Source organism: Varanus komodoensis, unplaced genomic scaffold, assembly GCF_004798865.1.
Source record: "Varanus komodoensis strain SLA01 unplaced genomic scaffold, ASM479886v1 scaffold3, whole genome shotgun sequence".
NCBI classification, from domain to species: Eukaryota; Metazoa; Chordata; class Lepidosauria; order Squamata; family Varanidae; genus Varanus; species Varanus komodoensis.
Genome location: NW_025335761.1, coordinates 37411354 through 37483442, shown reverse-complemented (window position 1 = coordinate 37483442; position 72089 = coordinate 37411354). Strand labels below are relative to the sequence as shown.

The window sequence follows — 72089 nt, the reverse complement described above, 5'->3', positions numbered from 1 at the left end:
TTCAAGGGAAAAAAACTGAAGATGTAAGATTTCAGCATTAGACAGAGAAATTATATAAGATTTCCTGCCTGATAGAAAAACTGTATTTCAATTCCAATTCATTCAAAAAGTAAAGTACCCAGGAGTGACGTGGCTGCAGAAAAGGCAGGTGCTATTTGGGGCTGCATTAACAGAACTATCACTTCCAAATCATGTGAAGTAGAAGTTCTCCTCTATTTGGCACTGGTTAGGCCTCAACCTGAGTACTGCATCCATTTCTGAGCAGCAGTGTTTAAGAAAGAAACAGAGAAACTGGAAAAGCTCAGAGGAAGGAAACAAAGTCCTATGAAAAAAGACTGAAAAAACAGGGCATGTTTAGCCTTTAGAAGAGTGAGGGGATATACGGTTAGCACTCTTCAGATACTTGAAAGGCTGTTGCACAGATGAAGGCCCGGATCTCTTTCTGATCATCCCCAAGTTCATGACACATAATAATGGGTTCAAGTTATAGAAAGACAGATTCCAATTACTGAGGGAAATTGTGGGCTTTCCCACATTGGTGCCATTCAAGAGGCAGCTGGACAGCTATCTGTCTGGGAGGCTTGAACTGAGATTGCTGCACTGAGCAGGGAGGTTGGGCCCAATGGACTTAATGGCCTCTTCCAACTGTACTATTCTATAAGTTTATGATTCTATAATCTCTAAATTAAAGGAAAACTAATGGTGAAGAGACAAACTGATTGGGCAGAATTTAGGAGGAATCAAGACAGAACAAAGTAAAAGAAAAGTCAGCAAGCTGATTCAAGGCCTAGCCAAGAATCTTGGAGAAGGAGCTCTGTACCAGCCTGGCAGATGCATCGGCCTTTCTTTTACAAGCTGGAAGGCTGGGGCTAAAGCAAACAAAGGAACTTCAACTGATTTGGGTAAACCTGTAATCTAAGGCAAAGGTGAGAAAAATCTAGAGGTCTGCTGAATCATTCGCAAAACCTATCTAATCCAGCATCCTGCTTCCTACATTGGCTATCCATGGAGAAGCCAAAAAGAAGATAATGAAGGCAGTTGTTCTCGACCAACTGGTTTTCAGAAACATGCTGCATCTGATCACAGAAGTGGTATACACCAATCATGATTAGTAGCCATTAATAGCTTTACCCTTCACCAATGTATCTAATCCCTTTTAAAAGCTAAATTAGCAGCCATTGTTACATCCAGACATTGAGACTTAACTATGCATTGTGTGAAGAGTTACTTGCTGAAACACTAACTGTTCAGCTATAATGCAAAAAGAAAAAAATGTAGGGGGTGGGTCAAATGGCACAATGTTTTTTCATTTGTATAGCCAGGAGTCTTCTCTCTGAAAGCAACCGGGTTTCTAGCATTATAAAGCCACTGCACTGTAGTGGTTAGACTGTTCAATAGGGACTTGCAAAGATTCAGGGTCAAATCCCGACTCATTCATTAAGTTCACTGGATGCCTTTGGTCCAGTCACTGACTCTCAGCCTATCTACTTTACAGGGTTGTTGCTGGGAGGATAAAATGATGGGAGAAAGTATGACTATGTTAGCTGCCTTGAGTGCCTTGCTGGAAAACGGTGGGAGCTAATTATAATTAACAAATAATAAATAGTTAGAAAAAGGAAAAAACTCCCAATTTTCTATACAGAATGCAAAATTTTATACATGTTTTTCATATTCCTTTGTTACCGTTCCTTTTTCTTAAACTAAAAAATCCTTAACATTGCAATTGCTTCAGTCCCGTGAGCAGAACAGTAGTAGCATTTCCAGCTTCTACAATATCCTTTTGGAGACATGATGACTAGAACTATGTGTATTCCAACTGTAGTTGCCCCATAAATTTGTACCAATTATGATCTCTTTCCTAATGATCCCTAATATGGAGTTTGCCTTTTTTCATGGCAGCTGCCCACTGGGTTGACAACTTCATTGAGCTGTCCATCACAACCCAGGTCTTTTCATTGCCAGCTAATACTACACTAAAAAAAAACTAGCTTCCCAGCCCAGCCCTTCCCTTCACCCCAGTGTGCACAGTGATGCAGTTGGGTAGCTTTACACTCTACATTTAATGGTGATATTGCAGGAAGGGAGTGCTTTAGCTTGCACTGTGTATTACTTCACTTATTTCAAAATGTGGTCAGCTTTACAGCATTTAGGGGCCTTCCTGGGGCCTTAGTCCTGCTGAGCAGGACACTGCCCAAATGCATCACTGAATGTTTACCACTTTACACTTAGCATTGAACCACATTTGCCATTGCATTGCTCATTCATCCAGTTCAAGGAGATGTTTTTGGAGCTCTTTGCAATTATTGATACCTACACAAATCCAACAAGAACAGTCTTTCTCTCCTTTTCAAGGCCTATTCATGACCCTGCCAGTTTGCACTGGCCACGAAAAAAACCTTGCTCCTCATGGTTAAACTTGATTTGGGACATTTGCATGCAAGTTCAACTGCTGCCATATATAGCTGTCAACCCTTAATAACAAATGCTTTTAGCACATCATCACACACAGTGCACACCTTCAGTGCTTCAGAAGGCTGTACCTGCAATAGCCTGCCAAAAGCTAAATCCTGAGTGAATGCATGAAATCAAGTTTCCAAAGGCTAATACATGGTTTAACTGCATCCTACATTGACAACATAGGACACAGGAAATCCTAACTTTTTATTTTAATGTACTGTAAGCATACAGGGCTCCAATCCAGACTGGGACCACCATACACAGGTAGAGGGGTTAAACTTACCCACCTAGCCACTTTCCTCCCAGCCCCAGATTCACCAACGCACATGGAACTAAAAACCAACCAAACAAAAACTTTCAATAGAGGAACTTGCTTGTGTGGTTTCTACCCAAAGCAAAGGGAAAATGGTTGGTGGGAATGTTTCAATGTCCCTCAACCTGCAGATCTAACTCCAGATCATGGCCCCACAACCCTGCATTAACATAAAGCCAGTGCACAGGCAGGGTTTCCAATAATATAAAAATTTAAATGGGTAGCCAGTAACAGGAATTAGTGTTTAAAAAGATCCTGAAATATCTATGCTTTCAAACAAAAAGTGATGTCTGATTCACAGGGAAAAGGAACACTGAGGAAGGATTGCAAAATACGCATTTCCCAAGCCATTGTGCTGCTTCCTCCATGACTCAGAAGACATAATGCTATGCAGAGAGAGAGAGAGAGAGAGAGAGAGAGAGAGAGAGAGAGAGAGAGACCGCGCGCGCGCGCAAGCCCAGAAATGATGGTAGGTTTGGTTGAACACCAGACTGTCCACTAGATTCCACTGACTTTTGATTATCTTTTCTTGACTTTTCATAGGGCACTAAACAGGCTGGCAAAGACCTGCTGTTATTCCACTCTGGATTTGGGACTACTCAGGGCAAACAGAGAGCCTATCAACAGTTTTCCCACAACACAGTAGCACACTGTATCAACTAACCACTCACCTTGGCAGGGCTGTAATGCTGAATCATGACACCTAGGCTGCCAAGTAAGAAGAAAGCAGCAGAAATGAACTGGACCTCATCCCATACATTAACTGAAAAACCATCAGCCTGTGCCTGACAGAGGTTAATGAGGCCATAGAGACACAAGGCCAACAGTCAAGACTTTGCATGGCTTATTGGCAACAGCTATCAAACCACAAGCTCTTCTCCAGCACAAAAGAAAACTTCAATCAACTCTACAGCATGGAGGAGATGTCAAGGTCATTATTTTTTCTGATCAATTGTGTTAGGTCCAAGGAAAATTCCAGAATATCAGGCTTTGGCTGCAAAGGCTTCAGATCTTTCAATGACTGCTTCAGAATTTGCTTTCCCTTTTCTTCATTGGTCTGGATGGGTGAATTTCAGCTGTGGATCCCATCCCATGAATCACGCAGGACCTTCCTTCTCCATTTCAGGCTGCCAACAAGGCAGGCTTTCTGCTAATTGCCCATTCCTACTGGAGAAGATATCAATGATCCACAAACTGATTTCAGAATCCGTTGGACTGTTATGAGAAGATTAAGATTTTCAGAAGCTACTGGAATTTGAGCTCTTCTGGACAATGATTTGTTGAGGGGTTGTGGGTTGTTTTCACTATTTTCATTTGCTACTGCTGGATTTTATACCACAAACCAGGGTCAGCATGACTTCTTTGGCCTCAATCACATTTTTCCTATGCCTGATAAGAAGTAAAGAGTGCCCCTGTGCATGCTACTACAAAGTCCTCCTGTATTACTGCCATTTACATTATGTACAATTCATATAGCCTCCTTTACTACTGCCCTTCTATTTTCTTCTACTTTGAGAAAGGGAATGGGTTGTCCAGTTAATTTCCCCGTTATCTGCAGAAGCATCCAGTACCTGTTTAAATCCAAACTTGAGTTCTGTATTTTGTTTCTTTTTTATGGTATTGATTAGTGGGGGAATGCCTTCATTTTAACCTTCCAATTGCTTAAGTACCCTTATTAAAGATTATATAATTATTAAAGATGCTGTGCCTTCTCAGGGAAAAAATATTTAATGCTTCTTTCCATTAAACATCCCTATTTTAAATAAGCAAATGGCAGCTATAGCAGGCAGACATTCTTGAGGATCATAGCAGACAAGGAAAGGCTGTTTAACCCTTTCCTTCCATGCTGTGGAAGAAAATCACTCCTCTGAAGCTTCTATTTACATTAGGAGGAAGAGTTCCTATTACCAGCAGGAACGTTCCTCCCAATACAAATAACAGCTTTAAAAGAGCAATTCTTTTCAGGCTCACAGCAAAAAAAGAACAGTTGAATTCCTTCCTCTTCTTGATACTTAACTATGGCAATTATCATACATGTAGCAGCTGTTGTTTGCATTTTATAATATGCACATTAAATATAAAAATACATTTATAAATAATGAATAGTTCCAATTTAACTTGATGTCAAAGCCCTTCAATTCCCTACACTTGCCCTCCATCCCACAACTGCAGATTATCCGTCTGGTTGTTCCTCGATTACTTAAAGATGTTATTGTCCCACCTTGATGGAGCAATTGATGCCAGAAGGTAACATCTAAGCCCAGCATTTCTGCTTGATAGTCAGGAACAAAAGAATCCCACAAGATCAGATCAAAGGTCCATCTAGTCCAGAATTCTGTTTGGATGTTTTCTTTGCATTTTAATTGTTTTTAAGGTTGTTCACCGCAGCCTTTCAACTGTCCCCCTGTTCAAAAAGTTTGAGGATCCCTGGGTTAGCTGGGCCTGCTGCAAAAGGTATTATACAAGCTAGCATAATTCAGTCTTCTTCAAGAAGCTCCCAGACCAGAAGTAATGCTAGTTCAGAAATGAAGAGCATTAGCAGAGATATGTCAGTATCTGTCCTAACATGGCCATACTCTTTTTAATCACATTATTCAGTAACAACCGAATAACTGCATTTGCTTGTTATTGCTTTGCTATTTCTCCTTTCTTCAGGGAGATGAATCCAGATAACTTTCCATACTTTACATGTGCCCATGTTCCAGTTTTCAATTACTGCCTTCAACCCAACAATATAATTGCTCATCCACTCAATCCATTTGCATTTCCACCTCTGTAGTAGCTGAAATGCTAGCTCTGTGTATCATCTGAAGCTATGAGAAACTTCCTTGAAAGCAGCAGCTAAAACCTATTTCTCCTCCACCTATTATACTGCTGAACTGGTAGCTGGGCTTGGTTCTTCAGAAAACCACCTTGAGTAGGGAAGAATCTCTCACCCTACAAAGTTTCCTTTACCTGCGATTTGACATGGTCGTACTCTTCTGTCCCACGTGGAACACTCCTGAGAGAAGTGAGGTAGTCAAAAGTAATTACCGCTGTCTACAAAACAAGACAGAAACAAAAGTATAAACAATGTATACTCCTGCCTAATGATTCCTTGACCTAGAAGTACAACCCTTTGATTTTTTGCTCAGTTGCTCCACTATTGCTATTTTTACCTGTCTAAAAATTCATCAAGAATTCAGCAAGTTATCAGGACACCCAAGTCCACATGCTCACCTTTCTGCTGAAGCCTTTAAGCAAGAGATCTTTTAGTACCAGCTTCAAAAATATGCTTGAGCTTAAAATGAATAAGTGAAATCTAATAGGAATGGGGGGGAAAAAACCTTTCAGATGATGACCACAGGTTTCCTGAGAAGTGGATTACAGAGAAGGGCATTTGCCTTGCAGAGTAAAAGAATTAGATACATGAAAAACAAAGGGATTTATACAGGATCACTTTGAAGGATTTTTTATCAAAGAAAAGACAAAGAACTCTGGAGAAACCATTGCCCAACCTAGCCTGTCTCATGACTGAAACAGAGGAATGTGAGAATGAAGTTTCAAGAAAAAGCTGCCCAGAGCTGACTTTTACCTACTGGAGACCTTTGTTTTGCTAAGTATTTCATGAGCAGAGCCATCTGGAACCAGGGGTCAGCCTAGATGGCCCAGGAGGCCCCTTCTGACTCACTCAGTTTCTATGTTTTACCCACTTTTCACAACTGCATCACAATCTGCTATGATGACATATATGTAATTCCTTGGTATGGATGTAGTTTGGATAGTAAGACAAATGCACATGCTAGGTCCAAAGAGTGTAGAAGTTGGGGAATTTTCTAGATTTGTTTCCTCCTCAGTGGATCACTTCACTGCTTTGCCCCCATGACATCATACAATCATCGAATTAGAGGTTGTTTTCTGCTTTATTTCCTGGCACAGTTTCTGGATCTTTCGCACTTCCATGGCAAGCAAAAAAGAAACAGGCAGTGTTTTTGTACAGTGATGGGAAAAACTACACCTGCTAAATTTCTGCCAGTTGTTAAAGGCATGCAATTTCTGGCAAAAAACAAAGGGAACCTTTAAATTTGAGAAAAGCCTGATTATGATTTTTCATTTTTCATGAAATGTTGCAGCACTATAAACTACAAATATGGATTCTTAGTTAACCATGCCCAGTATAACTTAGGAAGAATCAAATCAGATAGATATATCTATTTTATTTATTTATTAAAACATTTCTATGCCACCCCATTCGCCGAAGCCTCGGGGCGGCTCACAACATTAAGTTAAAATACAAACATTAAGTATATTAAAAGTACATATATTACTTTTTAGCAAACAGACCCTATGGAGTACAACTCCTTTTAAGGTCAATTCAGGCTAATCCCAGGCCATAAAATCATTATGCCTTTTGTCACCCAAGCTGCAAGACTAAAACTTACTGTGGCAACAGCACGACCTACTCGAACAATTCCAAAATCATTGGGATCCAGGTTCTTCTTGCCATATAAATAGGAACCAGTTGCTGCCATGGCTGCTACACTGGCAAATGATGTGAGTTTTAATGCTCTTCTGGCCATGGTGGCAAATGCTGTAGAGAAATAAAGGAGTCATTACTGGGAGAAGAAAAGGGTGGATATTCTAAAGCAAAATGGCAGAAAGTTCCAACTTTGGTGATTGATCTGAAGAATTTCAAGCAGGAGTTGTCAATGTACAGCACGGTGAATCCTTGTTGCTTTCCTGGACCACAGGAGGAAATACAGGCTTGGCTATGACACAGAATCAAGGCTGCCCAATAAACTTGTCTGTTCCCAGCTAAGTAGTCTGGGTAAGTAGTCTGTCTGTTCCCAGCTAAGTAGTCTAAGTAATGCATATGTACTTGGGTGTTCAGTCCCATGCTGCTCACTGGGACGTATTCCCAGGTAACAAAGTGTAAGAATGAAACCTAAAAAGCAGAAAACCCAGGAACAGATTGGCAGCTATGTACTGTTATGTGCACTAGAATGGCATTTTATCAATTTGGCAATAAACGACTTGCCAGATCTGTTTCCAAACTTGGGTTTGCTGTGAAATCAGAAAGGCTACTGGGAAGAGGCAATAGAGAGAATTATACAGAGAGAGTCATTGTGGTGTAGTGGTTAAAAGCATGAGAATGAAACTCAGGAGGTCTGGGTTCTAGTCCCCACTCAGTCATGGAGCCAAGTGCGTGACTTTGGGCCAGTCACAGATTTTCACCCCAACCTAATTCACAGAATTGTTGTTGTGTGGATAAGACTGAGAGCAAGATAAGGAGAATTATGTAAGCCACCTTGAATTATTTTAAAAAGGAAGAGAAATGTGGGAAATAAATCTAATAAAGCAAATAAATAATCAAACAGACCCTTATAAATAGTCCCAGTCCATCTTCTCCTCCACCTCCTAGTTCAGGAACATGACTTGCATTCTTCACATTCCACATGAGTATTGCAAGCAATAAACAAGTTGTGACCCCTTGTTTTCCTTGCAATGTCTAGTTCAGCTCAGTGCTGCGATCCATAGGAACACAGGAAACTGCCTTATACTATGTCAGAACATGGTTCCGTCTAGCCCATTGTTGTCAACACGGAGTGGTAGCAGCTGTTCAAGGTCTGGGGCAGAAATTTTGGTGTTATGGCCTCTCCCTATGGCTCCCATTGCACCAGAGAAGAAACTGTATACTCTCTTGTATAAAGAAGAGACCCTATAAAGACACTGGAGATGCCTGTAAATCTCTGCCTGTAAATTTTTTCTACCATTTTTCTTTTGAACTTTTTGTTTAATCTTCTGAGTCCTAGATCTTCCGGACAAGCAATTTCTTTTAAAGAAATCATCACATTCTTATCTCTTCTTTCCCATGTTCTTCCTTTTTAATTATTTTTAAGAACTGTTTAAAAAGAATTCCATCTGCCATATTTTATTCTCACTCCAAGCCATGTTCTGCGGTTTGTGTCATCTCCAGTGATTGCAGCATCTAGCGTGGGATGTCAATTTCAAGCAGGGGGACCAGAGTGGCAGCTGAGTTTGTAAGAAATTCAGACACCTGTTCTTTGTACAAATTCCTCATGTCATAAAAAGGAAACTATTAAAATGTAAGGTAAAAAGAAGTGTTTGAATGAATTGCTTGGGAAAATTTCCATAAGGCATCAGCATGTATACAAGCTGTAACAACATCCCTGGGAGGAAATTTTAGTGCCCTGCCAGCTCCACAATTCGCTTCCCATGCTCTGATTTTCAACAACAAACCATGGACCCCTAAGTAACTCAGTGGTCTAGGTTTGCACATCACATTCAACAACCCACAAACAAGTTGACTGTAAGTTGTTGATTAAAAGTGGGAGTGGTGAATGACTGGGTTAGTACACTCACTCTCTCCCACTCATGCATGACAGTACATGTGTTGTTTTAAACCATGGGCTGGCATTACATGCAAACCAAATCAACAGCTTTATATCACAAAAGAAGGTTTAGATCAGATCACCAGAGTGAGTGTTGGAAGTTGGACTGCCCCCCTTTCTCCTTCCAAGCAGATCAAGACTACTAATTATAATCTTCATTATGTTAAAGCAAGCCAGCCAGGTTAACTTTGAAATAGAAAAAGGACTATTGTAGAAGCTGTTAGTAAAAGCCACCGAATTAGAGAGAAAGTACAGCTAATGCCAAAGAATTGATTCCATATGGAGCTTCCTCCTTCCTTCTCAACCAACCAGAGTTAGCTTCATCCTCAGGGAGGTTCCCACTGTTTGTGGGACAGATGGCAGGAAAGCTGGATGCTACTCAATTGACCTGCTCTCTTGAGCTGGCATCAGGTGATAAAACTGATTGTGTTCTATCCTTCATCCTCTGACCTAGTCTCTTCAACCCTGTCTTCCACGGGACCAAAGGTGGTCTGATTCTGATCAGCGGCTGGGCTTATCTTGGGGTTTGCTGGCCTTGGTATTTCAGCCAAGAATTCTGACCATACCTCTTCTTCCATTTCAGATTCAGCCTCTGAGGTAATGATCTTGTAATGGTGTCCTTACATCAAGCACATTTCATTCCAAAAATCTGTGGGTCTGTTACTAGCTTCTATACATGGAAATAACTTTCTACCTGCCTGGATGACTTAAAACCTGGAATCTTTCCAGCTCTGGTTGCCACAGTCTTATACACAGACTACACATATATAGTCTTGGCAGCAATGAAGTTCTGTAAATTCTACAAAGATATTTCAGTCATCGTCATGATGATACAACCTGCCTGCTATTTAAACTATGTAATTGTAGAGGACTGCAAAGATAAAAGTAAGAATGAAGCCATTATTATACCTGGGTTTCCATTATACAATACCCCATTATGAATACAAACCATATCATGCAAATAACTGCCATGTCATTCAAACCCAGACCATTACTCACAGTGTAGCTTGTTTGTGGGCTACAAGACACCTTGACAATCCATGGGATATTTTAGGGGTTGTTGTATCCATGATGGATTGTGAACCTGGGCAAGCAAATAGGTTTATTTTTTATTTCTCTCTCTTTGGACAGCTGTCAAAAGATGAGCTGTCAAAGGAAAAAAACTGAAAGAAGTTTCTGCTCGATTTTGGTAGATCACCCCTTTCATGACAAAATTTTCCACTTTCTTTGGCTGGATCTGTCTCTCCTTAGTGCTCTCACACCTTCCCAATACTTTATCTGCTTGGGAAATTGGAAACTGTGAGTCACCCCATTTATAGGATCATGAAGCTTTAACATTGGTCAAACTCAGACTTCCTTTTAAAACAGAATTTTTAACAGGGTAATTAGGGTTTTTAATGGTGGCAGAAGCATATACATATGTATATGATCCTGTCAAAAATCCTATTTATAAACCATTTTTAAAAGAAGCCTGAGTTTTGACAGTTCCTGTAAGTGGGCTTGCTTGCACTTCTCCACCTTCCTGAGCATCCAGAGTGGGAAGCCCACAAGCAGAACATGAGGGAAATAGCAACCTCCCACTCATGTTCCCAGCATTTGGTATTATGAGGTATACTATTGATTAATGTATTCTTTAAGAATATCCTCTAATAGTGCTTTTCTGGGGAGAAGAAAAGATCAGCTTTTTAAATCAGTGAAAAAAGTATGGGCACTGGTAACACACACTTTTCATATACATGCTTTTAACCAGCATGTACCCTACTCTTCCAGAATATCCAAGAAATAAGAGAGAAAATCAAACTTAAATTAGGAATGCTAAAAGGCAAGCAAGAGAACGTACTATGTATCCAGGAGAAAATAAAGAGAAGGTAGAAGGAACATACAGAAGAACAATGCAGAGGACATGAAATGGTGACAGACTTCTTCAAAGAGGAATCCTGTAAGAAGAGCCTTCAATATTCAAAAGCAAAGTGAAAGCTGCTCTGAAAGCACTTGCAAAGAAAAAAGCAAGAACAATAGATAGAACTACTCCAAGTTTCAAAAAATGAATCAGTCCAAATCCTAACAAAACTATGTCCACAAATATGGAAAACAAAACAATAGCCTGCAGACTGGGAACATTCAATATAAATTAGAATTCCCATGGAAGGAGATAAAAAAGTGCAGCAACCATTGAACCATTGCAATAATCTCCCACACAAGCAAAGTGATGCGCAAAGTGTTGCCACAAAGAATACTTCCCTATATGGAGTGAAAAATGCCAGATGTCCATGCTGCAGTCCAAAAAGGAAGAGGCACTAGAGATCATATTGTAATTATATGTTGGCTTGCTGGCTACTGGAATTCACCAAAGAATTTGAGAAAAAGATCAGTCTGTGCTTTATGGACTACAGCAAAGCCTTTGACTGTGCAGATCACAAGAAGCTATGGATGGTCCTGAAAGAAATGGATGTTCCTCAGCACTTGATTGTCCTGATGGTGTAACTCAAGGGTCCTCAAACTTTTTCAACAGGGGGCCAGTTGAAAGGTGCCAGCGGGGTGCGCAGACCAGCGTGGGAGCGGGAGTGAGGGGGGGGGCGCACGTGCTGAGGCAGGAGGCGGGGCAGGCACAGGTGGGCAGGCGCACGCAGTGAGGCACGGCAGGGGCGAGCATGAACCTCGATGCAGAGGTGGGTGCGTGATGCAGCGGCTTGCTCGCTTGGAGATCGTTTTCTACGAGTGAGTCCAAAACGATCTACTTGTGAACAAGCTGCCATCTCCCTGTGCAGGGGGTGAGGCGGGCAGCAGTGTGCGTGTGAGGCCTGCGTGCGCACGCGCTGTGCATTGAAAACCTCTGAGGCGGGCTGGATGAATGGCTATGGCGGACCAGATCCGGCCCCCGGGCCATAGTTTAAGGACCCATGGTGTAACTTGTATCACAGACAAGAAGCTACAGTTACGACAGAATACAGGGAAATATAATGGTTTCTAATAGGCAAAGGATGCATTTTATCTCCCTATCTGTTCAATCTGTATACAGAACATATTCTAAGAGAAGCTGGATTAGAATCAGAGGAAGGAATGAAAATTGACAGAAGAAACATCGCTAATTTAAGATATACAGGTTATACCTTACTACATGCAGCAATGACTTGAAACAACTGATGAAAGAAGAAAGAACAAAAGCAAGACTGCAACTGAGTATTAAAAAAACAAAAAATCATGTCTACAGAATAATTACACGAAGAGATCAAAATTGTGAAAGCTTTCATATACCTCAGCTCAGTCTTCCATTCAAAGGGAGACTGCAGTCAAGCAATGTGAAGAAGACTGAGACTTGGAAGGGCAGCAACAAAGGAACTAGGGAAAAAAGCATCAAGGAAGGACATTTTACTGGAGAACAAGGTCAAAATCATCCACAATTCTTTTCTTCCAATTACAATGTATGGTTGTGAAAGCTGAACATGAAGAAAGCTGATAGGGAGAAAATTGATACATTCAAAACCAGGTGCTGGAGGAGAGTTTTGTGAATACCCTGGATGAACAGAAAGACAAACCAGTGGATCCTAGACCAAATCAAGTCAGTTTTCCTAGAAGTAAAAATGACAAAATAGAGGCCATTGTGCTTCAGACACCAAATATATGAGAAGGTTTGAATCCATAAGGGAAGCTGCAGGCTTGAACTTAGAAATACTGAAAGCAGCTGTCTTGTGCAGGACATTTTGGAGAGCCTTCATTTATTGGGTTGCCGTAAGTTGGATATAACAACAAACCTACTGAAAAGACATCAGCGGATATTAAAAAGAAAACTTTGTGGGTCATTCCACCCAAAGCAGAGGTGGCCAAATTGTGGTGGACAGTCTTCAGATGTATTGATCTTTAATTCTCATCAGTTAGAGCCAGCATAGCCAATATTGGCAGATCATGTGAGTTGCAGGCCCCATTCTATTAATTATGGGGCAACAATTCACCAATGAAAATGCATTCATCAAGGAGACATAGCCAATCTCAGTTCCCAGTATGTTACTGGATGAAACATGTGTCTGCTGCAAACATTCACATTTTTAGATGCACACTTAAATCACCCAAAACCTACACAGCAACAGGAAACTCAAGTATGTGGCAGCTGCATTATTATGGATGATCACCTTCTGCAGCAGTGGGGAAAGCAGCCCAATTTTTTCATGAACCACCAAAATGCTTTTTGACAAAATTAATTTCCTATATGAAAAAATTAAATTGAAAATGATTTTTTTCTGGGACAAAAATTGTCTCCTGTTATTTCAGTTTAGCCTCCAAAAAAAGGCAAGTGTGTTCTAATTGAAGTGTTCTGTTGAAGTCAAGTTTAGGCCATGAATGCTTGTACTGTATAATGTAGGCAACTTGTGGCTCTCCAGATGTTTTGGTTTATAACCTTCCATCAGCCCAAGTCAGCTAAATAATGAGGGATCATGGGAATATAGGAAAAACTGGTGGGAAAAAATGGTAGGGAAAATCTGGAGGCCCACAAGTCATCTGTATAACTGCACTTGGAAGTTTCTGAATGCAACAAGTCATATTCCCAGGCAAGTAGTTACCAGAACGCTGCCTAAGCTGCACATCTGCACCCATTTACTTGGAAGTAAGCCCCACAGAATTGAATGGGGCTTGCTTCTTAAAAGACATGTACAGAATTGAGCTGTAGATCTATTTGTCATTAAGGTGCCACCAACTTTTAAAGTGTTTTGTGTTTTCCAAGACTGGTTTTCCAAAGATCATCACCTACTCCTATCAAAGAAGTTACTGAGTTGGTCTTAATTTTCAATGCAAAACCACTTGGTCAATGAAATATTTAAATAGCTTTTTAATCCAACCATGCAAACATCCACCAAGAAAAAGTATGACAGGAAATGTTAGATGTTCAAACTTCTTTTTGCTTTGGGCATTTCATACATCAAGTATGCTAATATATTACAGTTAGTATCATCTGCCAGGTCTGGATGGCCATTGAAGCTTCCATTTCTCACAAGCGACTGTAAGGAACATAAAAACTAACTTCGGTGAAGCGAAATGTCAGGCTTCGGGTCTTGCTTAGGGGCATACGTGATATTTAAATTTCGGGGATCCATTAATGACCGTGGTCTTGGGTAAAGAAAGGCGGCAGGAGACCGGCACTACGGTAGTAGAAGGACGGGAGGCTCAAGGGGATGCGTTGCAGGACGGGGGCGGGCAGAACATGCTGATCGAGTGCACGGCAGGTCAACGCTGAGCGGCTGTTAATGAATCCGGTCTCGTCTGCACGGCCAGAAGGGATCACGGTGAGTGGGAAAGAGGAGTTCCTGCTCAATTACTTGTGCAACTGGGCGAGGGAGGCGCCGTTCCATGCCGGCTCTTTCGAACGCTCCGCTTTCTTTCCTTTCTCAATTCCACAAGGACTTTGTCCTTCTCCGCCGAAATGATTCCAAATGTGCCTTCTCTTCCCCTCCCTTTCCAACCCCCACCCCCATCCGAGCAGCCACAACTAGCGAAGGCAATGCGCCCTGTGCACTTACCGGCATTCGGGCGCCGCGACAATTTTACTCGGAGAAATCAAAAGGTTTTGCCCTCCCTCCCCGCACGCTCTTCATACGTAGTACCGACTTTCCCTTGAAAGGGATGCTGGGACTTGTAGTTTTTCCGAGATGCCAAGGGCTTATTATCCGTAGGAAACTCGGACTCTAAAGAACTACAATGCCGAAGCCCTGGGCGCTCTCATTGAATAGGGAAGAGAAGCATGGAGGACCGGCATGTTTTGCTGTCAATACTTAACATCTCTGTGTACTTCAGACCTAATAATGTACGTGCGTCAGCAACTAAGCTTGTTCTGTGGGATTTAAGAAATATGCATGCTCCGCATTGTGAACGTTTTTCGAAAGAATACAACAGGCCTATTCTATCTAGCCTAGAAACACGTTTCACAACCTCTTCAAGCTGTAAACATCCTGAAAAGCTTATTGTCAAGCAGTCTTAGCTGAGCATATGATAATACCACATGTGATCTGACCTTTACTTTTCTTCTAAGATTCCCCCATTTAATATTGAGTGAAAAAAATTTGAAAGAATGCTTAAGGTTGGAATCCTAAGCACAGTAAGAAGTGAGCTCCACAATACAGTGGTGGGGCTCATTTTTCAGTAAAATTCAGGATTGTGCTTCTCATTACAGCTTCTACTGTGGAAGTAACATTATAGAAGGGGGAGAGGGAGGGAGAGAGAGAAGGCTATTATATCTATACCACACAATAGCCAAAGCTGTTTAGACAGGTTACAGTAGTTCACAAACCAAACAATGCAATAAACCATAAAATTTTCAAAATGCAAATATTTAAAACCATAAATATTTGGCCTATAAAACACCTGGTGAATCTCTCAAGTGCTTAAATATGCTTGTATCTCAAGGCTGCATCGACCTGATGCTGTAAGGATGACAGTATAAAGTGGGCCACAACTGGGGGGCTGCCACCAAGAAATCATAATGGAAACTTCTTTCAAGAGAAGGGAGGCAATTCTACAATAATTGATACTAGGTTTTGGCTCTCCCTAGTCGCTAATACGTCCTCTTACTATTCGTCTTCCTTCCCTTTCCTTTTGAATCTTAAATAACTTTCACAACACTCTATGAGATTCTAAAGGCTGCCTCTTCATATTCTGCAGATTGCTGACTGACCACAACTCTGCTGTTAACTACTGACTGACTGATAGTATCTATTTCTCTCTGCTCACACACTTCCAAGCTTTGCCCATACACTCTCAGTCACCATCCAATCACCTTACCCACCTATCCTCCTGTTTTACCCAATTGCTCTTCAGAAACTTACCAACATTTAAAGAAACACACTCATAACATCTTAAATCAGGGCAGTCCGACTTTTCATACCTGGAGGGCTACAGGAGGACATGGAACCCTGGGGCTGCACAATGAATTACATTTCCATATTATAAAGTATTTGCAATTTATTTATTTGATGTGCATGATTAAATGAGGGAGAAAACCAATATGAGGTCTCAGAGTTGGCTTGAGAATGCTTCATGGGCCTGTGATCACAGGCAGCTCCTTCTCTGACCTCAGTCCAAGCACAGTGGCTCTGGGGTGGCCCATCGCTTTGTTCCCTGCTTCTACCACCCAGAAATCCTCCCAAGTGACCCCACTGGTCCCTTCTTCCTTCTTAGAATTGGGGTGCTAAACCTCTTGCACTTGAGCTGATGAATTCTCCCCAGCATGTCTTGCCCACTTCCACTTGCAAGTACGGGGCATGCTGGGACAAGCTCTCCTAAGGCTGCCAACCTCAGGAGAACTTCCCGCAATCATCCCTATGCCATTGCTGGGATCCAGACTGAGGGGAGACAGGGGGACTCCAAGCAGCGAGAGAGTTGCAGAACAAGGTGCAAGGGCTACATGCAGCCCACCCCAATTAAAATGATTAGAGGTTGTCATTCATGACTATGGAAAACTACACTTGGGAACCCAGTGTTGGGCTGAGGGAAAAAGCTGCACATCTGGACACTGGGTAGATTTATTTATTTATTTAAAACGTTTCTATACTGTCCGCTACCAAATAGTCTCGGGACAGTCTTACAATAAAACAAAATAAAGCACAGATTAGCTTCCATTACTGAGAGTGGGGCCCTCTTCCTGAAGGCTCTTCCAGACATGCATGTGTGGGGACAATGTCCTTACAAAACTCTATGTAGCCATTTGGTTTGGACAGGGAAAGTTACAACCATGTAATCTGTGCATATTACCCTAACCAAAAAAAGCTTCTAAAAGATGGTTAGACAGGTTAAAAAAGCAGAACCTTTCTTTGACAGCTGTGCTCACAAAAAGGACAAAATGTAGGGTTTTTCCTGCAGTACCTAGAGGTTCAGAGAAGTGTGAAAAAGGTAGAGAACAATGAGAACAGTCAAAGCAATTCTAAGCAACTAAAGAATTGCACTCAAAAGTGGAAATGTACTTCTCACCCATTTACCGGGGTGGGGGGACTCTTGACTGTTTGTCAGTTGACAGCTCACCATTGAGAGCTATCAAATGAGTGCAAAGCAACCTCCATGCAGGTTCAGATAGTTGGTCAGTGTCTATGGATGTTGTCTACTGTAGTCTGACAGTGAACACTTAACAGGATGCTGGCCAGACAAGGCCTCACATTTCACTCTTTCATACTGCACACTGTGAAGTCTGAAAAGGAAAACTACGAATGAAATTGTACAGCCTCTCCAAAAAAAAAAAGCAAAATGAAACAAGTGACAGTTACTGTAAAGTGTCATTTGGACATCTGTCACTGCTGGAGGCACAGGGCTCCAAGAAAAATTAAAGCAAGCAAAAATGGGTTGCAAGCAAAGCAGGGAGAAAAAATGAGTTCTTTGCACAGAACTCTGGAATACTAGCTGGAGAACTAGGTAAAAATGAAAGTGCACCATAGGTGGTTGTCCTGTGAACAGGCCACACTATATAGCTTATATTACAACAATGATTTGTTGTGCCATGTGAACTCACCCAATGGTAGTGAATATAGTAGCACTGTGAGCAAACAGGAACATTCTCTCTAATATCTTGTCCAATGTCAAAGGTAACCTTTGATTGCAGCCTTTAATATGCCAGGTCCACTTTATAGCTGGCTGTCAAATGTCAAGCTGCAATGACAAATTTGGCCCACCAGGGTTCCCAGTAGTGCCCTACTGGATTACCCAAATATGCATACACCCTTCTCCTACAGCCATCACTCTGACCATCAGGAATTCATTTGTTTCCCAGGTTTTCCACAGTCCTGCCCCCCACACCCACAACACACTTTAAAAGGTTGAAATGCCTCCTCTAAAAGGTATAGCTACTGGCAGTAAGAACTTCAGGCTACAATATTCTGTTCCCCTTGGCTCAATTACTTTCCCATATAATATTCCAGCCCTCTTCTATATGCCAGCTTCTATTCAAGATGCTTATCAAGTACCAAAATTCTCAATAAACTGGAATATTTCCAACTTCTCTCCACCACTGCCATTGATAATCAAGGATAAATGGGCTCATTAGGAACAATAGAAGAGTTGATGACAAGGGAAAACATTTGCAGGTGTGAGGGATGAAGCTTCCTGTACAGCTGGCTTCTAACTCAGGCCTCCCTACCACCAGAAAGAAGAATAATGACAAACATCACCATTTTCAGGAAGATCGAGCTGATTTCTTTTCTAAAGCTGCACCAGAATAATTATGATGATGATAAACAGATTCTGAAAACGTTTAAATATATTTTCTAACAGAAAGAATCAAGAAAAAGAACAGAGAATCTTACCGAGCAATAACATTGTCCGTGGAGACAACCAATTCTAGGCCACCAAAAAGCCCATTTTGCACTTTCCTCCCACTTGGTGGGAAGTTTCAGAGGCAGCCTTTTACAGGGTCAGCATCCTAATAAGGAGATAGCAGTGGAGATTACTGTGGATTTTGTAATATTAGTTTATGTGGAAACATACATGTTGAGCAAAGGAAGGTGTAGCCTGACCCAGACAGTAATTATTTGCATCCTCTCCTGCTCCTTGTTGTCAGCCATCTGCAAAACCTCAGGCTTTCTCTTTCGGTGGCTACAGAAGAGCTGCTAAAACTTTCTTTCAAGATCCTGTTCAAGTGGAGTGTGAGGTGTCCAGTCACTAGCAGCCACTGATATTCCTGTACTTTGCATGCTGTTGAACAAGCATCAACATGTGGTCTTGTTTTAAAATCAGATGTTTTATCAAGTAAGAACTAAATACTGGTCTCTGGTGGAATCCCTCTCTAGTACATACAGAGGTGATCTTATCCCGAGGGTGGGTATTCATTGCTAATTTTAGTGTCGCTTATTGTTTCATGAACCATTTGATTGCTTTAGAAGGCAGTTTAGTTATGTCTCAGGGGAAAGTGTTTCATCATCCTCAAAAGAGACCTGGGAGGGTAATTAATGGGGTCTTGGGTACGTGCAGGCAGACCATTGTATTGGAGGACTGGCAAGCCATTCTGGTTTCTCCCTCATCATGGGAGCCTATACTTGCCATCTCTCACACCATTCAGCTCTCAGTCCTCCTGGTCCTGCTCTTAAATGGCAAGTTGATTCAGAATAAAATCTCCCTCAACTATCATTTGATTTTCTGCTGTATGTATAATCAAGATTTTGGAAGGGGAGTAGCTGAGTGTTGTCTTTCCCAGTGGTGCTATCCTAGATATTTGGTTTAGCATCAACATAGACTTGAGAACTGGGGAAGAAGCATCCATGTGACTTATAGGCATATACTCTTTGTCCCACTTTCCAAACTTCCTCAGGTGAGTACCAATATGGAGCGTTTATATTTTATGCTGGCTGAATGGGACCAACGGAAAATTCTGCTGGCATTCCACCCGCCCTGCTCCCCAGCAGTGTCCCTGCCTGAGCAAAAGGGATTGTCTTAGATTTGATGTGGCAGACACATTGAATGATTCTCCTGGGAGACCTCAGTCTTCATGCTACCTGATCTAGGGCAATTCATGTCTGCTATGGCAACCATGGGTTTGCCCCAAGGTGTCATTGGATTAACACATATAGCAAGATACACAGTAGATTTCCACACACACACACACACACACACACACACACACACACACACACTGGAAAGCAGGACAGCAGGCTGAAAATGGAAGAGTTTACAATCTGCCCCTTGTCATGATCCAACTATTTCCTGCAGTTTAAATGGGTCATTCACTTCTGCAAGAGTAGGAGACCAGAGCCTGACAAATTTTGGAGTATGCCAGAGTGTACTCCTGTCAAAGCCCTGATTTGAAGTGTTTGCAGAGATAAGGAAGCACTTGACATGATTATTTTCAAGTAATTTCTGCTTAACAGAGCCTTTTCAGCATAATGACATAGATCCAGGAGGAAGGTAAGAAAGCAAGTGAAGTAATGCAAGTATTGGGAAACTCAGAGCAAATGCAATTGAATGCAAGAGGTCATTATCAACCCTGCTCCATGATGATGATGGCAGCAAATAACCAATTGTTCACCACCACCTCTCAAACTCATCCACTGAAATGTTTTCAAGTAGTTCACAGACTTTGAAAACCTTACTTTAATTATGATATAGTGGAGCATGCTTTAGCATGCTTGTTGACATACTTTATCATGTTTGCAAGGCATTTTAAGGGCAAAAGGCAGTTTTATCCATCATGACTTGGAATCTTTATTTGGTACAGATCAATCCATGAAGGTGTTCAGAGCTCCACCTGGTCATTTTTTTTTTTTTTTGGATGGATTTCCATTCATGGGACCCAAGGTTGTTGATAAGGTGCTCTGTAAGGTTGCACTGATCATATTTGTTTGCCCCTTGATCCTCATGACTAATTAAATCTGACAAGGAGAGAGACGATAGTTGGGTCCGAAAGAAGCAGCAATATAACCACCCCAGAAGAAATCATCACTAGATTGTATTCCTTGTGAGCCACCCCGAGGCTTTGTTGCAATGGGGGCGGCTTAGAAATATTGTAAATAAATAAATAATAGATTGGAAAGATCTTAATAACTACATAACATGGAGCAGCTGATCAGATCCAGGTTCTCTTGAATAAGTCAGATTTTTGGAATTCATTTCACCTGGGGGTTAAGGTCTGGTTATGCAACCAGAACAACTTCAATGGCCCTGTGAGATGACCTCTAACTGCAGAGAAATGTTGGGGGGACATACAATCCTGTTGAGTCTCTTTGATCTTTTGGCAACTTTTGATACTTTTAACCATGAAATTTTATTTATTTATTTTTTCCAATTTATATCCTGCCTTTTTCCTACAAAGGTCTCAAGGCAGCTTACATCATTCTCCTCCTCCATCTTATCCCACAACAACCCTGTGAGGTAGGTTGGGCTGAGAGTCTGTGACTGGCCCAAAGTCACCCAGTTGGCTCCATGGCTGAGCAGGGGCTATAACCCAGATTGTCTGAGTCCCAGTCCCATGCTCTTAACCACTACACCACACTGGCTCTTCTTTTTATACTGGTTGTCAAAACAGGGCACTGCTAGGACTGCTTTGTGCTTTCACTTGGATTACTGCTTTCAGATGGTTGTGTTAAAAATTTCTGTTAGACTCCATGGCATCTTCAACCTGAGCCCCATCTCATCCCCAGTACTGTTCAATGCTTGCATGGAGTGGATCAACATCTGAATTTGCATGGTACACGGGGTTGGAGTGTATCATAATCAGTATGCAGTTAGAGTTATTTTTCAGACCCAAGTGGGATTGGGACCTGCTGGACCTATGGTAATGAACTGGACAAGGACTAAAAAACTCAGTCCAGCTAAGGACTGAAATACAGTTTGAATTATGAGTTTCTTCAGACTGGATGGAGATTCAAGAACACAAGAAAAACCAGGCTGGATCAGAGTCCTTCTAGTTCAGCACTCCATACATACAGTGGCAAACAAGCTGTCCACAAGAACACTCAAGCAGTGTGGGTGCAAGACCTCCACCTGTCCAAGCTCCCAAGCAACTGGTGCATGCAGGCATGTCACCTCTGGTGAAGGAGGAAGCACATAGCCAGCAAGGCAAGTAGCCACTGAGAGCCTCCTCCTCCCTGAATATGGCCAAACCCCTTTTAAAGCCATACGAATTGGTGGCTATCACCAGTTCCTGTGGCAGCAAATTCTATAGCTCAACTATGTTGTTGTCTAGTCACAAAGTCTTGTCTGACTCTTCACAGCCTCATGGACAAGATTACTCCAGGTTCTCCTGTCCTCCACCATTGCCCAGAGTCCACCCAACCCCACACCCAGTTCTCCAGTGACCCCATCCAGCCACCTCTACCTCTGCCGTTCCCTTCTCCTTTTGCCTCCAATCATTCCCAGCATCAGGGCCTTTTCCAATGAGTCCTTCCTTCTCATTAAGTGGCCAAAGTATTTGAGTTTCAGCTTCAGTATCTGTCCTTCTAAAGAACATTCAGGGTTGATTTCCTTTAGGATTGACAGATTTGATTTCCTTGCAGTTCAAGGGACTCTCAGGAGTCTTCTCCAACACCGCAATTCAAAAGTGTCAATTCTTTGGCTCAACTATATGCTATATGATAAAGAAATTCCTTTTGTCTGTCCTAAACCACCCACTACCTGGGTTCCAGTGTTATGGGAAAGTGTTAAAAATCTACCCCTCTTCATTTTCCCCACACCATGGACAGCCCCAGTTATAGCTGCTTCTCATAGGGGGATGCCCCAGCTCCCAGATCATTTTTGTTGCCTTTTTTCGGTATTTTTTCCAACTCGGAAATGTCCTTATTCAGGTGAGGTGGACAGAACTGAAGAATTCAACCTATTTTCAAGGAGACTATTTCTCCTGAAAGAGCAGGTACATAGTTTGGGGGTACTTTTGCATCCATTAGTGCTGTTAGAAGCTCAAGTAACCTCTGTGAAGCATAGCTTCTTTTACCAACTTTGACTGATATCCCAGGTAGAACCCTACCTGAAAGGGGATAATCTGGCTGCACTGGTTCATGCTCTAGTAACTTCCTATTTGGATTATTGCAATACATTGCAGGAAAAGCTGTCTTTGAAGATGATTCAGAAACTTAACTTGGCACAAAAGAGTGTTAATAGAGACAAAGTATTATGATCATATCATGCTGATTATTTCTTACATTCTCCAGCTTCTAATTAGTTTCTAGGCCCAATTCAAAGTGGCAGTTTTAACCTATAAATCCATCAATAGATTGTAACCTCAGGTACCAGATGGTAGGTCTCTTCCTATATATCTATCAATGCCTTGATATTATTTAGAGAGCTCTTTATTCAAATACCCCTCAATCCAGAGTTTGGAGGGTGGCTATGGCAGTGACCTCCTGCCTTTGGAAGTTCTAGTACGCTGATTTTTGTCCTATGCAAGCCAAGTCAATACAATTTTGTTCTCCAGGTATTTAGATGCTATTGTTTTAGCATCTGGAGTTTAACTGGAGTTAATTTTGTTTTAGGGTTTTATTTTACTGTGCTGATTTGATATATGCTTATTGGATTTTTAAGCTGTATTGGACTTCAATGATTTGTTGTGATCTTTAGCTATATTATGTTCTAGCTGTTGCACAACATCTAAAGAATTCATTTTGAGGTATTTAATACCAGGGGTGCCAAAATGTATGCACATTTTAAGAGATGCTACTTATGTATTACTTTTTGAAGTTGAATTGAATTATGGTAGCAATGTGTAGTATGAAGTTTGCTCAAAAGATGGCGGTACTTCAGGAAGAAATTGAAATGGCATGCACAGCGATACAAGTGGACACTTTGGTCAACGTTGCTCAAGCAGCAGTTCACCGTATTCAGAAACGTCTGGACGCTGATGGTAACCACTCTGAGCACCTCTTGTAATTGTAGAACTCAAACATGACTTGTATTCATCTTCTGTTTTCAGTATATATTGAGTATTACCATTTTAATACAGTTTTTTCTTTTCTTAAAATGTGTATACATTTTTGGCACCCTAAAACATGCTTAAAATGGAGATGACAATCCTTTCAATGCTGGTGAATTCTGCCATATCCCACTGCCACGGCATCTTGAAAATATACAATCTTATTGCAAGACTGATGTTGAAAAGTGACCATACTTGACTTGGAAAATAGAAGAAGCATTACACCTGTGTTTTATCTTTACAGCCTTGGCAAGGGTCTGTATTATTTTTGTATATTTATTTTATTGGGGTTGCAATCCTCTGCATCTTTACACAGAACATAGTCCTATGGCATATATAGGATTGTACCCAGAATCTATTGAAAACAGTTCTGCCAAAGAATTTTTAGCAGCCCATTTTGGTTTTTTTAATTTATTTTGAATTGTTCCCCCTATTGAGTTGTTGGAGTTGCCCTCCTAAAAGTTATAGTTTTATCTTTTGGAATACAGAAATCCTTGCCTCCCTTCCTTCACCCTCCCCACCCTACTCCAAATCTTCAGGATTTTTAAATTCAGGTTCCTTCTACTGAAAGGAGAAGAGCCCCAGGATATGTGAATAGATACTTCTGTAAATGTAATCACTGCCAGCTGCTTCTGCCAGCTCCCTCACTGTCTTTCTGGAATTTCCTTCCTCGGACTGTAAAAAGCAAACACTGAAACCTGTTAAATTCTATAACTTCTGATTGTTTTATTTTTATCCACCACTCAAGATCTCAACGCATCATGTTTTTCTAATGTTTCCCTAATGATTTCTCAATGTTTTTGTATTTTCCTTGTGTGCATCTATATTGTCCTTGATGAGCACCCGTTCAAAGTCTCATTCCCCTCCCTGCAATGCATATGTGACACCAACTCCATAAACACTCTGTGTATGCTTTGTTTCTTCATAGTCAGTCTTAAACTGGCTACCCTTCAGTGCTGTTGTACTTTAAGGATACCACTTGCTGTTAATAAACTGTTGGACACTAGACTGTACGCTCCCTTTTGGATCCAGACTTTCAGTCTTTGCCGGTCTGAAACTCCAACACTGACTTTACACATACTGTGGTACAAAGTGTCAGTCTTACACTCTGAGCCTTTGATGACTTTAGGGTGCAATCCTATACAGATTTAGACATAAAAAGTTTCACATCCCATAGCTGGGGCATGCTGAGAATTGTATTACTCTTTTCTGCTTAAAGTTGTACAGGATTGCTTATCTTGTAGCTTAGGGCAGGGAGGGGCTGCTCAGGCAATGGCTTATAATTCCAGCTCCCTGATTTCTGCCAAGAAGATGTTAAGCATGACTGGCTTGACTCTCAACCTACTTTCTCCTTTAATCATGGGATTACAAGTCTTGACCAAACAGGAGAAATGTGCCCATGTTATTTTCAGTTCTCTTGATTCAAAAATAATCTGCTTCTTGTGGCTCTTACCTAAATATTGTCAATCTGCTACTGAAACCCTAAGGTTTATAATATACCGTGTGCCTCAGCATGTGATTGTGTATCCAAAGTTAATATAATGTACACTTAGATGGATGGAAGCTCATTTGGTGTGGCTGTACCTTAATAAATAGCTCATTTTCAGATTTAAAAAACCCTTCTGCTTTAGTAACACTGATGGAATTTAAAATGCAGAGATTATTCCAGACTGTCAGGAAATAATGCTTTTATCTTAAACTGAAATTACACCAAGAGTGCATAGCTTGCTCACATGTTACATATCTAGAAACATAGAATTGATTCTATGATTATAATTGTGTAATATATATTATATATAAATATATGATTATATATGTGTGTGTGTATATAGATGATTTTATATATTATGATTCATAGAATCATAGAGTCTGGTTCAGCTCCCTGCTCAGTGCAGGATTCCAAGTTAAGCCATCCATCTCAGATGGCTATCCAGTTGCATCTTGAATGCCTCTAGTGTGGAAAAGCCCCAAACCTGCCTAGGTAATTGGTTCCATTCTTGTACTGCTCTAACGGTCGGGACTTTTTTCTTGATATTTAGCAGAAATCTGGCTTTCTGTAACTTGAGCCCATTATTCCGTGCCTTGAACTCTCGGGTCACTGAGACGAGATCTATATACATGCACACATACAAAATCCAAGGCCAGTTAATATAATCAGGAGAAACAGAGTATGTTTTTTCTGAATGGAACCACTTCAGTATGCAGGCAAGGGATTTCATATTTTAATGCTCCTTGCATACAGAATGTTATCACAACAGGGTTAAGATTCATACTAGCCTTGTCCTTGTGTTTGTTTCCTATGTGATATCACTGTATTTTTCCCCCGATGGGGGAAGTATTCAAACATACTGCATTACCTGCAGCTTGAAATGTTACAGTCCAGAAAAAGCTCTACTATCTGATTCTTTTGTTTCAGCTAGCCCACAGTCAGGTCATTTGAGGGACTCTGTGTTGTTTCCTTTTTTTTTTTTTTTTTTGAGAACAAGAAAAAAATGTACACACAGAGATAAAGGAGCTTTGCTATTAGTATTCTGTAATGCAGATATTTAGAGCCAGTGCCATAAACTTATGAATATTTATACAGAAAAAGTCCTACAGCTAATTAGCTCTAAGATTCTGCTAGACACTTTCTTCCTGGGTTGGATTGCACAGGCTCAGTGGATGCATGGACAATGAAACAAACTTTCCAGGATACATTTCAACACAATAAAGCTTGCTTGCAGGTATAAAATTGCAGCCTAATTCACAAAAAATTGGGGATAGATAATAATCCATAAAGAGCTAAACTAATCCTAAGTGACTCCTACTTTAACCATTTCCATTCACATATCTTGATTGTGCCATCAGTTGTAAAACCATTCCAATTATTATTTAAATCCACTAGCTTCTTAGTATGTTGCAAGTTTTCTTTGACCCAAACCAAGGCTGTAACAATATGCCTATGAATTCATGAATAAATTCCATTGAATTAAATGGCACCTGCTTCCAAAATAGGCATGTATGGAATAAGATATAGCTACGTGGATAATTTACGAAATATTTTATACCCAGTCCTCTATGTTACACCCACCTACTGGTTTCCACCAATTAGTAACCTCAACCCCTGCTATGAGAACAGTTCGTGGTTTTGTTAAGAGTTTGTATTTCATATACCCACATCTACTACCTTATAGAGGCTTCCCATTCTTTTTGATTTTTCAGAGGATGTCATCCTGCTCATTCAGATGAATGGAAATTATACCATCAACTTCCACTCTAAAGGAAGAACCCAGTGTGTATCTAACTATGGCAGTACTTTTTCTAGACTAGGACTTTCGCTTCCCCTTCAACAGCTTTGCGTTTAACGGTACAGGCAGCATTTCTAAGATTTCTCTTTTCGGCTCCTAGGCAGATCAAAAGTGCGCTTGGAACAACTCACTACAGAACCACATACATCCTCGTATCTATTTCGGACAGCTTTTTTTTAAAAAGCGGAAGCGACCCGCTACTCTGGCGCATGCGCAAGGGGATTGCGAGCCTCCCGTCCGTAACCAAAGGAGCTACGAACACTACAACTCCCAGAAAGCCTTTAGTTTCCAGGCTTGCTCTGCTGAGACTGTCATTTGCTACCACCGACGCTGCCGACGGACCCACAGAGGAAGAAAAAAGAGAACAACAAGATGGCGCTCACCAGGTAGGGTTTGGGTCTCGAGGCGGGAATGGGTTGCTCCGTCTTTCGTGGAGTGAGTTCCTTTTTTAACGTAGTCTCATCTGTTTGTTGACCGTTGGTTGCAAAAGGATTAGGGTTGCAGGGAATGTACGACCGGCAGGCCTGGGCCGAACTGGACATTTTTCTGAAGCTCGGTTCGGGGATCTTAATGTTTTATCGGGTGGCCTTTCTCGCTTTTTTCCTCTGGGCCTTTAGCTACAGTTGCGGAGCCCTTTCCCAAGTGGGAATGCCATCTGTGGGAGGAGAGGTGGGCTTGGGTGTATGGCAGGTAATCGAGAGAGAGAGAAAAGTGACTGTCTTGGCTGCGCGCTGGGGGCGGGGGGGGAGCGAGAGGACGCTGTGATCCAGAGATGGGTTGGATAAACTACTTTGTCCACCACTGTGGACCAGGGATTTAGGATTTCTGTGAAAACCAGAAACTTTCCTCTACTTGGCATAGGTCCGTTTTGGGCAAGAGGAAGTCTTACACCAATCCTGCTTGAGGGATCCTGTAAGCAACTGGTTTGCCACCATGTGTATGGAGAGCTGGACTAGATGGACCTTTGGCCTGATCTAGTATGGCTTTTCCTATGTTCTTTTAAGAACATAGGGATTGCTTGATTCACTCATACATGGCTATCACTTGCCAGCCGTGGCATCAAATGGGTCAGCACACACTGGTAAAGTACATGCTTTGCATTTAAAAGGACCCATATTCAGTCCCTGACACTGTGGAAAGCCACTTCTAGAGACAGTAGGGAAAATACTGGGAAGTACCATACCAGTTTGATCTGCTGCAAACAAAACGTATTCCAGCAAAAAATCATTTGTCTTCATATGATAACCTTGTATACTTCACTGCATGTTAGTTTAGTAGGCTAAATTCAGCATTGTGGAAGTGGACTTCCATGTGTATGTCTGCAATTTTTCTTCCCCTGTAGCTTTCCTGTGAAATCAGGTTCAGATGGTTGCTCAAGCCTCCAAAGCTGATTTGGGGTTCCTACAGGAAAGATGGGAGTCTGTTCTACCAGTACCCACTAGTGGATAGACATAGAGTACAGAGTGAAAATACTTACTGTGCCTTGCATAAGTATTCAGACCTCTTGGGCTTTCCATGTTTTGTTGTTTTTCAACTTGGAATTTAAAGGGATTTAGTTCATTATTACCATTTGAAGTACCCAATATAGTCAAGTCTGTGAAGATGCAAAATATTTTTATAGTGGCACAAAATTAAAATCAAACCAGCACTTCCCTCTTTCTTGTGACATATCTTAAGAAGCTCTCATGCATTCTAGTATCTCCAAAAGTAACATTACTAAGTAGATAATTGATTGGAGTCCACCTTTGTACTATTCCAATGTCACATGATCTCAGATTATATACATAATTTTTGGAAGGCCCCAGAATTTGTTGTAGAGCATATCTAAACAAACAGCATAATAAAATTAAGAAGCTATCAGAACAACTCTGGGATAAAGTTGTACAGAAGTATCTGTCAGGATTGGGTTATACAAAGAATTCCAAACATGAACATTTCCTAGAGGCTGTTAAATCCATTATCTCAGAGTGGAAAGAATATGGCTCAACTGTGAGTCTGCCTAGAGAAGACCATCCCCAAAACTGTGACCAGGTAAGGAGGACATTAGCCAGAGAAGCAAGTAACAGACCAGTGGTAACTGAAGGGGTCAGAGAGAGCTGCAGCTGCAATGGGAGAAACCCCAAGGAATAACTGTCACCAGGAATTCCAAAAAGCTGAGGTTTATGGAAGAGTGGCATGCATGTGGAAAATACAGTAAATATTTATTTATTTATTTAGGATATTTATATGCCGTCCTATTGCAAAAGCCTCAGGACGGTTTACATAAATAGAATACAAATATCAACATAAATCAATTATCGACCCACTCTGGCTGCAGTTAAACTATAATAGTAAAAAATGCAATATTAAAACTTATTAAAATATTGATGAAATAAAAAGGACTTAATCTGGCGCCGAAAAACATATAATGACGGCGCCAGGCGGACCTCTTTGGGGAGCACATTCCATAGTCGGGGCGCCACCGCAGAGAAGGCCCTCCTCCAGGTGCTCTGCCTCCTAATATCTTTCACAGAGGGTTCTCGAAGTATGGCTTCTGCTGCCGATCTCAGGGGGCGGGAGGGCAAATAGGGAAGAAAAAGTTCTTTGGTCTGCTGAGAAAAGAAAAAGAACATGTGGGAAAAGGTTCTCTGGTTTGCTGAGGCCAAAACTGAACTTACTGCAAAATATTCTGTGTGGTTCAAGCCCTGGATTCTCATTGCCCTGAGAACTCCACCCCCACAGTGAAGTGTCTTGGTGGTAGTGCCATGTTGTGGGAATGCTCTTCCATTGCAGGGTCTGGCAAACTGATCAGGATTGAGAGCAAACTTGACAGAGCCAAATCCAGAGGAATTCTAGAGGAAGCCCTGTTTCAGACTGCAAGGGACTTGGTATTAGGTCAGAGTTTCACAGTTTCACACTCTAGCAGAACAATAACACAGCCAAAGTAACACTGGAGTGGGTTAAAAACAAGAACGTGAATGTCTTATAATGGCCCAGTGGAAGCCCTGGTCACAGTCTGGCCAAGAATGTGTGGCAAGAGTCAAATATTGCAGTTCACCAATGGTCCCCAACCAGTGTAGAGTAGCATTGCATATTTTTTGTTTAATCTCTGGTTGCCCTAAAGTTCATTATATTTCCTTTTATGCAGGTTTCACTCAAATTTAAACTTTAACAATTTAAAATATGTTTTATCATGTATTTTTTTAAAAAAATTTAAAATAAATTTATAAATATTTATAAATAAATGAATTCTAGAAGAGGCTTTGCCATTTTCATGCTTTAACAACAAATGTTGAGTGGTTCGATGCTGAAAGATCAGGACCTTTTCACTGAAGAACCCATGGGGTTTTGACTGGAATTGGGAGAAAGCCCTCCATTCACAGTCACCACTAATGTTGGGCTTTACCTATTCCCCCTGCCCCAGTTCTGGGAAGCTCATAAAAGAATGAGAGGAGGGATCAATTTCTTGTTTCACATTGGATTTTGCACGCAGACACAAAGAGCAAACATCTCACTACGTCAGAATATCAGCAAAGCCTGACTGAAAATGAGAAAATCCCCTTTCCTGAGTTCTCTCTGCGTAGCACACCACTCCCTCCTAACCATTGCTCCTTTGTCTGGTTTAAGGAAACCAGAGTGAAGGCTTGAGCAGGCGGGTGCAGTGTGTGGTAGTTCATCTCTGCAAGAGGAAGCAGTGCTTGCTGCCCTTAAGCAGGTACTAGTGTGCCCTTCCTGAAGTATATAATTACTGATCAGTGCCAGACATCTCCTTTTGGGCAGGGTGTTTAACAGAATAATGAAGGAACAGACATTCTTGGAGGAAATGTAGTATCTTGACCTCTTCTAATCTGGCTTAATGTCTGGTTTTAGTACAAAATCAGCTAATGTTACCATGATGGATGATATTTTGGGGGAGAGAGATAGGGGAGTACACATCTTTTGATTCTCTGTGGTCTTTCAGTGGCTTTAGGGTCTATCAGTAATGGCCTCCTCGTGGGCCAGCTCTATGGGTTAAGGGTAGGAGGCACTGTATTCCTGTGGTCCTGTGCAGGGCCAGTTTCACTGAATTACTTTGTATGTTACTGTTCTGACATTTTCACATTTGATGCTACTTGGCACTAGCTTGTCTCTAGTTCCCATGTCTACACATTAAATAGATTATTTGCTCTGGACGGGATTGCATTCTCTCCATAGGAATCAGGTTCATAGTCTAGGGGTGGTACTCAAACCATTTTTGTCACTGGTGACAGATAGACTTGATGTTGAGGAAGATCATCATCTTCCCTTCCCATGCCCTAATACTCCCCTTTTGTCTTCTCTGAGGCCCAGTCATACCTTTGGAGTGAGGGAGCCAGCATGGTTCTTCCCATGCTGCCTGCAAAAGCAGCAGGTCAGGAGCTTGGCTTTCAGAATCCCAGCCCTGAAAAATCCTATGGTGTCCCTAGACAATTTTAGGAAATCATAGGATTGTATCTTTCAAGAATTTTGTATACTACCCTGTTCTCACCAAGGATGGTTTATATTTTAAATTTAAAAAAAAACAGCAGAAGAATGAGCAAAGGGTTGTTGCCTATAAGAGAATAAGGTGTGTATGCATAACTTTATTTGGGCAGATGTTAACTAAAAAAAGTCTTTTTAATGAGCAAACCAGTAACACTTGGCATTTCATATTTCTGCTCTTCATTTCAAGGGTTCCATAAAGCACTGTGGCACAGTTCTCAACTAGATGAACATTTAATTTTTATATTTTGGGCTGATTACCATTAGAGTTGCTGTTTGGTAATTGGCACACTTGTGACCATTACTGCAGATCTGGGGGTAAATTAAGGAGAGATGTTCTGTGATTTGGAACCTTCATTCCTTTTTGCATGTGAGCAATTCATTTGTTGGCACATGAAATGGAAACTGGGGCTGTATTTTCTTTTCCCTGAGCATGGGAACTATGGGCTTCATCCTGGGTACTTTATTGAACAGTTAGGCTCTTTCAGTCCAATTGTTCAGATATGTCAGTACTTCAGTTCAAAGGCCTGTTGTAACAACAGCCATGCACACGTGTGGAAGAGCAGAAAAAGTTAGCCACAGGAGTGCTACATAATCTACTTTGGCATTTGTATCAGCAGTGCTCTGAGACAGAGTTCCTAAGAAACAATCATAATGTTTCTCCTACCTGCTAGCCCATAGCACTTGGAAGCTCATTTTTCTTACTAATTTGATGGCATATGGGAAAGTCACCTGAAAGAAGAGGGTGCACTTCTGTAGAACATGGTGGCACAGTTGCCAGCAGAATGAGGAGGTGGAGATTGCATTCCGGGCTTGCTGAACTATAGTTTGAAAATCCTGTGTTCCTATACAGTAATCCAATGAAAATCCCTAGTAGAGTGAAATGTATTCCTTTCTCTGTGGTAGTAATTACCATCTTGCTGGAAAGAGCAGCACTGAATTAATGCAGACAGTTTCTCATAATCAAAGGCAGAGCAATAATTCCATTGTGAATTGTTTTGATGGAAAAATACACTGCATGCATTGTCTAACGTGCTCAACAAATAGAGTAAAAAACTACTTCTGTGTTTGCTTAGCTTTTTACCAGCACCAACTCAGCTATCTCAGGACCAGTTAGAATTAGAAGAGAGGGCAAGGTCGCAAAGGGTGAGACAGACTGCATTGGTATCATCAAGAAGGGAGCCTCCCCCTTATGGTTATCGGAAAGGATGGATACCACGAATGTTGGAGGTAAGTAGCAATGTACACAGTTCTAGTCAAGAATAATGGTTTCATTTACTTTTAAGAGATGAAAACTTGCCTTTTGAGTATGAAGGTCTTTAATACACATATTCCAGTTACTTTTCCAATTGTTGTCTGTATAGACATCCATCGCAAAGAGTATCTACTGCAGATATTGTGCCTCAACAAACACTGCCTCCTCAATGCACACAATGTACATATTTACATACATAAGAAGGTTAAATAGGTTTCTTAGGAAGCTAATCCATAAACAGTTTTTGCAGGCTGGTTTCTTTTGGAAATGGAACTAGTTCCATCCCTGGGTTCTTTCACTTTCTTTGACAAAACAAAATATGTTAGGATGTCTTGACATGGGGCAAAAACACTAAAAATTCTTAATATGTTTTGTTTTCGCAAAGTTCAGTACACATGGGCAATTGCATCAGCCAAAGGTTATAGCAGAAAAGTCTGTCACAGAGATAAATATACAGACTATTCAGTCTCTGAATGCTGAAAAGTTGGGAGACAAAAGAAAACAATCTTAGATAAAGCCTTGAGTGTGATAAGCAGTGAGGTCCAATGGAGAAAGTAGCCTTCCCAACTTGCAACTCACTGACAGCAATCCACATATTGAAAATACCAGAAACTTGATAAAAATTCCATGTATTGGGCATTCCAGAAGTTTATAAGTCTTCTCCCTCCCTAGGGCTACAAAAACAAGAGTCTGTCAAACATTTTGCAGAACACGGTAAATTAAAGATTTACATTTACTTGGTGGATTGTGTCATGTAGACCTGGGATCCAAGTTAGACTAGGACCTGGGTGCTTAAATTCACAGTTCATTTATACTGCGTACTCATGCTATGACCTTGGAGAAGTCATTTTCTCTTGGGTTTTGGTTGCTCCATGTGTGAAATGGAAATAAAATGCTTCACATGGCTGCTGTGAGAGCCTGCATGTTAATGATTGTGTACACTGAAAAGGCTGTAAGAATGTAGCATTAATGCATTTAGACATGTATTTTAACAGCTAGTGAAGAATAATTGTGGGAAGCCTCCAAAATATGTAGTTTTGAAATTACAGATTAATTACATGTTTCCAATTACATGTTCTTTATGACAGTTCTGATAGTGCCTTGGATGTGGAGAAAGGTAAAATTGTGACTTTTCAGATTCCTCAGTTTGGGAAAATTAGCAAATGATAATATTTTAAGACATACTGTAATTGAACCTATTTCTTCTCTTTCCATTTATTGAGTATCTTGTTACAAGCAGCAAAAGGAAAGTTCAATCATTTTGTTTTAGGGAAATCTGAATGGGGTCTAGCACTGTTTCTGTGATCTTAATTCCACCATTTTAGTGACATTTATGTAGAGACAGGCTATAAATACAGTTAATCAATAATATATTACTTCTGAATTGCCTGTGTGTTAAGTCTCAGTAGTGTGATACAGCACCATTATTTAAGATCAGATTGGTGGATACACATGACAGACTTTCTCATTGGTGACACCTTTCCCAGTGGGTACACTTGTTCATTCTTTTCCCCCTTTCTGATATGATTACTGTCCTTTTTATGAGGATTCACATCTTGTTTCTGCCCCATACGACTTAATGCCTATTTCTTTGTCTTGTAATACATTTACTGGCTTGTTTCTAATGGTGACTGTTTGCTAGTGGACAGTTCTTTTTTTCTGTTCAAGATGGGGCACCCAGTTTTTGCCATTACCTGTTGTAGCCCACTTTTAGGTACCTTATACTATTCTGAACGGTGTGCTACTTCAGAAACAGCCTTTCTAGAGTGTAGGATGGATCAGAAAAACTGAATGCCCTCCATTTCATGAGTTGAAGTACTTTCTGCTACTATAAAACCACCATGAGATACAACCTCATGTTTTTGTTTTGATTATTTGTTGTATCTGTCCTTTGTTTGAGGAAGGGGTAAAAAATAGAGTCCTACTGGTTTTGACAAACGTTTACAAAGCCTGTGAAGCATAATCAAACCTCTAGATTACATGTTGTTTTTTGGGAGAGAGCTCTTAGAGCAGTATAACCTAAGATGTCCAGGATGTCAAACAGGTTTTCAGAATCATTTTGTGTTTGGGGGTTGTTGAAATTTACAAAGAAATTTCTTTTTCCTCCTATTTATGCCCAAGTTCTTGGGCATGCTTAAAGTATATTCAGGAACTTTGGATTTGAAACACAGTTGTTACCTTTTTATTGGTATTCCAGTCCTAATGAGAGTAGAGGGTGGGATGCCTCCCTTGCCATTACCCTAATCTCTTCTACTTTTGTTTCTGTATAGGATTTTGGAGATGGAGGTGCTTTCCCAGAAATTCATGTTGCCCAATATCCTCTGGATATGGGTCGAAAAAAGAAAATGTCCAATGCGCTAGCTGTTCAAGTCGATGCAGAAGGAAAAATAAAATATGATGCTATAGCTCGGCAGGGTCAATCAAAAGACAAGGTAACAGAATTCTGATATGTATGGAGCATATATATGAAGATTGCATTATTTCATTTAGTTTACTATTCGTTTTGTAAACTTAAACTGAAAAATGTTATGAATGTTGCTCACAAGTTCAATAGTACAGCAGTGGAAAATGAGATTCGTCTCTAAGTGTAACTTTTATAATATATAATAAAAGTTAAGACACTTTTCTGGGTTCCTTATATGCAGGGACATATTCATAGTGTCTGGGTAAAACAAAGAGGTACCAGGGAGGAAAAGTCATATGTTCTAGATTCATATGGTCTGGTATATGCATGTAACAGCATGAAGCACCAGAGTGAACTGTACCACTTCAGACTACAGGGCAGCTTTTAAAATAATAATACTCTGCCTGCAGTTTCAAGTGAAGTAGTCAGGTTTACTTCCTTAGTACCTCATTATGCTACATATGTAGACTCAGGTCTTAAGAATGTTTCCTTTGAGTGACTAAGGTTAGGTGATGTATTTCTTTCATGTAGCCAATTATTACCAAACTGTTCCAGTTGTTTGCCCTGTCCACTTCCATTTTCCTAAGACCAAGGATATCAAAAACAGTTGCCCATGCTTAGCTTCACTCAAGAATGGGAGCAAACTATTTAATGTTCTGTTTATTTATTGTTCTTATTATTGTAAGCCATCCTGGGACAATTTTCGTGTAGGACAGGGTAAAAATATTTTAAATAAATAAACAAACTACAGAAGTAGATTATCTGCTCCCATTTTCCTTAGATGCAGGAGCTTCAGGTCAACAATGGCAGAGATGCTATATTAGCCACCATATCAGTCTATGTGCACAAGTGTATTCTTCCTTCTAAATCCAACAAAAAACAGATGTAAGTGCACTTGCAACTGAATTTGAGGCCAAACCAGCACTGTATCTTGAACTATGCAAAAAGGGTAAACAGCCTTTTGAGGCTAGAAGAACATATTATATATGCAACTACCATGGCACTGGATTATTTGAATGTGTGATACTTAACTAGAACAATTAAGCTAAATAGAAATTTAGTCTGTGTTAGTCATAAGCATGAAAGTGAAGATGAGAAGCTATAATAAATCTGGGTTAATTATGCTGTAGTGAAATACGTATTTCTGCCATCTGAAGTAGAAATCTTTGTTACTACCTATAATTCAGCAGAGTGTGATTGGTAATCTGCATTGGTTGACCACACAGACACTCTGCTGTTCTTCCTCCTTTCCCAGCAGTGTGAACACTTTTCCCAGTTAGAATTAAAGAGAGAAAATGTATGAACACAGCATATTCTTCAATATCAGAATGGGTTCAGGAGGAAGGCAACAAAAAAGGAGCCATTTGCACAGCCTGGTTCATATAGCCCTCTTTTAAAGGATTGCACCAAAAGAAAGAGCCATGTTGAGCTATCCCTACAATAGAATGAAGTCACCTGGTTAGGTTCAGCCAACTTTTGCTTTTCCTAGATGAACTGGACTAATTCCAAGCCAGTTATTACCAATCAAGTCACCACATTATATCCTGTTTGCTACTGGTGCTGCTGTTGCTTCTCACATACAGTATATAATGAATTTTGATTTGAATTTATCCAGAGCATACTCATTTTAATGTTGAGAGAACGTATTTGTCTTCTGCCATTCACTGGGATGATTTGAGTTCCTCGAGTGAGCTTGGTTTTTCATGCTTTGAAATTCTTGGGGTTTTTATAGTTAATTACTGTGAAGAAATATTGCTCTTCAAATGCCCTTCACTTGGCTTGGTGAGATGTTCTTCCATTTATGCTCATTTAAGGGACTGTTAATTTTGGAATACTTGGATGAGAATTAGTAAATGGCTGCTCTGCTAAATTATTATTTGGGCTGCAGGTCTGCTTTTATAGCTATGCAAATGCCATCATGATGGAGAGCCACTACTCAGAAATTTCTGTTGTGGGATAGTTACCTACTTGAGTAATGTTGAGCCAACTCAGTTTGGATATATAGAACAATCTCATTCCAGGTGCAGTAGGATTTCATTTTGTGTGAGTGTGTGTGTGTGTGCGCACGTGTGGGGGGGTTTAAAAAAAATACCAGTACCTATCTATTAATCTGTGTATTTATATGATGTTATACATTTTGTGATGGCTGGATGTGACTTCACAACTAACAACATACATTTATAATATGGTATCGATCCATCTACCTACCTATCTGATATTATGAATTCATAATATCAGCACCTAGCATTTACAGTTGCATAATTTTATTTATTTATTTATTAAAACATTTTTATGCCGCCCCATTCGCCGAAGCCTCGGGGCGGCTCACAACAATAAATTAAGACAATAACAATTAAAATATATACATTAGAATAAAATAAGCCGCCCTGGCCAGATAAAATTCAATAGTATTAACTTTTAAAGTGCTGCTTAAATAAAAAGGTCTTCGCCTGGCACCAAAAAACAAATAACGAAAAACAAATGCATAATTTTATGCATACTTTGAGAAATCTCTGTAGTATTACTGCCTTTCACATAGGTAAAAGAGCAAGCAGTCACAACAGAGAGGTATGCCTGGCACCAAATTTATGCTCTTTTTGGCGCCAGGCCAAAACCTTTTTATTTAAACAGTATTTTAAACTCTAATAGTTTTTAAGTTTAGTCACTCTGTCTAGTTTATTGTTTTGTTCTGTATTATTACTGAAATTGTTGTTTTAATTGTCCTTTTAAATATTGTAAGCCGTCCTGAGATCTTGTATAATAGGACGGCATACAAAAGCTTTTAATAAATAAACAAACAAACATGCTGGCATGAGAGATGTTTCCTAGTGAGACCACAAGGAAAAATGTATGCTCTTTTTTGTATAGCATCCTGCATGTCTTCATTTGTATAACCCTATTTGTTATACAGTGAGCTATGGTAAATGTTTTGTAGGCTATTTTACTAGGCATGTTTTAAGCATGTTTTCTGCTACAACACCCTAACCCTAACAGTAAACTTAGCAAAATTAAACTAATTACTAATCATTCCTCATTAATTAAAGCACATTGGCACATTTTAGTTCATATTCCTGTCTCAAAAATTAATGAAAAGCAATCAGCTCTTTTCAAACTATTGTACAAGTCAGTTTGGATGACATGACATAGTTTATTGATCCAAGAATATACCTCTTATCTTGGAGCTTCTCTACTCTGCTCCAAGCTGTGAGGAGAAAATTGGAATTTGGAGATTGCTTCCAATTCTAATCAGTTTTGCATGTAATCTGAATCCAAAAACTGATCAATATCTATGAACAGAAACAAACCAGCTTTGTATACCAGTTTGTAGTTGGTTTGTTGCCACTAACCACAGTATGTCAGGTTTAGATGCTATAGTAAACTGTGGTTAGTCATAAAATAGAAGGAAATGCTTCTGAATGCATAGCTGTACTAAAGGAGAGTGGGGGACGGTATGAGCCAGAGGTTCACAGTAGCTTGTTCTTATAACAATAAACCACAGTTTACCATTTTTAACCAACTAGCCCATATAGATTGCCTTAACCAAACATACCCCATCTTTGCTATTTGTGCAACTTTGAGTCTGATTCAGCTTCTTCAAAACAGATGATCTGTTTATTTGTAACTGAGATTTGACAGTTTATCTACTTGTTCTTATGTTTTGTTATTTTGCATTTTAGTCTTAGGTGCCTTGAACATCATTTGGTGAAAAGGGAAATTATAGATTTAATAAAGAATAAATTATTTTTGCAGTAGTTAATTCCCATTTTAAATGAGTCATTTAAGTAAACCAGTGAGAGATAGAGGGAGGGAGGATCAAATGGAACAATTCTGTGGTGTGTGTGTACTTTATTCTAAAATGTTATGAGGTATTTGGTACTTATACTAAATGTTCCAGAAGTCTGTTTTAGGTTGATTGCATCTTCAACCTTGCTCTTTATTTACTGATTTGTAAGAGACAATGCTACAGAACCCTCTGAAAATATGTTAAGCTTAAAAGTTACTAGAAATACCTTCTCTTTTTTCCCATAGAGAATGAAATTGACTAGTAGGTACATCTCAACATCTTTTAAGTCTAGCAAGAATTAATTAGTTTCAACAGAAGGCATTTAATTCTATTTCTACAAAAAGCATTTCAAATTTTGTCTTTTTATTTTTAGATGTCTGAGATTGTAAAACCACACAAATACAGAACTTTTATTCAGACACGTTGGGTTGCATCCAGTAGTGACTTAGTAGAAAGTGCTTCCACTTGCCCATGTCTGTGTACCAATTAGGCAATAGCTACTGCTACTCTTTCTCCCTTACATCATTCTCTTCCAGGGGATTCCCAGTCCCAAGGTGACGATTTAAGGTAATCAACTGAAAATTAGATATCCCAACCTGCAGAAATCATAAGAACTTTTTACTAAGGCGGAACCACCACTAGATGCAACCTGCTCAAAACATGGAAATGTTTTTTCCCTTTTTTATTTGCTTGATAATATATTTCCAACGATTACATCCAAAAATCTGGTTAAGCATTAAAATTAATTCATACACTTGGTAATGTTTACATTGTTATTACACTCATTTATCGCTTTTTAATTAAAACAATAGGATGGTGCAGGCTACTATCCAGTGTCAATAGTACCAATAATCACAGAGGATTACAGGTATCATTGAAGGCAGCAGGAGTGTTGAAAAAAGGATTTCCTCAACAATTCCCTTACCCTCCAAAGCATGTTGGTGGCCATTTTCGGCCATCTAAATGCTTTTCCTGCTGATGAGAAGCATATTTGCTGTATCCTAGTGGAGCCTTGCTTTCCCTCTCCCTGTCTCTCATCTCCCCCAGGCACTAGCTTTGAAGTCATACTTCCAACTATGGAGTGACAATAAGTGTATTAAAAAAAAAAAAAACACCACACACACACACACACACACACACATTGGCTGCAATGGTGGAGGGAGGGTGCTCCAGATTTTCCAATGTGTGTCCAAACTGCATTAAGCAACAATGAGATTTGTGCCTTTATTTATTTTGCATTTTCAAAACTCCAATGTTGATATAATTCAAGATCTGAAGCTCAGTCAAAACAAGACTGCGATGCTGTTAGTGGATGGGTCCTCTGACTGGAGGAAAGGTGTTAAATCTGCTCTAGATGGGGTTGTACTCCTCTTGAAGGAACAGGTTCATAGGGATGCTCTTGCAGCATGTGCAAAATGCATCAGCCCAAACAGTACTAGGACAAGAGTGTCCAAATATATAGCATCAATTCTAGCCCACTTGTTTCCAAGCCCAATTCAAGGTAGTGGTTCTAACCTGCAAAGCCCTACATGGCTTGGGACCACAATATTTGACAGAACATCTCTTCCCACCACAATCTACCCAGATACTGTGATCAAGATCTGATGCCAATCTCTAACTGCCACCTCCAAGGAAGACACAGCAACAAGGAGGAAAGCCTTCTCAGTTGCAGCCCCTCCCCCCCATTATGGAAAGTGTGCCTCACTAAGGTTCATTTGGTGAAATGCTACTATCCTTTCAATGTCAAGTTAAGACTGTTCTCTATGACAGATCATTTAATCAGCTCTGAACAGTATAACTGGATGTTATGCCAACTGCTCAACAGGTCTTGCAATTGAATTTGTTAGCGATTGTCACTGCTAATATTCCATTTTAAATCTGCCTTTTAAATTTTGTAGCATAGTTTTATTGTTTTACTGTTAGCTGTATTGTACTTCCATTTTATTTTATCTGCCACTGTAAACCATCCAGAAAGCTTCAGATATTGGCCAGTTTAGATATAAAATAAATAAAATCTCACTTTGCCCATATTTACTTAAACTGTGTTATGTCAACATCCAAGACTTTCCATGTATTGTTGCTGCACTTCTGGCCATTTGAAGGGAAAAGTACCAATAATTCTTGAAGCTCAAGAGGCAGAGCTTTGGGAAAAAAACACTTGTGTTGGGTATTGAATTCTGTTACATGTGTACTGTTTACATAAAATATCATTCAGTTCCATGTAACTTAAGAGGTAGATTTATTTTGTCCCTGTACAGGTTTGGCAGTCATTGCTCTTTGCATCAAGGGACATTCAGGTTGAAAATCTATCCACATGTACGAGGGAGTAGGTCTCATTAAACTCTATTGGATTTCCTTACCAGTAGAGTGCATAGGTTTGCACTGTCCAGTAAAACTCTGAATGTGTTCAAAAAAATTTCATGAATTGAAAGAGAGTCACAAGGTTAGGAACCTAGAATACAGTTTAGATGATGTCTCACTCAAGTCTAAGCATTTGAACACTTTGCTTCATTTTCTCTAGCAAGAGATAAACAAAACGTCCCTAGAACTTTAAATAGGATATGAATGATTTCCAAGTATTAGATCATCTGAGGCTAGATTCGAGGATAATTTTTTTATCCTTTAAGAGACTTTGAATTTAGGAGTCTGGGATGAATGTGTGATCTTATTTCTGATTTGCTTGGTGCTTGGCACTCATACAGCCTGTTCTATAATGAAAAGCTAATTATTTTTTTTCTTTTTTTTAAGTGCCAGAGACACTCTGTGTTCTTCATCAATAGCATTTCTTCCTCTTAGTGCTGTTTTCAATGTTTCAGGTCATTTACAGCAAATATACAGATCTGATTCCAAAGGAAGTTATGAATGTTGATGATCCTGAGCTGCAAAGACCTGATGAGGAAGCTGTTAGAGAGGTATTATGTTTAGTGATGCACATAACTATTGGAGCCACTTGCATTTTGTCCAAGTGTTTAATGTTACATTTCTGATTATAGCTTACAGAAAAGACCCGAGCAGCCCTGGAAAAGTCTGTGTCCCAGAAAATCGCAGCAGCCATGCCAGTCCGAGCAGCTGATAAACTAGCACCTGCTCAATACATTCGGTATTGGATACTTTCATATTGTTTAAACCTTCTTGCAAACCATGTTTAATGTAAGGTTTTTTGCAAGTATGAAATAGAATGGTTATTCAAGGCACAAGCAGTACATGAGTGTTACAAAGTTATTGTTTAATGAAATGTAATACTAGTCCTGTTCAGAGAGCATAATGTACTTGGCTGTGCAGAGGAAACTGCAGCTATACGGTTCCTTCTTGGCTTGTTTCTGGTAATAATCTTTCTCTTTAAGTATGTGATGGCCTTTACGGTCCATAAAAATGAATAGCAAAATAATGTCTAACTTCAGAACTATAGAATCCAACTGGTCAGGGTTTTTTTTACTGTCCTACCAGTAACATTGGAACATCAGTCTCTGTTCTATGATTGAAATAAAGCTTACTAGTTAATGTATGCAGTTCCCAAAAGCAGTGTGGCTTTTCAGCTACACGTACTTATGTGTATTCATTTCTGCACTTCTGTTAAGGAGTGTATGCTAGACAAATCAGAGTTTGCCAGTAAAAATGAAATGCTGGTAAAGTCAATATGGTGAAAGCACAGACCAAATGGTTAAAAAGTTTTGGATTGATAGCAGAATCCCTTGTTTGCTTTTTCAGGTATACGCCATCACAACAGGGTGTAGCCTTCAACTCTGGTGCAAAACAGAGAGTTATTAGAATGGTGGAGATGCAAAAAGACCCAATGGAGCCACCAAGATTCAAGTGAGTTTCTGAAATCTACCATATTTTTCCGTATATAAGATGATACCTTTTCTTTAAAATATTTACCTAAAAATGGAGGGGCATTTTATACATGGGGGCCAAGAGGAAAACTGCAGGCGCGCTCGGGAGAGGCGGGCGCAGGCGTGCAGCAGCAGCTTGCTCACTCGGAGATTGGTAAGAAAAGTGGGGGGCATCCTATACATGGGGGCATCTTATAAATGAAAAAATACGGTATATTTCTGATGCTGTATAGAATTCAGTGATTCTATTCTGATTTCAGAAAAGTTCTGATTATATTATGATTTTCACACATTAGAATTAACAAGAAAATACCTCGTGGGCCACCATCTCCTCCAGCTCCTGTAATGCACTCTCCCAGCAGAAAGGTAATAGCTTTGCAGTTGTCCTCTTATTTGACTTTTTTGAGACTTGCTGTATAGAATTTGGAGTGTTCAGATGCACATCACAACAGGCATTCTGTTGAGGACCATTGGACAGGAACTGTTTTTCTCCTTCCTCTGGGAAATCATAGACTACCAGAGTTTGAAACAGGAGGAGCTTGGATCCCAGTAAAATGTAAATATGACACAACTTAGGCGAGCTTCACTTTCTGCTCAGGATGTAACTGTTTTTACTATATTTGTAATTCCCACAGTGTACTAAGTGGAGGCCCCCATGGATTTGTTTAGAATGAGTAAATGATTTGGTGTTAGGGGTAAGCAGTGAGGTGGCTGTCTGCTAATGACACCAAATTATCAGGTTGGTTTAAATAACAATGGATTATGAAGAACTCCAAAGGATCTTCTCAGACAGGATGGATGGGTAACAAAATGGCATATGAAGTTTAATATAAGCAAGTATAAAGTGATAATTGGGGCAAAAGAGGTTGCAGTCCTGCTGCTTGATGGAAAACACCAGCCCAGGATGTGGCTGTCTTGAAATAGGTGAATTCTATGCTAGGGATAATTGAGAAACAGACAGAAAATAACACCTCCCAAATCCTAGTGCCTTAATAGTTCTAGATACCTCATTTGAAAAATGATATTGCAGAGCTAAGTAAGGTACAGAAAAGGACAACTGTTTTGTAGGCACTTTACTGCAATAAACCTTACTTGTCCCTGTTAACTTTTTGGGCAATGTGATGTAGTTTGTAAGACCAGAGAATGTTCTTTGGGCCTCTAACTTGCTGAAGCAGCTTTCAGAGCCACCAGTGAGCTTTGTGTGAATTAAGTTGTTGGGGGCAGGTGTCACAAATGTTCCACATTTTGAACATAGCCTGAATGAAGAAATGCCCCCTCAAGTTTTACCCCCAACTTGGTATTTTGGATTGTAACTCCAGTGTTCCTGCCATTTGACCATGCTGGTTGGTGCTGATGGATGCTGAAGTTCAAAACATCTTGAAGGCACCAGGTTGGGGGAGATTTATATAAAAATCCAACTGTTGCACTCTTAATTGTTGGAGAGAGAACTTCTCTTAGTTTTACCTTTCTAGGAGTTAAACCTTGAATGAGCATGACAGTTGCTGCAAAAACACTTTTTTTGTTGATACTTGCTGTTTGATATTTCCTTATTACTTTACGAATGTACTTCACAGTGGGGGGAAAGACACTCCCATCTATAAAAATATAAAATCTTACCTCTCCTCTGCTCAGATGACCGTGAAGGAACAACAAGAATGGAAAATTCCTCCTTGCATTTCAAACTGGAAAAATGCAAAGGTAATTAACTTGTCATAACGTCAACCTCTAATGTTGTATCCTGCTGGGAAATACCCCAAAAAAACAATATGCAATTTAAATGTTACTTGAAAGCATCTAAAACTGAGTAAACCAGCTGTTGTCAGAAAGGGGACTGCAATGATATGGCTTAACTGTGTTCCCTGTATACTAGATGACGTGAATAAGGAGTATGCTACAAAGTACATTACTATTTTGTAGTTCCCAAATGTGGTTAACATAAAATGCTTAAAATTCTTATACTATTACTGTGTACAGGATATAAAACTGATTTGATCTGGTGTTCTTTAGCTTTAAGCAAACAAGGAACCACACATGCAGTTCTTTAGCAAGGGCATCATAGATACTGGATCTACAAGAATTCCTTTGGGTTATAGGGCAGCATAGAAATGGAAGGACAGACGGACGGATGGAAAGAAATGGATTCAAATCCCTACTCAGCCATAAAATTTATATTTTATGCGTGGATAAACTGGGGTAACCCTCATGCATTATGAACTTGGAAGAAACTTGGGAAACAAATATAAGCTATATAAAACTCTTCACTGTTATTTGTGCCTGCTTACACTGATGAACTTCAATGTATCTCAAACACCAACTGCATATCGCTTTGGCAAATGGGGCGGCATATAAGTTTGCTAAATAAAATAAATAAATATACCCACCAGCTTCTCAGTGCAATGTCTGAGGCAAATAATATTGCTCGGGAAGAGTTTAGCTACAACAAACCACTTTGCCTTCAGTTGCTACAGCAACTTTTGCATTTTTGCTGCTGTCTTTGAACTGAAGAAAGGACACCACTGTAACTAATTCCACAAACAGAAACTTGGTATATGTTGCAATTGATGATCAGCCATGCACTGAAAGGTGGTTGTTCTTTTTAATTAATATCAGGTAAACCTGGGGAACTAGAAGCAAGGCAACTACTTACCTAGCTGCACAAAGAGCAGGTTTACTGGAAAATTCTAATGTTACCTAAGGACTTCAGTATTCTTTCTTAGCAAACCATGTCTTCTTTTGATGATTGCTTGTTGTCTATTTTTACTCCAGGGCTACACTATTCCATTAGACAAGCGCCTGGCTGCAGATGGCAGAGGACTACAAACAGTACACATCAATGAAAACTTCGCCAAATTGGCAGAGGCTCTTTACATTGCTGACAGAAAGGTCAGATCATTGTTCTCTACTGTACATTGGTCTGAGTGATTTCTTTCCACAAAATAAATCTGAGCACTATTGCAATTTTTTGTTAGTTGCTTGGAAACAGAAGTTTTGCAATAATAGCACAGAACAGAGTCTACACCACAGGCTGTCTAGTTTCTCAATTGGCTAACAACATCTCATCAAAGCAGAAAGATCAGGTCCTGTGCTACTCTTATTACGTTAGCTATACTCTGAATTTTGTGCAGGCTCGTGAGGCTGTAGAAATGCGAGCCCAGGTGGAGAGGAAGATGGCACAGAAGGAAAAAGAGAAACATGAAGAAAAACTCAGGGAAATGGCCCAGAAAGCAAGAGAGCGAAGAGCTGGGATCAAAACCCATGTGGAGAAAGGTACCATCTTTTCATCCTTTTGCTGTTTTCATAAAATATTCCAGTAGAGCTTTTGCACTGGATTTTGACACATTTAATGAATTTCTCTGGAAGACCACCATGATTCTGCAGTATTGGAGGATTGCTTCATTCTGTCAGTCTCTTTCTCTGTGTGCGCAGTTGTTATCATGTGAAAAGTGTGCAGCTCATTCCCTTGTATGTTCATGAGGAAGCAGATTCCACTTAGTTCATTGTTGCTTTGTTCCCAGATAGGTGTGCATGGGATTGAAAGCTTAAGACATTAACAGTGAAAAACGAGGTGTTCCATCCAAAGATGGTCCAGAAAAACATTAATTTCACTTGTGCAGAAGTGTCAGGGATCCTTCACTTTCTTAGTTCTTAGTCCAGTTTCTCCTGTGGTACTAACTACTAAACAATCTACACCATGATGGCTGTGTACAATTTTAAATCTTGAATCTATCTTTAGAGGATGGAGAAGCTAGAGAACGTGATGAAATTAGACATGACAGGCGAAAAGAGAGACAGCATGACCGAAATCTTTCCAGAGCAGCCCCTGACAAAAGGTAAACTTATTCAGCTCATGCACAAATGGAACTTACCCCTTGACAAATGGACTTACCCCTTGATATAGGAAATGTTGTAGAAAAATATGCACACATATAAAACAAATTACCATCTCCATGACTGCTCTTTCATACTATCCTACTCTGCCAGAAGTGTGCATTCCCATAGCACAATAGCTTCCAGAATGTGGTTTGACACACCATAAAGAAAGTGGTAGAAGTATGCTTTCAGAAATGATTAGTGCTTGTGCATGTATTTGATCAATGTTTTGCATTCTTCTTCTTGTGTATTTTGAGGAAGTAGTGTTCACTGGAAGCAGGAAAGCCAGGGCTGTTTAGCACTGATTCTGTCCAGCCCAGAAAAGGAACTAAATATCTACTAGTATTCCCCAGTTAGCCCACATAACACCTGATGGGAACAAGTGAATTTCAGAAGGATTATTGCCTGGGGAACATGAGCTTGCCCTGGCTGAAACAGAGTCTACCATGTATTCTGCAGAATACATTCATATACCTGAATAAAGGATTACTACTTGGAGGTAACAGGTCCTCACACTCACACCCTACTGCATCATGTAGACTTTTTCCTAGGAGCTCTCCATCTCTACCCCTTATGCTGACCAAACTAGCTGACTTTCCCACAGCAAATGGTCAAACTAATGTTATATTTTGAAAAGTATCTTTCTAGGCAAGATAGATTGATTTCTAAATCATCCAGAAAATAAGACCAATTGAAATGGATTCTGATCAATTTCCCATGTTGTAATTCATATACCTCTGGAGAAAGCATACTTGTAACTGCTTGCCAGGACACTTAACACACCTCTGCCTGCAAGGATCCTAAGGTTGCTTGCTTGAAAACAAAGCCAAAATCCGGAGCATTATGAAACACAAGACATTTGGTTTGAATATTTTCTGAATGAGTGCTGTTAATATCATATAGCAAACTACTTTTGAAGTTTGTCACAGAAGGAGGGAAGGCCAGCTTTTTGAAGCAAAATTATCCACTGAACTAGTACAAGTCTCTAGCATGGGCTAAGTAATTATTTGGATATAGCAAGTGAATGCTACTTCCTCAAAAGACATCTGACTGAAAACCAAAGGCAGAACAACACCTATTAAGAAAGTATGTCAGGCTAACAGTTAAATTTCTCTCACATATGAGTGTTGTTGTTCCTATAACCTAACCAAGATACAATATTGTTAATGCAGATCAAAGTTGCAACGGAATGAGAACAGAGATATTAGTGAAGTCATAGCATTGGGTGTTCCTAACCCTAGGACATCTAACGAGGTCCAGTATGACCAGAGGCTCTTCAACCAGAGTAAGGTAAGTCATAACTACCCTGAAGGGAAAAAATGCAATAATCATGTTGGATGTTAAGTATAAACTTAGGGGAAAATAGATGAAGAATAGTACATGTCCATCAATATACTGAGCAACTTATATTTATCTTCCATGTTTCCAGGTAGTTTGCTCTTTAAACCTAAGAAACTGCTGTTTAAACCTAAGAAATTGTGTGGAGGTTTTAGCATTTGTTTGAGCCCATGTCTGTAATTATCAAGGATTCCCGTTGCTGCATCCTTGCAAAATCAGAGTAAATGTGTGACCCTATGAGCATTCCACACATGTATATTAAGGGCTGTACCTTTGAATTATGAAAGTTAGGAATTGGGCTGTGGGGATGTACTTTTTTAAGGGACATGAAGGGACAACCATGATGTACTGTTTCCTGCCAGGCCTAGGGAAGTGTCAGGCAAAGTGAGCAGCCATTATATGAGGGGTGGGGTTTACAGAGGGGTCAGTGGATGGGGGAAGGAAGAAAGACATTGTAGTATCCTACATGATACCACTGAGGACAGGTTTTGTACTAATTGCATTAGTGTTTCAAAGTAGCAAACTTTCACTTACATTAGAAAAGTTGTACCCCCAGAGAGAAATGGAAGCAAATGGTTATATCCACATTAGACTAGTGAAAAAGTTAAAAGGAGCTGCACAGTTCTGCTAGTTGTTGTGCAAACAGCACTGGGACAACTAAAGTTGGAATGAGTTGTGTGGTGGTTTGTGTAAGCACAAAGTATTGAGTTTAGTACCCACACAAGGATGAAAAAGAGGTTTCTGCAAGTAGTAGAAACTTTGTACTAGCAAAATGAGACAATTGGATACAGTCCTAAGCATATCCTAAGGTTTCAAAGATCAATCCACCCCTTCATGTGAATAGTTCTATATGTCTTTTCTTCTTAGACACAGTGGTTTGCAACCATTTTGAGAACTGGCCAAACAGCATACTGTGGTAACCAATTTCACATTACAGGACATTTGTTCTTCCAGTGAATGTTGCTATTTAGACTTTGAAGGTTGACTGTGGGAGATTATTTTGGAACTTGCTCAAGTTAGTATCCAAATAATACTGAATACTTTTATGTTCTGCTAGGGCATGGACAGTGGCTTTGCTGGAGGAGAAGATGAAATTTACAATGTCTATGACCAGCCCTGGAGAAGTGGTAAAGACATGGCCCAGAACATCTACAGGCCCAGTAAAAATGTGGATAAAGACATGTATGGTGATGATTTGGAGGCACGAATAAAAACTACTAACAGGTATGAAAGTGTACACACACACATTCACACACAGATACATACACACCCCTATCTATTTCTAATTTGTTTCATAACTAAAAAACTATGCTTTCTTATCTCTCACAGGTTTGTTCCTGATAAGGAATTTTCTGGCTCAGACCGCAGACAAAGAGGCCGAGAAGGACCAGTTCAGTTTGAGGAGGATCCTTTTGGTCTAGATAAATTCTTGGAGGAAGCCAAACAGCATGGGGGTTCAAAACGGCCTTCTGATAGCAGCCGTCCTAAAGAACATGAACATGAAGGCAAGAAGAGAAGGAAAGAGTAAATTGTATTTCACTAAGTAGTGAAACTGAATTCAGTACTTCAAACATTTCTTAGCCAGCCTTCAGGGAGTTGTCTTAAACAACTGGCAGCTCCTCGGTAGTGGATATAATTCTCCATGAGTCTTCTGATAAGGACACTTTAACCCACAGAATAAGAAGGGAAGGGAAAAAAAATAGGACCACTGGATTATATAGGCTCTGTATCTGTGGTTCTAGCTATGCTGTTTTGCCTTGTTTCTACATAGCTAGAGATCTGTTACCTTGTTTTCACTTTGGAATACACTGCTTAATTTATCTTTCTCTTAGTTAAAGCTGCTTATTCCACCTTGATAATACTTCCCTTGTACATAGTTTGCCCTGCCTCTGTTGTATTGTACTTGAAAGAGGAAAGGGTATTGTGATTCACTTGCTCTGCTGTGGTTGTATTTCAAGCTTAGAGAAAATGCATTGACCTGCAATGAATACATATCCATGTTTATTTTAGTTTCTTTACAGTGAAATAAAGTCTTTTTCCTTTAACTGATGTCAGCAGTTCTTCATTCTGAATGTTCATTTGGCTTGTGTCTACCTCTCTGAAGTTCGACTTGAAGCTGAAAATTTTAATAGACACTATTACTGATAAGGCAATGGAAGAAATAAACAATATCCATTAGAATGCTGATAAGCTTACAAATACTGCAACTTCCTTTACAAAGCATTTATGCAAGTTTATTGAATCAAGGCTTCTTTTAATTAAAAGAAATACCTGATCTGCTTATTAGTGCACATCTCATGGGTGAAATCAGTTAACTAACATTCAGACACAGATTCACTAATATTTGAACTATACATGTAACATCATGAAGCTCGTTCCTAATGAAAAATTAAGATTCATTTTTGAACGCTCTATATACATTTACAGACAACTTGTGGAAGGTTTGAAATGTGCCAAGAACATGCTGACCAGGCTGCCTATGAGATCTGAGATTTCATGTGCATCTTAAAGTGAATTTTCATTTTAAAGCTAAGAAGGCATGGAATTCAATATGTACAATACTAAGCCTCTTACCTTAGCTCCTTCTATGATATGCGAGTCTTTCTGCAAAGCATTTTTGAGACCTTCTTCTGTAGAAAATCCAACCCAGCAAAAACCTTTATGAAATCCTGTTTCTGTATTCTGTTCAAGATAGAAGGACATCACTTGATACACGAACTACTTTTAGATTAATTGACTGATAGACTGATTCGTGTTACATTTAAGCAGTAGCTGGCTATCTGCACCTAAGAACAGTATCATTCAGAAAAATCCAGAGGAGACAAGACTGCACTATAAACACAGAAAGGAGTTACTATTTACCTTGCATTTTGTACTTGGTTGCTAATAATAGCCAAACTTACGTACTTGAGTTCTGTTGAATTCATGGGAAGACTTAAGCACAAGTTTACACTAACTTCAACAAATTTAAACTGGAGTGCTCAAGTTAGGCTGGATTGTGCCTTTTGACAGATAAGGAAGGCACATAAACCACTTTCAAATACACAAGCAATGAGGGAAAATCAATTGTTTTGTATAATTTAAAGGGAGAAATGTATGACCTTCAAAGCAAATGGACTTTGCTTGGGTTTTTATTATTATTATTGGGGTATTTGAATCCACCTGTGAACCACAGTGTAAAGCAGCAGCTCTTGGATGCAGATATGGTAAATGAAACATTCATGGAAAGGCTATACAAAGAGTTCATAAAATGCATGAAGAAATGAGACCTGCTAAATGCATGAAGGTGACAGCAATGTTAATGCAACATTGCCTGTCATCTGAATTCTGTTCTGAGATGTCATAATACTGCCCATTAGTAAAGACAACTCACTTTTCACTTGTATGGATAATTTTCATTTTATGCATTTTTAAAATCCAACTATATATCAATGGAAGATTATTCAGTATATATATTAACATGTCAAGTTTCATTTTTGTACCCAATCTTGGGTACGATTACCACCTCTCACTAAGATAGAACATCTTCCATCAGCAGAATGAGCAGGGGGCAAGACACCTCTCCCATGCAGTCCCCCCCCCCCATCTGCTGTAGATTTTTGGGGCCCTCAAGCAATTCTGCAGGGGGAAGAGGTGGGCAAAGTTCCACAAGTGGAAGTCTACTCGCATACCACTGGGTCTACCCCTTAAAATTAGTGCATTTTATACAATCAATTTTTGTAACTAAAATGATCAATAGCAATATCATTATATGCTAATAGAAACAATATATGAAGGGTTAATATTTTCTATGGGTAATACTTGGTATTTCTCAGTTAAGAAAAACTAGATTTACAGAGCAGGTACACTGCTGCCTTGATAAATATCATGGGAATGGTTAACATTAAGGAAAAAAAACCCCTTTGGTATAAAATAGGTTCCTTGATCAATCTGATATCATAGCTCAAATACCATTTGAACAATATTTTACTTTGAATGTAGTCACTTAACAGGAGGGATACTTACAAATGGCAGAATGCAATTTTTCACAGTCCCAAATTGAGAAAAATATTGTTTTATTTCATCTGAAAAAAAAAAAAAGAGTGGGAGAGGAAAAGTCAGAAGAATATCTGGCTCTAATTGTTTAAGGAGGATCACTGTTAAATACTCTAATGGAACACCTACTTTGGTGGTCCTTCATGCGCTCACCTATTGTGAGCAAAAGTGGATAGCAGCGCTCTGAAAAGCAGAGTCTAGCTATCTGCTACATTTTTCCAGATGATTAAGGGAACTGTGGGAATCTTAAATGGTAACAGACCTAGATGTCTGGGCTGCTCAACTGGTCAGGCGGGGGGGAGGGGGGACACCATACAAGGGACACAGGACAGACAGTCATCATAGGTCTTGACAATGGAGCCAAGCTCAAGGTACCAATGTTCAATTTGGATGCCAGGAAGTACTTCCTGACAGTTAGGACCCCAAGGGTATGGAATGGGCTTCCACAGGAGGTGGTTGAGGCCCCATTGGTGAGGGTGTTCAAAGATAGGCTAGACATGCACATGGTAGGCATGTCGTGAGCAGAGCCGGCTGGAGCCGGGGGTCAGACTAGATGGCCTGGGAGACCCCTTCTGACTCGCTCTGTTTCTACGTTTCTATGACTTTCTGGAACAGTGAACTTTCTGCAGCTGCCCAAGAATGTTGCATTCTGATGCTAGCTCTAAGGCTATCTCACAGTGCATTTTTGTTGAAAGTTTTAAATTATCTGCTGTGGAGAAAAGAGAAATAAAAATAGGATCACTTACTACTCAGATACAAACTATCTATATATAACCCTCAGAGGGCCTTTCGAGCATTGCTTATAATTGCATTGTTGTATGTTCTTTGCACTCTCTTCTTCTGACTTTAGCAATAGTTGTGTGCTCCAATGGTTTCTTTCTCAGGTCCTATAACTAGACTTCCCTGACAGTTTCAGACAACTTGGATCCAAGCAGGCATGTTATGCATGCTGTTTCTAGTAGTGGGTAAGGCCATACCACTGCTGGTTGATAGCCCTGGACCTTATTCATGGACAAGCACAAAAAACACAACATACTCTCCCCTCCTGAAAATGCCCTCTACCCCTGCAGTTAGACTGTTGAAAACCTGATTTTAATGGAGGAATCGTTTTTAGGAAGAACCACAGCATTGAGAGAGAGAACTAACCCTTGCAAGCAGCAGCATCTCCTGTATACTGCCCCCTTGCTTCACTGGCACCAATGGAAACTTTTTAAAAGCAGTTATGATAAGAAATGGGAAAACATATTCCGTGTGATGAGCATCTAACTGAAGATAAAAAGATTTTTGTATTGGCTGGAAGAGAAGGCAGAGCCTGCAAGACAAACTGGTAGGCCATACGGGGCTACATGTTAGCATAGTACACCCTGGGGTGACAGGTTTGCCACCCCTGACTTAAATCACTGATAGCTCAAGCAATAGATGTTTCATGATACATCAACTATGCTTAAAACTATTTTGTATATGGTTACATTTATACTCGTCTTAAATGCTTCAAGTAGCTAATATCAATAAAATCCACAATGAAAACAAACAAAGCTTCCTAAAAACTCAGGAGCATATAAAAATAGTTAGATCATCATCAGCTTAGATTACTGGACATATATCTGGCCAGGGCTTAAATGGCAGAAATAGGTAGTTATAAGGTAACACTACCTTAAAATAATGGTTTGTTGTTGTTGTTAGTCAAGTCATATCCAACCCATCGAGACCCCATGGACAACATTCCTCCAGGCCTTCCTGTCCTCCACTATCCCCCGGAGTCCACCCAAGCTCACACCAACTGCTTCAGTGACTCCATCCAGGAATGACACCTCATCCTCTGCCGTCCCCTTCTTTTTTGCCATCTATTGTTCCCAGCATTAGGCTCTTCTCCAGGGAGTCCTTCCTTCTCATTAGGTGGCCAAAGTATTTGAGTTTCATCTTCAGTATCTGGCCTTCTAAAGATCAGTTAGGGTTGATCTCCTCTAGTAATGACCGGTTTGATCACAATACCTTTTATAAATGTTAATAGGCTATAGCTATTCACCTCAGCAGGGAATATAATGAAATGTAGGAAATATGTGGAAAAAACTGGCTCAAATCTACCGCCTATAAACTTGCTGTGTAATCTTGGGCTGTGAGAAGAAATGCCATCCCATGCATCCTAGAAAGAGCATAGTAATAATGCTGAACAAGTGACATGTTCCTTACGCATTTCACATAACAACACTGTGCTTTGAAAAATAAGAAAGTGTCTGTTTTCCTGTAATTATATATTTCCTCCTCTTGCTTTCAATCTTATCCCTACAACAACTACCCTGTGAGGTAGGTTGGGCTGAGAGTCTGTGACCTAACCAAAGATGACCTAGTTGGCTCCATGGCTGAGCAGGGACCAGAACCCAGATGATTATGTGCTTTTGAATGTTCGAAATAATTTCGATACAGAGATAGGTTAAGTCGTATCAAATCTGCGACAAAACACTCAAGATCTGTAAGAAGATGAAGGAAGGATAAAGACAATATGCCCGCTGCGTAGGGAAGGAGGCGCCACAATGCTTTCGACACCTCCTCTCCGCAAAAACGAAGGTGGAAACCGACCTCAAAAGAGAGACACTCCCTCCTCACCCAGGACACTGCCCAACATCTGCCCCGGCCGTTTAGACTTTGAAGCAGGAGAAATAAAAACCGTTGCAACCACGCAGGGACAAAAGCGGCAAGGTAAGCAGCACCACGGTCCACTTATTAGTTTCACCCTGGCCAATCGCTTTATTTCAGAAAGAACTAAACGTGTCCCCTTCCTTCGCTCACTCACGTGCACCCATGGTCCAGGGTATCCGGGCAATGAAGGCCTGGAAGCTTCGCCGAGCAACTCCGGCAGCCGCCATCTTGAAACTAGAGAAAACGAGTGGGGCCGGTTCCCGCCCGCTGATCCAATGGAAGGCGCGGTTTTCCCCTTCCGCGTGGCGCGTGCAAGCGAGGTCACTCTGGCCGCTAAGATGGCGGCGTCCGTCGCGCGCGAAGAGGACGCTTTTCGCCGCCTCTTTCGCTTCTATCGGCGCTGGGAAGGCGCGGACCCCACCGGGGTGATTGACTTCTCGAAGCCAGTGGCGCGGCAGGTAAACTGGGCGGTCCTGTTTCCCAGCCTTCTTCGCGCTAGGCTGCCTACAACCGGTATCCATGGAAACCGCTGCCAAGGGGTGGTATAGTCGCCTATTCTTGCACGTGCCCCTCGCCAAGGATCCTCCGCATTGCCACATATTCGTCGGCATGTGCCTCTAGAATGAAGAAGGGCAGGGAAGGCTTGTCTATGGAAAGTTGGGGCTGACTTAGGGAGTGATCCCACTCATGTTTGATTGGGCGGGGCGGGAGGAGGAGATTCTTATCGAAGGCCCCAGCCGGTTGATCCTAAAAGGTTTCCACGCAGCCCCAGCGGGTCCACACACTACTTTTTGAATGATGCCACTTGCCCGTGCAGCACTTTAACGCCTGTCTCGAGGTTTTCCTTATACATCCTAGCAGCTAATGATGCGTGTAGGAAGGCAGCCTATTATGGTATTTCAGACGTTACATTGTGTATGCGCTGCTCGTGTGAGCACTTCTTTCTGGGGATTAACTTAGTTGCACTTACTCGTGGTGGTGGAAATTGTACTACAGGCTAAGGGTGGGACGGATAGCAGTTTTTAAAACTGTAATCTATGTTTGAAAGGGAAGGTGGGAAGAAGCTTCCCTGCATAAACTAGCACATCATTTAAAAGCAAATAAAGGAAGCATTCAAAAACTGATGCTTCACCTGAAGACAGAAACTGAAGTCTAGAACATATTAAGTGGCCTTAAACTATTAGTCTGTTTAACTCTGGCAGCAGCCCTCCAAGGTTTCTGAGCAGGGTTTTTTCCTCCTCAGTTCAGCTATATAGAATAATTGATAAGGCCACATCCAGCCTCCCTGAGTTCCCAATCTGGGCTTCTGCAGTTTCTCAGCACCCATCTGGCCTGCCTACATTCCCCCAGCAAACCAGTCCTTGGGGGTTTCTAGCTTTTGTGTGGGCTCACCTTTTTTAAAAGAAGGTTGAAATGCCTCTTCTAAGGCTTAATTACTGGCAACATGGAGCTGTTAGCTAAAATGTGCTGCTATTTTTGGTCCCATCTACCTCTCAAATGCAGCCCCTGATAGTTTCTGTGACATGGAATTCAGCCCTTGCACTGAAAAAGCTTCTATTCTGTTTTAATAGGAGATGCCAGTAGCTGAACTTGGAATACTGTGTGTACAAGATATATTTTATGTCATTGAACCGAGGCCTTTCCTTGGAATAGCTCGAAATCATTGGTTAGTGATGGTTCTTGGGATTGTTCTTTATGAAGGAACCAAATGAGAACAGTAAAGTAAATCCTCATGAACTGCTAGACTATTTATTAAGTTACATATTACAGTAGTTTACAAAGGTTCATGACAAAGTAGCCAAAGCATTTTTGAAGACACTGACTGTCAGTGAACAACACTGGAGGCCTTGTTTGGCTTTAAAAATGATACCTTCAGAAAATACCACCAATTTCATCTGCATGTTAATCCTTTCTTTTGGGCAGGTCTAGTCCAAATCTCTTGAGCCATTTCTTCTCAGGAGCAGCAATTAACCAATTATAGCTGGAAGAAGTCTGTAGCCTCTTGTTACAAAATAGTGTCACATCATGGGATGCAATTACTGGTTCCACCTGCACATGTCTGGGTCTTTATCTGGTACTTGAGCCATTTCACTCATTTCATGGAAACCTCCTCCAGATTATCACTCTGGTTGGTTCCAGGCAGCTAAGTACAGCTGCTGTTGGTTGAGCTGATCCATCTCTTCCAGAGAGAGAATTAAGCTATTTTCATGACATGGCTGAAACTTACTTAAAGATTTCTGACAAGCAGGCTGATAATGCATAACAGGATTATTCTGCTTCTCTGACAGTACATACATAAAGCCATTCCTACGTGCCATTTTTTTCAGTTAACCATCAGGAAGCATGATCCATTGTGCACATGGCCCTGCATTAAGCAGGGAGTTGGGCTCAATGGCCTTATGGGCCCCTCCCAACTCCAGTATTCCATGATCCTGTGGTGGGGAGGGCTTCTTGCTGCAGTCAGAAATAGTTCAGTGTGAGGAAATGGGATCTTAAACCTTTCCCTTTATTCTCTTTTTCCTCTGGAGATCACTTCCCTCAGTGACATTTACCTCTATAGAAGAAAAGATTCAGGTGATCTTAAGTCCTTAAAAAGGGATAATGGGTATATCTCTAATATACTTATATATTATATAAATATATATTATTTATATTATATATAAAGATATATATAATCTGCTTTTGGCCATCAAATCTAAAAGGATAGTTAAACACCTCCGGGAGCCAACCAGTATATTTTAAGTGAGCTTGACAATGAACTCTAGAATTGCAACTCTAGAGTCTAGACCCATTCTTGAGAACAGGTCCTGTTGAAGTTAAAGAAATGTATTTCAGATTTAGAATTAAATACAAATTCCTTATTGCTGGATGAATATCTCCATTCATTGCAGCTTGTCTGTCTGGGTGAACAGAAGCCTTCTTGCTCACACAGGTCTATGCAACTGAGTCAAAGTCTCAAAAAGGGTTATGGGGAAACATAATAAATATATAAAGTGCCATGGTACTTGGAAAAAATATATAGCAAAGGCTTACTTTATAGGATACTTGGATACTTAATGAAAATATCATACAACTAATTGATATTAGTTGTATGATATTTATTCCTAGGGTTTGTATATTTTTTGCTCACAGTTCTGACAGAAAATATAAAGATGGATCATTGTCTTCATTATACAATACTGATTTGTATTTAAGAACTTCCAGATAAATTTATCATTGTACCTTTTATTGTCATGTAAAGCCTAAAAGGAGAATCCTGTCCAATTGTTTGATTTATATGTAATGTCTCTGATTATTACCATTATCACTTTCCATATGATAGTGTTGTATTGAAATCTCTTAGTTAAAAGTGCTCTGCAGTGTGAGTTCATTCTTCCCTATGGGTGAAAATATAGTCTTTGCATTATCAAACATGTTCCAGAAAAGACAATTCAGTCTTGCCTATTGCATTTTACCCACTTGATCCCATTATCTTCTGTCTTTTGTAGAAAATTAACTACTGGAGGGAAAATTAACAATACAGGTGACATTTTCAGGGTGACAGAGGATTAACACTGTCTTCAGTAACAAAAGATCTCTTTTTATTTCATTAAGAATAACATATTAAAAGTGACTACTAGGTATTAACAATTTCTGACTAACACCAGTGCTTAGGTTTACTGGTCCTCTGTTAATACTGTAATGAGTGCAGTATAATTACAGCCCTCCTAAGGAGAATTTCTGTCACAGAAAGAAGCTCTTCAGACCTTAAGATTACATAATTATGATTACCCTCTTATTTCTCAAGCATCGTTTGTAATTTCAATTAAAATCACATATCCACTGGAGTTAGAAATTAATGTATTATCCCATTTTGAAATTGGGATTCTAGTCTGTCACAGGCTATAAAATGTTGTGGCTTTCTAGCTCTAGTAGTTCCTGTGTTAATAGCCATTACCATACATAATGTTGGGATTATACTGCAGGAAGAAAAGCAAGCTATTTGTTAGAACGTTGTGATTTCAGGTTTCGGTATCTCACAGCCTACTGAATCAAGAAATAAAATGTGCAACAATAACCCTCACAGGCCCTAAGAAGCAATTACTGTTTTATTAGCACATACATGACAATTCTTCTATGATGGAAACAAATGTCACAAAACAAAAGCTGAGAATCTCTGTGCATCACTTGCCACTAACTTGGATGTTTTATAAGCTGGTAGACATAAGACAACATCAGGACTCTGTGCAACAGTTAGCAAATTTGACAACTCTTAGGTATATATGATATACTTTGATTTCCTGAATACACTTTACAGGATACAGCAAGGTATTCAAAAGTGATCAGTTAAATTTGATATTATTCCTATTCTGACAGACTGAGAGACAATCCAACAAACAGGCACAATACAACTTTTATCAATTCTGCCTTTTACAGTGGGACATAGTCACAGCTGAATTTTGATCAACTGGAACCTGAGACTTTATTTTGTTCACAAAATGAATCCACATCTGAAAAGGGATTTAAGTTGAGCCATATCCAAATGTTACACTATCCCCTGAATATACTGGTTCTTTTAATTTTAATTAAAAGATTTTAATTATCTTTTAATTTTACTATCTGCACTGATTTATTTGGATGGATAAATAAAGGAGTAGGTGGTTCACAAATTCGCTTACTAGTAGTGAATATGTTCTGGCAGGATCCCCTATTGTTCTTTGAATAGCTTGGATACAAAGACAATTTTGTTTGAGTTGAATGGCACTTCCACAAGGTATTCTTACCAAATTCTCCCTTTCTCCCAAGGGTCAACACTTCCCTTTTGGGAAGGGGAATAGTTAGTAAGCACAAATTCTGTCAAGCAGTTGAATTCAGTCAAAATCTGTGTTCTGGTGTCTGATGCTCAATTTTTCTTTCCCAGGTGGTCAGTTCTCCTTTGCGATTTGCCTCACTAAGTGATCAAGATGCCCACAGAGCAGGACTGCATCCAGTTAGCCAGTGGAAAGCCTATAGTCTGGATAACTATCCAGGTGAGTGTGTTTGGATATCAAGCAGAAAAAAATAAATTCATTGATAGAGAGTCTGTTTTTCTCAAGATATACATTTAGTTGAGAGAACAGCTGATAATGTTTTTGTTTACTATTTCTGACATAGGTTGTATGCTTGTAGCTCTGTGTCCCTGCTATATCTCAATATTGCTTTAATCTTAAATTATGGGTAGAAGCCTTCATATGCTTTCCTCTCTCTTCATTCAATTCCATGTTTGTCTAGGGTTTATGTTTATCCCCAATCCTTTCCTTCCGGGCTGTCAGCGTCACTGGGTGAAGCAATGTCTGAAGCAGTACACCCAGAAACCCAATGTGTGCAATTTGGATTTGCACATGCCTTCCAAGGAGACTACTGATCTGTGGGAAAAGAGTCAGCACCAGATGCGGTAAGTCCTGGCTCTGAATACTGTTAAGGCCAAGGTGTGCAACAGTGGATAAGATGGAGCATCTCACCTGAATGTGGGCAGTTTCTTGCTGTCTTTAGTTCTGTGGGATGATGGCCTTGGATTACAAGCTTACAAATACTGGCTCATATCCAAAACCAAGCAGCAATTTGTGGCTGCCAGCATCCTGCACCTCTCCAAAGACTTTATGCTTTGCTTCTGAGGCACTTGAAGATCATTTGCAAAGCAAGTGCAAACTTCCTGCCAAGCTTAGAGCTAAACATTGAGTCAAGGGTTCCTGCTGCTGTACTGGCCTTCCAAGTAACTCGGAGTGCTCTAGTCTCCAGAAAACACAAAACTTGCATTTATTAATAAATGTTGAAATATTATGAATATCAAAATATTTGCATATATGTTAAATTTTATTGATCAGATTACTATATATCTTGTGTCTAAAATTACTCTTACTTCACTCATCACCCCTCATAACCTGGAATCCAAAAGGCCACACTTACAAGTTTTGCATATACACAGAATTTTTAGCACTCCTTCCTATTTCAGCATCTCTTCCTTTCTTTTGTATTGCCTCCGATGTTCAGCGGGTCCTTTGGAACACCCTACAGCACAACACAGGAGGTGTGATAAACGAGCAGCACTATATGCATGTATGCCCATCTCTGAGGGTGCATGTGTGTGACGGGGCTTATTTTATCTTACTAAGGGTGTAGTCCTGTATACATATAAGCTCCCAGACTTGGAAACTTATAGCAATCTTCTGTAGACTGGCACAAGCAGCAGAAGCAGACTTTGCTGCCCCATCCTCTTGCCCTGCATTTTTACAAGATGGACTTTTTCCCCATCTAGCTGGAGGATTTGGGAGGGGAAGAGGCTGGAAAGGCATCAAGATAGCTCATTTTCTGGCCTCCCTGGTGTACTCCCCTCCCAGCAGAATGTTCCCTTTCACCTTTCTCCACGGTAGTTTTCCTGACTTCAGAAAACAGATGGCATAATTCTTTCTTCATTGGCTATAAGGAGAAGGTGTGTCAGAACTCCAGTTCCCAGGTCTGAGGTCAGAATACTGTCTGACCTTGGATTTGGGAACCTGAAATATTCTGTGGCCTCTCAAATTATGTAGGGGCCATAGAATTGCCCCTGAAATCAAAGTATCTCAGCTCTCTCTAGCAAGAGGAATTAAATAAAATATTAGACATTTCCAGATAATCTGTTATTCTGGCAAAGCACAAAGGTGGGGAGGGGGAAAACAAGTGTGTCTTATGTGTATTTTCATTGTATATTCATTTCATTTTTTAGTGTTTTAGGGTATATTTTAATGTTGTATTTTTGTGAACTTGTGCTATAGTAAATAAATATGTCTGCAGACAAAAATGTCTGATTGCTGAACAAAAATAGGTTCAGTGTTTCAACAGCCTGGTTAGTGTATTAGAAGGAAACCATGACTGGTTATGGAAATATGCACAGTAAATTCAACAGACAATTGTATCTTGGTTAATAACTATTCAGCTCTGTTTTCATGCAGTAAAACATCATTCAGGTCCAAATACTTCTGCTTCTGACAGCAGACATGGATCCATTGTCTCTCTAAATTTGGACACTGTGACTTACTAGACTGATGTAGGAAAGACTATAAATCTATAGTCTTGTAGATTTTTAAAATTTACCTGCTACTTTAGCAGGGAGAAAGCCCATATTCCCATTCTAGTTTACTTGTTTTCTATAGATTTTAGAGCGGCTTGCAGCTCAAGAGAAAGAGTTACCTCTTATTCCCTTATTCCAAGTATGTTATCTTCTAAGTTTTTTATATTACTTGTAGAGATCTTTTCTATTTTGAAGCAATAATTGTCTCTCCTGCTCTATGTGCATTGGCTCCTTTCTTCTGCTCTTATAAACAGAAACAGAGACTTTATATGTGTGTTTTTAATGGGAGGAATTGGCATGAAGAAGAGAGTAGACATGATAACCATGCAAGCAGATAAAAGACTCTGCCTAACTACAAAAGTGAAATGCCATCTCCCCATTTTCCAACCTAAATTGCTTCTCCCTCATATTGTTTCTGGGAAGATTTGATCTTGGTGGTCTTTAGATATATTGGGGCTACACTGTTCAAGCAGTTCTGAAAATAGTTTTGCTCTAGTGCAATGCATTAGAATTGGGCACCAAGATTTAAGAAAGCTGCAGAAAAATTAGAAAGGGCCCAGAGGAGGGCGACAAAAATGATCCAGGGTTTGAAAACACTGCCCTGTGAGGAGAGGCTAAGAGAACTGGTTCAGCCTTGAGAAGAGAAGACTGAGTGAAGACATCGTATACCTCTGTAAGTACTTCAAAGGCTGTCACAAAGAAGAAGGTCAAGATCTCTTCTTGCTGATACCAGAGTGTAGGACATGAAATAATCAATTTAAGCTGTGACAACCCAGATTTAGGCTAGATATCAGGAAATGCTTCCTCACTGTCAGAACAATACAACAGTGGAACCAGCTGCCTAGAGAGGTGGTGCACTCTCCCACACTAAAGAGATTCAAAAAGAAACTGGACAGCCATCTAAGTGGGATAGTGTAACTTGGTGTCCTGCAACAGCAGGGGGTTGAACCCCATGGCCTTCATGGCCCCTTCCAACTCTACTGTTCTATGATTCTGTGATTAACAGAATGTTTGATCTGAGCTTTAGCATTATAGTTGGGTATCCAGTCAAGCAGAGGGTCCAAAGGATTAAATGACACAAAGTAGTATAATTAAAACCTGTCTTGTCATTCATTATCTGTATATTAGGTTAGCTATCTGTGAAGGCTGCTAAGTCTGCTTGACCCTGCATGGAAATTTAAAAGCTAAAGTACTAACTCTGTAAAACTTTCCTACAGCACTGGGATGTGTAAAGCATTGCAACAATTGCTGTAAGTGTCCTTAAGTGTCCTAAGTAGCTAAGCTCTAGTTGTCTCAGTAGGATCATTTGAAAAGTATTTTTGGTGACCCAGACTGGACTCTTCAATTCTTCTTATCCCATCTGCCGTAAAAATTGAGCAGAGAAGGTGAGTGAGCAGCAAGGTGAGAGTAGTGTCCTGACTGCTTTTCCAGCTTGGCATACTTGTGCCAGCAACAACCAGATAGGACAGAATTTAATGTGCAGCTGGTTCCCATTAAGATGGGAGCAAAATTGTAGAGTGTGATAGCTGGAAGAAATGTTAGCAGTTTCAGTAAGCACTTGTCCAAAAGTGTGTAGGAATAAAGTACTGCAGGAACACTTCTTTTAGAGGAAAAAGTGAGCAAGCCAGCTAGTGATTTCAGAGTTACAGAAGGATAATACTGGACTTGAAGCTGATGTATGATTAGGGCTGGGCAGAACTGATGAATCTACCCTTTTAGGGGAATCATTAAGAATGAAAATCCCAATTGGATTATTGCACATATACGTGCCCTGAACCACAGCAGTTTGTAGACAGTTTGTATTTTTGCTATATGGCCACTATAACCAGTCCTCATTTTCCTAATAAGAAAGCCTATCTGTTCTTCTTGGTCTGTGAGCTGCAGCACACACTACTGACAAGCATTACTCTAGCATGGGAATTGTTTCAGAGCTAGCTTGCTGAAAAATTATGCCCTTCCAATAAGAAAAGTACAGAGTTCAATGTGAGTTCAAGGAGGGGGATCCTTCTGCAACTTCACAGTCTTCCAGGTGACCTGTCAAATGAGTCTGTTGTGTTTTCATCAGAGCTTTTAAATATCAGCTAATTGATTGCCTTAGGATTTTTAAAAAACCCTTAGAACTCATCAGAGACATGATGGGGTAGAGCTGAAATGTTCCTTGTGCCTTTCTACACATGGATCTCTACAGCCATTTCTTTACTAATTTGGAGCTCCCGCAGTTCTCAAAATTTATTTATTTATTTATTTATTATTTTATTTTATTTTATTTTATTAAAACATTTCTATGCCGCCCCTTGCCGAAGCCTCGGGGCGGCTCACAACATTGAATAAAATACACATTAAATTAAGACAATTTCTGCAGGTACTTTTCAGTTGTGCTTCCCAACACTTTTTGTTGTCTCTGTTAAGAGTAAAGATGTGCCAGTGTACTTCAGCCAGACCTGCAAATGCCCTGCTTTTCCTCCTCCTCCTCATTCAGCTCTGCCAGTGCCATTCACTCCTGACTCGCAGCTTTTTCTGCTCCTTTTGTACTCAACAGTGTGGAACACTACATTCTACAGCAATTGTTTTGAAATTAAATTAAGACCTGTAAGGGGGGAGTTTCGTAAAACTATGCCAGGTACTGGTCAATCACAGCACAGACAGACATGTTTACACTAGGCACTAGCAAAACTTAACAGGTGAAGAGTTCTGGACAGAATTTAGCTATTTGCAAACAGGTGGCTCCTTGTGCTACTGAGTCATTGCTCTTCAGTGGTAAGGAACAAATTGAATTGCAGTTGATATCGTACATTATTGGGAGTATTACAGTTTTTCTGTGTGTATATCTTGCCATGTTCTATCCACAGTGGTGAATGTAACATAGCTGCAGCACAGGGAAGGCCATTTGAAGCTCATTACATGTTCACTATGATTGCACTGGTATCATTTTATTGCCAGAATTTTTACTTACAATTACCATTGCGATGCTTCTTATTAGTGTGCATGTGTGTGTGCGCGTGTGTGTGGAATGCCACTTATGTATTTTGTACTTCAAGGCAAGAAGGATCAAATGACTGAGATTATGTGCCTGATTTGCTAGTTTTCCTCCCCATTCCTTTTTACTTCTGTATCATGAAGATTGTGAAACCTACAGGCAGAGCCATCTTTTAATCTCTGGACTGTACAAAATTTTTAGATACTTTATAAGTTATATTATTGTTAACATTAACAATAATAATGTAACAGGATTGGAAGGGGAAAAAACTTCTTGTATCCTGCCATGAATTCCAATAACTATTCTGCTTTTCTTTCAGGAAACAATAGCATAGGTTTCAGTTACTGGCAATAAAATGATGTCATAGGCATTCCAAGGTGGAGTTTAAATTTCTCCATTAAGAGCAGCTCTGCATTTCCTAAGACGTTTTCAGGACATTATGAATTACTGTTTGGAGCCTTGTATACAACATTACATCTTTTCCCAGTCTTGGAAATTTTAACCTGATTCAGTTTTTCTTCCCACTTTAAATAAATCCTTTCCACTTTTTTAAAATATTCTCTGTGAAACACCTTCAATAAATGTCAATGTTTCTCTTAAATTAATCCTTTCAACTCACCACATTTTTTTCTCTGTTTACATATTTGAATCTTTTGGTGAAAATGTGATACAGATAAGATTTTACTGGCACTTCTACCAAAAATTATGAGACCCATTTAGATAATGCTTGCAGAGAGTATTTTATGAATACAACTTTTTAAAATTTTATATCTTTCTAGAAACAAAAGTTCAAGCAAACGGGAACCAAAATGTTTACTGGAGAAGCTGCGTTGGGTGACTTTGGGTTACCATTATAATTGGAATACAAAGGTATTTGAGGACAACCAAATCTTTTGGCAGCATGTAACAGTAAGACAATATGATAGCAAATATTTTATAATCTTATTTTTGCCACAGTGAGGAAATTCAGGCACAAAGCCACAGTGCAGATTTCCTGCAATACACACTCTGTGGATTCTTAAGGTTTCTGAGCCAAAATATTTTAATCAAATTGCAGACCTGAAGTAGCATGAGGAGGCATTTTCTATCAGCATGCTGCAGATATGCTTAACCAAATGAGCCTGACACCTTATCTGTTTATTGTCTGGCCTTAATAGAGCCATCTATTCCCAGTTTTCTCATCAGAACATCCAGTGAAACAGCTTTAGGATTCTAGCTCAGGAAAGCTGGTGCTTAGGCATTTATGGAAAATATTCCAGATGCTGGTAACATTATAAGGAACCTTTCTGTGGTTATATAAGCCCTGTGGGAAAACAGTTCATTATCCTATGTGAAATACTAAATGTCTCAGTTCTGTTATTGAGTCATACTGCAAAACCACTATTTCAGCGACTAGCGCTTAAGGCCCTTTCCAGCAATACCACAAAAAAAGCTGATTCAGGCTCTTGTGCTTGTCTCTTTCATACAAATGTTACACTTGAAATTGTAATCAGATACATTTATTCTCTCTTTTTTCCCTAGCTTTGGAGATTAGATCCTGATCTCCAGGGCTTTCAGGCAGGTTGTGCCTAAAATTCACTTTAGGGATGTATTTATAGACTGGCTTTATTAATCTAGAATTCTGTTTCCAAGTTCTTTTGGTATTTCTCTTCACTAGAAATATTCAGCTGATCACTACACCCCCTTTCCATCTGACCTGGCTTTCCTTTCGGAGCAAGTAGCTAAAGCATGCGGATTTCAGGCCTTCCAGGCAGAAGCAGGGATCCTGAACTACTATCACTTTGATTCATCTTTAGGAATTCATGTGGATGAGTCTGAGCTGGACCATTCCCAGCCCCTTTTATCATTCAGGTAAGTTGTGCAAAGCTTTTTGGCAGAAGGTGAAATAGGTAGTGCATCTTGATTAAAGTTACAGATGACCAGAATTCTTGTGACAAATACAAACTTTCACTTCTGGGGCAGGGGTGATATGAATTATTCGCAATGCTGCATATCAAGATTATAGGCAGCAACAAACTAGGGGCCCAGAGTAGCAGGAAAGGCTGGGTTGCTGAACTCTGAGAGAACCACTTTTATTTTATTTATATCCTTCCTTATTTCCAGAGAGTTTAATGACATATTTTCCTCTCGACTACTGTGAGTTAGGTTAGGCTGATTGCTAGTGTACTTCACCGGCTACACTATACTGCAGGTGGTGTTTCTGATTGCCGAGATGAAGATAGGATGGAAATTGGCCATGGGCATATGATAAAATATGGTATCCTGTCAAAGAGCCCTAAGGGTCATAGCAGAAAATATAAACATCAGAGAACGAATGCCTCTAGATTAGAAATTTCTTAGCTATAACGTGAGACTTGGACTTTGCTCTGAGTATATCATAAAATGTGACTGTCTCGCCAAGAAAACAAGGGTTCATACTGGAAAATGCACATGCCAAAGACATCTGGAGAACACATGTGTTTCTGTGTGAATACTCTTAGCCAAGATGGGGATTGAGTGGCTAGTTTTAAAGGCTAAATTGTGCCCAGCAGACATAACAGAAACTGAGTGGAAGGGAAAGAACCAGTGGATTAGGGTCATATCTCTGGGTATGAGCTTCTAGGAAGGTCAGAGAAGGGCATATTGAAAGCTCTGTGTACATCAAACAAGATGTATTGTCAAACTGATTTTAGTTGTTTGTTTTATGGGATGGTGTAAATTGGTGACCTGCAACATCAGGGGGTTGGACCCAATGGCCACCTTGGCCCCTTCCAATTCTACTATTCTATGATTCCATGATTCTGTGGGTTGAATTAGACAAGAATGAGGAGTGTTTTGATTGGTAAAATGATGACATGAATGTTGATGTTATTAAAAACAAAAACTGATTGGCGCAACCCTGCTGTTTCATGTGTGCTGAATTGCAGTAACTGCACTTGCATCTAGCCTAAAGATTACAACTGCTGAATATTTCTTACATTTATAAATAGTTATAATTTTATTAACTACCGTCTCTCTTTTCCTCTTTTTTTAGCTTTGGACAGTCATCCGTTTTTTTGTTGGGGGGACTGAAACGAGACGAAGCCCCTGTGGCCATGTTCATGCATAGTGGGGACATAATGATCATGTCTGGCTTCAGCCGCCTACGGTACCATGCAGTCCCCAGAGTTCTGCCCAACCTTGAGGGGAAGCCTTTGCCTTCTTGCCTGGAGCTTCCGCTTCCTGCTGATCTTCCTGCAAACTCTGTTATTGAACCTTGCTCCCAAGAGGACTGGCAAGTGTGTGCCAAATATTTGCAAGCATCCCGTATTAACATGACTGTTAGACAGGTGCTGGCTGAAGGGCAGAGCTTTCCAACTGAAACCAGGACAGAGAGAGAACTGGATGCTTTCTCCATAGACTCCTATCATGAGGAACATAGTGGAAGCAAAAAGCCCAAGTCTGGTATTAACAGCTGAAACCTGTACTCTGTTTCTTCCTTTAGCATGGGCTATGTTGGTAATAAACCTTTTCTGGAGGTCTATTTTTGAACCATATGGAACACCAGCAAATAGCAGAAGAAATACAGAATTGAAACAAAGCTGATAATTCATTCTGAAAATGGATAGATGAAACAATTTGTGTGAACTTCACAGCCTCAACATACTTCCCTCTCTGAAGCCACTGCCTTCCCTGAATACTTCTCTTCTGGAGCCCTGCTGTGTTGTCCAGAGACCTGTTTATATTCCTTGCAATATGTTTATTACCCTTTGACTGATAACAGAAGGTTAATATTGTGAGTGGGATGGATTCTTTTAGTTAAATCACCCTCCCTTCTTGAAGTAAAATAATTAGGGACTGTGTAGTGATTTTTCTATTCAGGATGTCCTTTTTCCCCTTGTCTCTGAATACTAAAACTGTCCTGTTCCATCAGCAGCAGGCCATTTAGTTGCCTGCATAATGCAGTCTTTGCGGCCTCCCTCCTTTAGGAGCAGACTGAAGAGAATGACTTTACAAACGGGAACAATGAAGTTGTAGATAAAGCACCCAGAAGGAAAATTAATCAGCGACTATCTCTATTGCCCAAAAGGTAAATATATTGAAACAAATAAGGACAACACAGTCTTCTGTGCCCATCTGTTTTAGGATCCCGACTTCCCTATCTGGTTTTTAATGCAATTTTAATTGCCAGAGTGCAGCACTCTGTCCCAGGGGTGTTTCGTCGCACTTTTCCCATGAATAAGCTTACTCTGCTTTAAATTAAAGATCCCTATCTGTCTTGGAAAGCAGTTTTTCCCCTCCTCCCTATCCTCCAGCTTAGTTATTTTTGCAGTATTGTTCATGCTGCCTTGAGCAACTCTCTCACCTTTTCCTTCAGGCTGTGTTTCCTTCAGGCTGTTTCTAATATCCCCCAACAGAATAGGGAGTATCTCCTTGCCTCTATATGGCTAAATTGGAAAAGGCTCTGCCAAGATCTTCAGCATCTTTGTGGTGTTCAACCACAATGTGGATTTGGTATCGTAAATACCAAATAATACTAACCTCATTTATTAGGGGGTTAGTACCATTGCACATAGTTGAACTTCCTGCTTAGTAAACAAATACAAGATCACACTGTTAACATGGCTTGGGTATTGTTCCCACGTGTGAAGAGGGAACCTGAGATGCTTAGGGGTTGCTTCTACATCTTGAAAGAAGGGGGATGAATAATTAGTTAGTAATAAGTCTATCTCAGGGGTCCTCAGTGTTTTTCAAACCTGTAAGCACATTTGAGAATGTGAAGAACTGCTGTGGGCACCACCATAAAATGCCTAATCGGCTGCTGTGGCAGCTACCTGTTAAATCAAGGGATCTTACTCCCGTCACTTGTTCTAACCTCCATTACTACTCACTGATTAAATAAAGGATTATTTTGAAGCAGCAGTGTAATAGTACAGCCAGCTGTTTGTGGCTAGCATGGCATTTGGAATAATCTTCCTGATAATAGATGTATTTTTAAAGTCATGCTGATATGCAGAAGACTACATGATGGGGTAGCACTGTGAAGATGAAAATTAAGTCCAAAACTGCATCAAATCTTTTTCAATATAACCAGTGTGGGAAGCCTTACCTCTGCATGATTCTCTATTTTCTCTACTATGCATTTACTGCAGGAGGTTAGAAGAATCAGTGCCCCTACAGAAGGGCAGGGTAGAGACTTTGGCTTCCCTACCTGATTTAACTATGTATTCCTGTCTTTATGCATGAAGAAGAGATAAGAAACCATTTTTTCCTCAGCAACAGAAAGGTTCTGTTTATTATGGTGCAGGGGGAAACAGTATAGTTTGCTGTGGCAAATTACAGCCATAATGAGGCATAGAAGAGCCAAGTGATGAGTATTGGAGATGGTTATTGATTTTTAAATGATGGAAGATCCAGCATAAAGGAGCAAATGTAGAAGCCAAGCTCATTCTTTATGTCATGTTTCTTGTTTACATACGGTCAGCACAGTGTGACTAGAATAGAAGCAGATGCCTGTTTAATGGGGTCTGTAAGAATTCCTGGCTTTGAAAGGGAAGAATCACATTGTGAAGGAATTTTCCCCCTTCCACTTACAGGGCGAGTTTAGATGCCTAGTGAAAACTAGAAGCCTACCCATGTTTACTTTGAGGCCCAGTTAAGTGAAACCAGTAAGTGAAATCCAGTAATATTTGGGATCAGAATATAATTAAAGTAGTATAGTGACTATATTATTTATTTTATTTAATATTTTATATACCATTAATTCAGTGAAAAAGCTCTCAGAATGGTGTACAAGGATAAAAATATAAAACATGACGTATTATAAATAACTGTGATGTCAATGTCCATCAAAATTCAAACATCATAACAACAATTAAAATTTTCGTGCCTTGAATGGCAGTGGACAAGGGGCAGCCCATTCGTTTAATCCTGACTATTGACTGTTATGAGACCTTGTCCAAAGCTAGACTGAGTCTTCCATAGCAGCAGGGGTATGGGGGTTTGCTGGTGGTGTCTTGTATGTTTTCTTTACTGTCAATAAACTGACTAATAGCATTTGGGAAGTCCACATATTAATGCACAGCAGAGAAGGATTTTCATCTTCAGCTGTAGTCTTGAACTTCGGGCTCCCACAAGATGAGACTCATGGATCCAGAGGCGTACTTCCTGCATAGATCTGCTAAGTGCAGCCAAGTCCCTCCCCCCCACCAAAAGCAACACTTCAAATGTTTCAAGATTACTGGCCTTTGGGGTGGAAATTCCCATTGTCTTTAGCTTGGGCCTACGACATTTCTGTTTTAATTTCTTTGAAAAAAATAATAAAACTTGAGCACACCAACAGAAGGCTATCCTGATGAGCAGTTGCTGTTTTGTGCTCCTGTGCAGAAATCTTGGCTGCATCTCTGTTCTTTCTTCAGTCATATTTCTTGCTCCATGTTCCCTTTGCATAACCACATCCAACCATAAATGAAGTCATAATAAAACATGGAAGATGAAGAAAGTTTCAAGGCCTGTTTTTTGTTATTTTAATATGTACGAATGAGAAACCATGTTTTAAACTAATAGTGTCTAATAGTAGCCACATGACCATTTCATATGGAACATGAATGCTAAATTCTTTCCTTCAGAGAGGGCTTATGATACAATTGCCTTCCTGTTAGAAGATGAATTGGGCTTTTTAAGCTATATGCATATGACTTAAGACTTGAAAGTCCTGAAAGGCAAAGAGCAACATTGCTGCCATGCCAGAGAGCACCACATTTTAACAGCAAACAGTCTTTTGCGTTTGTTTATGCAGACATCTCTGATGTGTTGCATATACAACACCGCCTTCAGCTGCATCTTTTATATAACACATTCATAAAGATTGTCTTGTGCCAAGAGCAAAACTTGCAGAGGATTTATGCTCCTTCAAGAATGTCTGCAGTTCAGCTCTTGCAAAGCTCATCATTTTGCTTGCCGATACGGTCAGAAACTTTTTAAAAACTGTCCCAGATCCTGTGCTATTAAAACAGCTGAACACTTGGCAATGGAGTTGCTGAAGTTTTCTTCACAATTGTTTAGCCTGTGTGTGCCTGCCTGTCCAACTGCCCTCCTCTATAGAAATACAGCTAATGGAAGTTACTAACCCAAAATTGGCAACTCACAGGGGAAGATTTTTTTCTTAGTTGTAGCCTACTGCTGAACAAAGTAAAGTCAACACATTTGCAGAAGTAGGGTTGCCACCTTACAAATAGGTGCTCTGTGCCTCTAACAGGTATATGGCAAATTCAACAAGATTTTCTCAACATAAAAATGCTGTGGCACTACAAGCTTGCCTGTTACATGGTTTTAAAAGGCACAGAGCTGTCCACAAAAATATGGCATCCTCATGCACAAAACACTTCCCCAAGGAATAAATTCCAATTCTGTGGGTGCCAATAAGTGAATATCCCTAACACCAATCAACACAATTACACATCAATATCAAAACATGCCTGGTGCTGTTCATAAAATTAACACTGGAAATATATCCATATACATCCTTATAATGCAGGTCTCTTTGCTTCAATTTGTGTTTATCTGTAGTAGCAAAAATAAACTCTGAATCTGCAGTGACCGGAGCTTCCAAGGGACTAGAACCCACTTCATCAAATAC

General features: G+C 40.0%; 3 protein-coding genes and 1 long non-coding RNA gene across 5 annotated transcripts in view; 2 read left to right on the top strand and 2 right to left on the bottom strand.

The window, feature by feature from the left end:
• The window catches only part of ADCK1 (aarF domain containing kinase 1), a 146157-nt gene extending 131452 nt beyond the window's left edge, over positions 1 to 14705 (bottom strand). For both annotated transcript variants that reach the window (XM_044436974.1, XM_044436975.1), the window contains exons 1-3: positions 14673 to 14705; positions 7192 to 7340; positions 5726 to 5809 (exon numbers count right to left, since the gene is read on the bottom strand). In XM_044436974.1, the coding sequence (XP_044292909.1) occupies positions 5726 to 5809; positions 7192 to 7329 (222 nt within the window). In that variant the 5' untranslated portion in view covers positions 7330 to 7340; positions 14673 to 14705. The remainder of the gene's footprint in view (positions 1 to 5725; positions 5810 to 7191; positions 7341 to 14672) is intronic.
• A 12373-nt stretch (positions 14706 to 27078) lies between these two features.
• On the top strand, positions 27079 to 49822 carry SNW1 (SNW domain containing 1). Its single transcript, XM_044435967.1, has 14 exons — positions 27079 to 27200; positions 32370 to 32523; positions 34819 to 34980; positions 41553 to 41648; positions 41730 to 41836; positions 42445 to 42549; positions 42866 to 42935; positions 44202 to 44267; positions 45336 to 45452; positions 45695 to 45836; positions 46303 to 46399; positions 47612 to 47729; positions 48835 to 49001; positions 49107 to 49822. The coding sequence occupies exons 1-14, from the start codon at positions 27187 to 27189 to the stop codon at positions 49303 to 49305; spliced, it is 1614 nt and encodes a 537-aa protein (XP_044291902.1). The 5' UTR covers positions 27079 to 27186; the 3' UTR covers positions 49306 to 49822.
• Positions 49823 to 50382: 560 nt separating this feature from the next.
• LOC123026397 lies at positions 50383 to 54732 on the bottom strand. The gene is made up of 4 exons (XR_006415297.1): positions 54604 to 54732; positions 52959 to 53078; positions 51783 to 51841; positions 50383 to 50459 (listed from the first exon to the last, which is right to left on the bottom strand). It is a non-coding gene; the product is annotated as an uncharacterized LOC123026397 (long non-coding RNA).
• Positions 54733 to 54787: 55 nt separating this feature from the next.
• ALKBH1 (alkB homolog 1, histone H2A dioxygenase) lies at positions 54788 to 70948 on the top strand. Its single transcript, XM_044435968.1, has 6 exons — positions 54788 to 54907; positions 59350 to 59458; positions 59700 to 59862; positions 65272 to 65362; positions 66150 to 66343; positions 67506 to 70948. Exons 1-6 carry the CDS (start codon positions 54788 to 54790, stop codon positions 67927 to 67929), a joined length of 1101 nt encoding a protein of 366 aa, XP_044291903.1. The 3' UTR covers positions 67930 to 70948.
• Positions 70949 to 72089: the final 1141 nt, after the last annotated feature.

Excerpts from the sequence above, each read along its gene's own strand:
- SNW1 (XM_044435967.1), top strand. Across the intron at positions 32,524-34,818 it reads GGATACCACGAATGTTGGAG|GATTTTGGAGATGGAGGTGC; the intron begins GTAAGTAGCAAT and ends GTTTCTGTATAG. Across the intron at positions 45,453-45,694 it reads TTTACATTGCTGACAGAAAG|GCTCGTGAGGCTGTAGAAAT; the intron begins GTCAGATCATTG and ends AATTTTGTGCAG.
- ALKBH1 (XM_044435968.1), top strand. The coding sequence starts at position 54,788 with ATGGCGGCGTCCGTCGCGCGCGAAGAGGACGCTTTTCGCCGCCTCTTT. Across the intron at positions 59,459-59,699 it reads TAGTCTGGATAACTATCCAG|GGTTTATGTTTATCCCCAAT; the intron begins GTGAGTGTGTTT and ends ATGTTTGTCTAG. Across the intron at positions 66,344-67,505 it reads CAGCCCCTTTTATCATTCAG|CTTTGGACAGTCATCCGTTT; the intron begins GTAAGTTGTGCA and ends CTCTTTTTTTAG.